The sequence below is a fragment of the Myxine glutinosa genome, chromosome 11 (assembly GCF_964187855.1).
Source record: "Myxine glutinosa chromosome 11, kmMyxGlut1.1, whole genome shotgun sequence".
NCBI classification, from domain to species: Eukaryota; Metazoa; Chordata; class Myxini; order Myxiniformes; family Myxinidae; genus Myxine; species Myxine glutinosa.
In genome coordinates, this window is record NC_136271.1 from 132,808,029 (window position 1) to 132,880,117 (window position 72,089).

A 72,089-nucleotide genomic window follows, 5' to 3' on the forward strand; every position below is an offset into this window, starting at 1 on the left:
GAACTGGACAGGTGTGTGGAGCAGTGTATGAGTAGTGAGTGTTGTGGATCAGCGCGAATGCGCTTGGGGAGAGAAGGGTGCAGGTGGCACCAGGTGTGAGAGCACAGGTGTGGAAGTGCAGGTGTGTGGAATATATGGAGCAGAGAATGAGTGGTGTGGAGAGAGTTGGAGTAAGTGGTACGGAGTGGTGTGCATGGTGCGAAGGTGTGGATGGGGGAAGAGTGGACCCCTTTCACGAGTACCCGGGGCGGGTAGTGTAAGTGTTAGGTAGAGGGTATAGGTAAATTGTGGTTGGATATTGGCATCTGTGGTGCGGGTGAAAGAATGGTCTTTGGATGGGTGCATTAGTGTTGTGGAAATGGCTGGGCGTGTAGCCTGTTAGTGTGTGTAGTTGGTTGGGCACTCCACCACTGTGAGGATGTCGGCCAGGTGAGGCCGCAGGTGGGCTCTGGGAGCCGGTAGTTGTGGATGGGGCCCGAGGATCCGGAGGACAGACCCGGGTAGCCCAGTGCCAGAGAGGGCACCGAGTGGGGAGAGCGCCAGAGGGCCTTCCCCAGGTAGTTAGGTTAGGGTAAGGAGCAAGTAAGCTCGGAGGCAACTGCAGTGGTGGAGGTGTGCAGGTGGGTAGACCCGCTGGGAGAGGTACACGCCACAGCCCAGAAATTGTGCGAGGGCACCGGGAGATGAATCGGGGGAGTGAGACCCCAAATTGAAAAGCACCACAGTTTGGACAATGGGAATTGGTTTTTAGAACCCATAGTGTAAGAGGGCCAGTGGTTTGGCAGGAGAAAGACCCCGGGTAATGTAAAGTTGTTAAAGTCATTTAGGAAATAGTTAGGATTGATGAACCTGTCGCACCATACGCAGCCACTTACCTGTGATGATGATGACTCCACACCTGTGTTTTCTTTGTTTTGTGTTGCAGGAAGTAAGAATTGCTGTTGGATTGGTGAGGCGCATCACGACGTGGATGAGACGTTGGGGTGATTCCATCTCTCCCTCCTTAGGAGGGACTGATGATGAATTGGTGATGGCAAATTTTGATGTTGAGTTGGAGATGGCAAATTTTGATGAGAGTTGAAAATGGCAAATTTGATTGGTTAGGAGGGAGAGAAGACGAATTTGGTTTATGGGAGGAACGGGGAAGACAGTAGGGACGTTGTTGATTTGTAAAGTAGATGTTTATGGGTAGTGTTGTGTTTTGTGGATACAGTAAGGGGTAAGGGAGGGGCAATGTAGGTTACCTGGTGGGGGGGGGGGCGTACGGTAGGAACGTACCTGTCTCACCTGGTTCCCATGTGCCCCCAGTGTGCATTACCTTATGTTGCGTGCACTTTTGCGCCCTTACCACCTTACTCACTTGTCTCTTCTTTTGTCTCCCACCTCCGAGGATCTGGCTTTGGGGCAGAGAGAGAGGAAAGAGAGGTGCTGGCTCCGCAGTTGTGGGCCTGCACTTTCGCTGCTTGCTGCCGGGATCGATACACCATATGGACCGCAATTTTGGTGGCCACCCACAATGGACCGCAGTTCTTTTGCGGGCAAGCACCACCCGTTGATAGACCTCTGGGTCAACGTGGCACCTATGCCATCCAGGTGAACCACTTTTAGTTGGCCCCCTGACGGCCACAATACAGAAATGGACGCGGTTGGCGCCTTTCTTTATTTTTGAAAGAAGCCAGAAGGCCAAGTGCACCACACGAAGGCAAGACCAGCGGCAGAACATCGGCCGGCTGCGACACCACCGGTGATTGTTGAACACTTTATTGGTGCACCAGATGGTGCTGACTGTGTTATGGGGTGGTGCTTTTGGTGCTTGAACGGGGTGCTCTGCACATTATTAAAGGCCGTAAGGCCACAGAGCACTCGTGGGTTGGTGTATCGATGCTGGCATGCGTGCTCTCTCTATGCATAACATCTGCATGTGTTCCTCCAAAAACAGGTCCTGGATCGTAGTGTAAATATCAGTGTAGTCTTATGTAAATAATCCTCCCTACCGGCTGTATGTTTAGTTTGAGAATTCTTTCCGCGATTCGGTTATCCTGTGGGTGTGTTTCTGTGAGGAGAAGGGTGCAACGTCGCAGGGGGACATATTTACTCATTTGTGAACATCTGTAAAACTGTCGCACTCAGGGTAGAGTTATTGTAGAGGGAACTACATCTGAGTGCCACACTAAAGTAGGTAAAAATTTATCGGGTCGGGACGCCCCGAGGGTAGAGAAGGGTGCAATGTTGCGGATATGGGATTTGGCCTCCATCCATATCCGCTTGTAAATATTCCCCTATTTCCCCAATACTCCCCAACTATCCCCAATCCCCCATTCCCTAGTCCTATTGTCTGTAAACAACACTCTGTAGAACCGACCTTCCCCTTTTTCCCCCATTAAATGTCGTGCCCAGGTTCACCACATCTCACGTAGACAACTATAGGACATCTTGCTAGTTATTCTTAGTCTATGTCAGTTAAGGACTCGTTTCCATTAATTCTGACTCTTCGTTGCACCAGAATGTGATTGTATGGCACCAGTAGTGAGTTTAGGACCTCCCCATACCTCCTCCCATCTTCCTCATGAAACTACAACAACAACAACAACTACAACAACAGCGCGCGGGGAGTGTGCGTCCTCACTCCGGCTTGGTTAGCCGCCATTGCCCATGTGCTCGACGGGGTTACCAAATAGGGGCTCCCTGTCAGCTCCTCGTCAAGGGCGGAGCTCGGTAACCCCCCGCACCCAATAAGAAGCGGCGGGCCGATTCCATCTGGGGCGGAGCTAACGGGCCGAGGGCGTGTCACTCCCCGCTGGATATACGCAGCCACTTACCGGACGTGACGAGAGATGCGCCCCCAGCTTGAAGAGAACCAGACGCCACCTCCAGCGCGACGATACCTCCCTGCATCTTTTGGACCGCGCTATCCTGTCCCTGAGCCAAGGTGCACCTTGTGCTGTCCAGCGACTACCTGCCCTTCCTTGCCATCAATCACTGTGTGAGTCAGTCTTGTCCCGTTTATCTGTGGTCTGTCGGGAATAAGATAAGTGTGTCTAAGTGCCTACCTTCCTATGCTGTACCTCTTGTCCTTGTAATCTCAACGCTCTGCATACAAATATTATAACCTCCTCCGGAGGTCTTGAGAACTGTACCCCTGGTGTCGTGTCATCTAACCCAGCCGTTGTGTCCTTTCCTTAATTGATTTAGCATAGCGCGATTTGGCCAACGTTCGAGTGGAATCGGGTAAACTGTGCAGACGCGGTCATACCAAACCGCTCGGTAAACTAACATCCAAAACCGCGTCTGTAACAATATCTATATATATATATATATATATATATATATATATATATATATATATATATATATATTGTCGTGCGATTCCCCTCTGGGTTAAGACCAGGGGATCGTGGATGGAATACCGAGCTTAATAAGGCGTTTATGCAATCCAATTGATGGCGGTTCTATATACGAGAAGGGGTGGGTTGGGGGAGAATGCCGGCTTACCTGACGGTCCGACGATGTCTTCACCCTTGGAAAATAACTCACAAACGAAAACGGGATTAAAGTTGGTTGGGAAAATAATACAAGGGTTTATTAAATAAATATCGGGAAAGGAAAAGAACGTGCCGGTAATAACTAAACCCCCTATTGAGCGCTCTTACACACACACTTCGAATACACGATGGGAAGGATAATAAAATAAATGTCTCGTCATGTTGTGGAATGTGGTGCGTCTTATCTCAATCAGTAGTCTGCAGTCGTCGAGGATGATCTGGCTCCGAGAGCAGTCGTCCGACCGTGGCTCCGGTCAGCGGGAAGTAGGCCTCATTCCGCCCCTGCTCATGCTCCACCAGGCCCACGGATGCCGCTGCACGCCAAGCCTCGTGTCCCCGCGCGATCGTTTGCGAGGTTCGTGCATGAATCTGGGTAAGAGAATCGTCGGGGCACCTACGTCCTTCCAATTCCAACAAGCAAGAGTCCAAACGGGATGAGATCCAACACAAGAGAGGGTCCAGCGCAAAAGGACAGGCAAGGGAAGGCAAGAGACAAAGGGAAGAGCTTGGGCAGGAAGCACCCAGGAACGAGAAGGCCAAGGGAAGAAGAAAAGAGAAGGGAAATGCCGGCGAGCGAGAGTTTTACTCGCTGTCTTCTCACGTCATTGGTGCTTTTTTCTCCAACCAGTGCCTCGCTTTTCACCTTCCCGTATCTTCTCACCGCAATGGTGTTTTCTAATTGGTTGAGCGCTTTGCGCCCTCCTCCCATGCCATTGGTCGGTGGCCAACGACAAGTCCTTCTTTTTCTCTCCAATCACGGGGAAGCTCTCTGCCCTTACTCTGACCAATCGCATGTCCTCCCTTACTCTGCCAATCGGTGTGGTGTTTGCTGCTCGCCCCTCCCTCTGGCCAATAAAGAGTCCTCCTGGGCATGGCTATTGCCTGCTTGTTCAATGTTCGTCTTCATGGTGGCATACTGCGCGGCCGCTGCCTGCGCGGGGAGTGTGCGTCCTGCTTGTCTTTCCTGCTTGTCTTTCCGGTTTGTTTTATCATCAGTCATTGTAAGGGGGGAATTTAATTAATGTGTGCACTAAGGGCCCATCTAAATGTCTATAAGAGTGCGTTGCCATAAGGGAAACAGGTATAATCACCAGGTCTGACACACAGGGGTCTTACCTTAGTCCCGACACTATTTAACATGTCCCACCCCTTTTTGGCGAGGACAAAGATACATACTTATTCTGACAAACCGCCTAAACACAGAACTTATTACAGGTGAGGTTCCCGATCATGACAGCCGGACACCTACCTATGCAGATCTACCTGGATCTAGATATTCCCCTCTACCCCAAATTCATAACAATATATATATATATATATATATATATATATATATATATATATATATATTGTTACAGACACGACTTTGATGTTAAGGTGGGCCGAGCGGAATGGCCGTCGTGTCCGCACAAATTACCCGATTGTACTCGAACGTCGACGAAGCCGCGCTACGCTGGCTCAATAGGAAAGAGAAGACACCCGGCTGGGTTATAATGACACAATACGACACCAGGGGTTCAGTTCTCAAGACCTCCGGAGGAGGTTATATTCGTGCGGAAGGTCAGATTACAGGGACGAGAGGTACATCATAGGAAGACAGGCACTTAGACACAACCTTATATTATTCCCGACAGACCACAGAGAAACAGGACAAAAACTGACTCACACGGGGATTGATGACAAGGAAAGCGGGTATTCGATGGCCAGCACAAGGTGCACCTTGTGCTCAGGGACAGGATGGCGCGGCCCAACAGATGCAGGAGGTCTCTCAGCGCTCGAGGTGGCGTCTTGTCGTCTCAAGCTGGGGGCGCATCTGACGTCACGTCCGGCAAGCGGCTGCGTATATCCGGCGGGGAGTGACACGCCCTCGGCTCGTTAGCTCCGCCCAGATGGAATCGGTCCGCCCTTCTTATTGGGTGCGGGGGGGGGTTTACCAGGCTCCGCCCTTGACGAGGAGCTGACAGCCAGCCCCTTCGTGGTAACCCCGTGGGGCGCATGGATAATGGCGGCTAACCGAGCCGGAGGGAGGACGCACACTCCCCGCGCGCGCCGTTGTTGTAGTTGTTGTTGTTGTTGTTGTAGCTGTAGTTGTTGTTGTTGTTGTTGTTTGGGGAAGAAGATGGGAGGAGGTATGGGAAGGTCCTAAACTCACTACTGGTGCCATATAATCACATTCTGGTGCAACGAAGAGTCATAATTAATGGAAACGAGGCCTTAACTGACATAGATTAAGAATAACTAGGAAGATGTCCGAAAGTTGTCTACGTGTGGTGCGGTGGACCTGGGCACGACATTTAATGGGGGAATAAGGGGAAGGTCGGCTCTACTGATTGTTATTTACATGCAATGGGACTAGGGAATGGGGGACTGGGGAAAGTTGGGGAGTATTGGAAAAAATAGGGGAATATTTACAAGCGGATATGGAGGCCAAATTCCATATTCGCAACATTGCACCCTTCTCTACCCTCGGGGCGTCCCGACCCGATAAATTTTTACCTACTTTAGTGTGGCACGCAATGTAGTTCCCTCTACTATTAACTCTACCCTGAGTGCGACAGTTTTACAGATATTCACAAATGAGTAAATATGTACCCCTGCGACGTTGCACCCTTCCCCTCACAGAAACACACCCACAGGATAACCGAATCCGGAAAGAATTCTCAAACTAAACATACAGCCGGTAGGGAGCATTATTTACAAGACTATGCTGCTATTTACACTACGATCCAGGACCTGTTTTTGGAGGAACACATGCAGATGTTATGCATAGAGAGAGCGCGCTTGCCAGCATCGATACACCAACCCACGAGTGCTCTGTGGCCGACGGCCTTTAATAACGTGCAGAGCACCCTTCCCGAGCATCAAAAGCACCACCCCACCACCAATCGGTGCAGTCACCATTGTTCATTGGAATAAAAATAAATTCGACAACCCCTAACCCTGCAGGTGTCTCTTGCTCTTCTTGTGGTGCACTTGGTGTTAATTAACAGTGGTTCACCTTTATGGCATAGGTGCCACGTTGACCCATAGGTCCTTCCACGGGTGGTGCTTGGCCGCAAAAGAGCTGCGGTCCATTGTGGGTGGCCACAAACATTGCGGTCCATATGGTGTATCGATCCAGGCAGCCAACAGCGAAAGTGCAGGCCCACAACTGCGTAGCCAGCACCTCTCTCTCCTCTCTCTCTACCCCAAAGCCAGATCCTCGGAGGTGGGAGACAAAAGAAGAAACAAGTGAGTAAGGTGGTAAGGGCGCAAAAGTGCACGCAATATAAGGTAATGCACACTGGGGGCACATGGGAACCAGGTGAGACAGGTACGTTCCTATCGTACGCCCCCCCCCCCCACCAGGTAACCTACATGGCCCCTCCCTTACCCCTTACTGTATCCACAAAACACAACACTACCCATAAACATCTACTTTACAAATCAACAAACATCCCTACTGTCTTCCCCGTTCCTCCCATAAACCAAATTCGTCTTCTCTCCCTCCTAACCAATCAAATTTGCCATTTTCAACTCTCATCAAAATTTGCCATCTCCAACTCAACATCATAATTTGCCATTACCAATTCATCATCAGTCCCTCCTAGGGAGGGAGAGATGGAATCACCCCAATGTCTCATCCACGTCGTGATGCGTCTCACAAATCCTCACAGCAATCTCATTTCCTGCACAAAACAAAGAAAACACAGGTGTGGAGTCATCATCATCACCACAGGTAAGTGGCTGCGTATGGTGCGACAGGTTCATCAATCCTAACTATCTCCTAAATGACTTTAACAACTTTACACTACCCGGGGGCTTTCTCCGGCCAAACCATTGGCCCTCTTACACTATGGGTTCTAAAAACCAATTCCCATTGGCCAAACTGTGGTGCTCTTCAATTTGGGGTCTCACTCCCCCGATTCATCTCCCGGTGCCCTCGCACAATTTCTGGGCTGCGGCGTGTACCTCTCCCAGTGGGTCTACCCACCTGCACACCTCCACCACTGCAGTTGCCTCCGAGCTTACCTGCTCCTCACCCTAACCTAACTACCTGGGGAAGGCCCTCTGGCTCTCTCCCCACTCCGTGCCCTCTCTGGCACTGGGCTGCCCGATCCACACCCGGGATCCTCAGGCACCCACTCACAACTACCGGCTCCCAGAGCCCACCTGCGGCCTCACCTGGCCGACATCCTCACAGTGGTGGAGTGCCCAACCAACTACACACACTAACAGGCTACACGCCCAGCCATTTCCACAACACTAATGCACCCATTCACAACACCATTCTGCAACCGCACCACAAATGCCAATATCCAACCACAATTTACCTGCACCCTCTACCTAACACTTACACTACCCGCCCCGGGTGCTCGTGAAAGGGGTCCACTCTTCCCCCATCCACACCTTCGCACCATGCACACCACTCCGTACCACTCACTCCAACTCTCTCCACACACCTGTACCTGCACACCTGTGCTCTCACACCTGGTGCCACCTGCACCCTTCTCTCCCCAAGCGCATTCGCGCTGATCCACACACTCACTACTCATACACTGCTCCACACACCTGTCCAGTTGCACACCTGTGCAATCACACCTGTTCAATTCTCACAAACACGGCATCATCTCAGCTAACTACTCCCTTCTGAAACTTGCGCTTCCCAGTCGTCCCTTTAAACTATTGCGCTCCCTCGTCATTATAATCCACACTAATCTACCTGCGTCCCCACTACAGGTATCAGTCACTAACTAACCTTAACGTTACCTAAGGTCATCTTCTCTAGATCCCTACACACAATATCCTAACCCACCCGGGCTAGTTTTCACTGCCATACACCCCATAAGCTATTGCTCCTCTGCCCCCCCCACACATGGGAAGGATGGCAGGGATGCCATCCCACCACATCGGGGGTCTCTCACTACCAATTTTGCACATCAAATTTCAACAAATTAAAAATTTGCCAATCACTGCCCATCATCTGCCAATCACTACTGCCAATCCCTTGCCAATCATCAAATTTTGTTTTTCTCTAATTTTTGGGTCCAAAACACTAACCTCATCACCCAGTCTACTCACTAATACCTCTCGGTGCGCCAATCCCTGTCCAAAGCCCGGCTTCGTAAAGCCAAGCAATGGATGCGGGTTGTTTTGTGCCAGCGGCTGGATGCGTCCGGCACTCGGTGCAGGGACGGGGGCTTACCCGGGCCGAGATCCCACGCATCACCTCGGCGTGGAGCCATCCAATGTCCCGATCTCGACCTGCCGGCACGTCTCACCAAAAAGTGGTCGCCATGACGACCCTTTCTATCGGGCTGCCAGCTCCGCCTAGTGGAGCACGGACGCGGCCGTTCAAAGCGAGGCCCAGCACGCACCGAGGGCCCGATTCGGCTATAAGTCGTTCTAAACTCTATCCCGTCTAACGTCGATGCTTCACCTGGACGCTTACACCCCGCAGCCCGTTCCTTGCTCACACATCCAGCTGTGCCCATGCTCCTCGTACCCTTCCTTACACACCCAGGTACACCCATTCCACTCACAGCCTTGGTCACACACCTGACCACCGAACACTTTGGCACACATTCGTTGCTCGCACACCTCACCAATACACCGCTTCGCGCCCCCTCCTCTGTGACAATCACAGGTGTGCCCTCATTCGCACACCCAACCACGTGCCTCACCACCAACTCCAGCGTGCATTCCCACTCACGCTCTACCATTCCAGGTGTGCATCCTTCCATCCCAGGTGTACATCCTCGCTCACCTGTCACAACTAACTCACGCTCCATGTCACTCTCACTACTCTCACCACCATTCTTGACAGCGCACTCACCCTTACTCTTGACAGCGCACTCTTTCCTCAGGCACCTGTCCGTTACACACCTTTCTCGCGCACACTCTCCCGTTACACCCTCTGTAACACTCACCACAGGTGGACACTCTTCCTTACTTCTGACAGCGCACTCTTTCCTCATGCACCTGTCTGTCACACACCTTTCTCGCGCACACTCTCCCGTTACACCCTCTGTAACACTCACCACACCACGCTTCCATGTGCTCCCTCGCACACGCGCTACGACCGACTCACTCTCGCCAGCACACTCACTCCTTGGCACGCACTTTTTCCTCACACACCCCAGAGTCGGACTTCCTCGCACACCTCCTTTTTCGCACACCAGACCTGTCGCACACTTCACCAACGGCCTCTCACGAACACCCGGGTCTATCTCGACCCCCAAGCTTCTTAAATCCCCTGGCGCATCATACGCACGACCATATTGGTCACCACTTACACCGGGTCCTCTTCCTCTTCGCTTCTCCTCCATCACCTGCGAATCCCTCATCCGGTTAATGAGCACATCCTCACGATCCAAACACAGACTTTGGACCAATTCTTTTATCTCCTCTTTTATTTCTTTCTTATCCCCTCTCCGTCGCTTCTTAATTTCGCTCATCCCTTCTTCCACTTCTTCTAATTTGTGCTTCACTTCTTTTATTCCCCGGTACGTCTCCTCAAGCTCGTCCTCCAAGGCTACCTTGACCGTTTCCATGTGCGTCCTCACCTGCCGGTCCTTCGTCTCCATAACCTCTATCACCTCGTCCAGCCTCGTTGTCAGTCCCTCACGTACCATCTGACATTCCCTCTTCGTCGCTACCAAGTCATCTTTTAGTTCTTTCTGTGTCGCCTTTAAACCTCCTAATACCGCAGTGTTCCTTTGAACCTGCTCCACTAACTCCGTCTGTCCCACCGTCAGCTGCTCCACCTCCTGCGTCAGGTCCTCTATGCCCCCTTGTAACTTTACAGTCCCCTTTCTCACCTCCTTTTCCATGTGCTCCTTACAGTGCCTCACCTCCTCGCGCACTCCTCCGACCTCCTCACTCACTCCTCTTCTGATCTCCTCTCCCATCACTTGCATCTCCTGCCCAGATGCCACCCTCATCTGCTCCATTTCCTCCCTGTGAGCATCCAGTTTGGTTTCTACCCCCATTCTGACCCCCTCTATCTGCTGCTCCATTTGTTTAACTTCCCTTTCCGCTTGGTCCCTCATGTCCCTCAATTTGCCTTCCATACTGTTTTCTAACCCCTCTAACCCATTTTTCACTCCCTCTATTTGATTCTCTTGAGCGGCCATTCTGTTTTCTACCCCCGTTAACCCATTTTTCACTTCTTTTATCCCGTTGTCTAACCCCTCAAAATTATTGTCTAACTTCCCAATTTTCTTGTCTAACTCCTCAAAATTATTGTCTAACTTCCCAATTTTCTTGTCTAACTCCTCAAAATTATTGTCTAACTTCTCACCGGTACCCCTCATTTGGCCCTCCAATCGCTCACCCTGAGCATCCATCCGGTTTCCCAACCGCTCACCCAATCGCTCATTATTAGCCCTCGTTTCCTCCCTCATTTTCTCGCTATTCTGGGCCATAAGGGCCTTCATTTGTATGAAAAAAAGGCCCCAATCCATCGGGGGCGCTGCCACGGTCGCTGGCGCGGTGATCAGCGAGGCGCCATTTTGCGCGCCCGCTTCTTCGTGCGTGACGGCGCTATTTTGCGAACCTGCCGCCCTCACTGCTTCGCTCTCCTCCTGTCCCTCATTTTGGTCCTGGATCGACCCTACCTCACTCTCCCCTACCGGACCCCAGCCGTCTTGATCCGCCATAGCGCGACTTGCAAAATTCGAGTTTCGTAAAACAAAACAAATTTCGGCCGCTCCAAATTTTGACCAAATTTTTTTTTTCCTCTATTCGTTTTTTTTTTTTTTTCAAAATTTGGTCGGGCCTCGAATCTCACTCCCGACACCAATTGTTACAGACACGACTTTGATGTTAAGGTGGGCCGAGCGGAATGGCCGTCGTGTCCGCACAAATTACCCGATTGTACTCGAACGTCGACGAAGCCGCGCTACGCTGGCTCAATAGGAAAGAGAAGACACCCGGCTGGGTTATAATGACACAATACGACACCAGGGGTTCAGTTCTCAAGACCTCCGGAGGAGGTTATATTCGTGCGGAAGGTCAGATTACAGGGACGAGAGGTACATCATAGGAAGACAGGCACTTAGACACAACCTTATATTATTCCCGACAGACCACAGAGAAACAGGACAAAAACTGACTCACACGGGGATTGATGACAAGGAAAGCGGGTATTCGATGGCCAGCACAAGGTGCACCTTGTGCTCAGGGACAGGATGGCGCGGCCCAACAGATGCAGGAGGTCTCTCAGCGCTCGAGGTGGCGTCTTGTCGTCTCAAGCTGGGGGCGCATCTGACGTCACGTCCGGCAAGCGGCTGCGTATATCCGGCGGGGAGTGACACGCCCTCGGCTCGTTAGCTCCGCCCAGATGGAATCGGTCCGCCCTTCTTATTGGGTGCGGGGGGGGTTTACCAGGCTCCGCCCTTGACGAGGAGCTGACAGCCAGCCCCTTCGTGGTAACCCCGTGGGGCGCATGGATAATGGCGGCTAACCGAGCCGGAGGGAGGACGCACACTCCCCGCGCGCGCCGTTGTTGTAGTTGTTGTTGTTGTTGTTGTAGCTGTAGTTGTTGTTGTTGTTGTTGTTTGGGGAAGAAGATGGGAGGAGGTATGGGAAGGTCCTAAACTCACTACTGGTGCCATATAATCACATTCTGGTGCAACGAAGAGTCATAATTAATGGAAACGAGGCCTTAACTGACATAGATTAAGAATAACTAGGAAGATGTCCGAAAGTTGTCTACGTGTGGTGCGGTGGACCTGGGCACGACATTTAATGGGGGAATAAGGGGAAGGTCGGCTCTACTGATTGTTATTTACATGCAATGGGACTAGGGAATGGGGGACTGGGGAAAGTTGGGGAGTATTGGAAAAAATAGGGGAATATTTACAAGCGGATATGGAGGCCAAATTCCATATTCGCAACAATATATATATATATATATATATATATATACATATATATATATGTATATATATATATATATATATATATATATATATATATATATATATATATATATATATATATATAGATATATATATATATAGATATATATATATATATATAGATATATATATAGATATATATATATAACTGAATTTGAATAACTTTATATAACTCATTTTATATAATATGTATAATAACATGTATATTATATGTATAATATGTAAAATTTATATAACATATGTTAATAACATATGTAACTTATTTTACTTTATATATCATAACATAAAGAAGCACACTAACCCTATGACATGACACTGATGTCATGTGCATAATTCCTCGTCAAGTTAGGGGGTTTAATTTGTGTTTAATTTAACTCATTATATGGAATCGCCTGGATGCAGCCGGGAGCAACCAATCCAAATATATCTTCAGTTCTCTAGCTTTCAATGAACGCACGTAGTGATGTCACTGCCATGTACATACGCTCTGCCTGTCAAGCTCTCAAGAGAACCCTCCGACAGAGCAGAATTTTGATCTTAGTTCAGATTAGGGCGCTCGTCTAATTCTAATTAATTCTAAACTAAGGTCAAAAATTTTTTTGTGTCTAAAGACATTTTTATAAGCAATTTAGGTTGAAGATTTAGGTTGAATGTTTTTTTTTCAAGAAAGAACCCCTCAGCATATACATAGGGGAGGGGTAGGTGCAGACTGGAAGTTTGGGACGATTACACCTCACCACCACATAATTCAAAACACCTCACCACCACGTAATTCAAAACACCTCACAGCCATAAAACACGTAATAAAAACACATCACCACCACGAAATTAAAAACACCTCACCACCACGAAATTAAAAACACCTCCACCACGAAATTAAAAACACCTCACAGCCATAAAACACGTAATAAAAACACCTCACCACCACGAAATTAAAAACACCTCACCACCACGAAATTAAAAACACCTCACCACCACGAAATTAAAAACACATCACCACCACGAAATTAAAAACACCTCAGAGCCATAAAACACGTAATAAAAACACCTCACCACCACGAAATTAAAAACACCTCACCACCACGAAATTAAAAACACCTCACCACCACGAAATTAAAAACACCTCACAGCCATAAAACACGTAATAAAAATACCTCACAGCCATAAAACACGTAATAAAAACACCTCATCACCACGAAATTAAAAACACCTCACAGCCATAAAACACGTAATAAAAACACCTCACCACCACGAAATTAAAAACACCTCACAGCCATAAAACATATCATAAAAACACCTCACCACCACGAAATTGAAAACACCTCACCACCACGAAATTGAAAGCACCTCACAGCCATAAAACACGTAATAAAAACACCTCACCACCACGAAATTGAAAGCACCTCACAGCCATAAAACACGTAATAAAACACATCACAGCCATAAAACACGTAATAAAAACACCTCACCACCACGAAATTAAAAACACCTCACCACCACGAAATTAAAAACACCTCACCACCACGAAATTAAAAACACATCACCACCACGAAATTAAAAACACCTCACAGCCATAAAACACGTAATAAAAACACCTCACCACCACGAAATTAAAAACACCTCACCACCACGAAATTAAAAACACACCACCACGAAATTAAAAACACATCACCACCACGAAATTAAAAACACCTCACAGCCATAAAACACGTAATAAAAACACCTCACAGCCATAAAACACGTAATAAAACACATCACAGCCATAAAACACGTAATAAAAACACCTCACCACCACGAAATTAAAAACACCTCACCACCACGAAATTAAAACACCTCACCACCACGAAATTAAAAACACATCACCACCACTAAATTAAAAACACCTCACAGCCATAAAACACGTAATAAAAACACCTCACCACCACGAAATTAAAAACACCTCACCACCACGAAATTAAAAACACCTCACCACCACGAAATTAAAAACACATCACCACCACGAAATTAAAAACACCTCACAGCCATAAAACACGTAATAAAAACACCTCACAGCCATAAAACACGTAATAAAACACATCACAGCCATAAAACACGTAATAAAAACACCTCACCACCACGAAATTAAAAACACCTCACCACCACGAAATTGAAAGCACCTCACAGCCATAAAACACGTAATAAAAACACCTCACCACCACGAAATTAAAAACACCTCACCACCACGAAATTAAAAACACCTCACCACCACGAAATTAAAAACACATCACCACCACGAAATTAAAAACACCTCACAGCCATAAAACACGTAATAAAAACACCTCACAGCCATAAACACGTAATAAAAACACCTCACCGCCACGAAATTAAAAACACCTAACCACCACGAAATTAAAAACACCTCACAGCCATAAAACACGTAATAAAAACACCTCACAGCCATAAAACACGTAATAAAAACACCTCACAGCCATAAAACACGTAATAAAAACACCTCACCGCCACGAAATTAAAAACACCTAACCACCACAAAATTAAAAACACCTCACAGCCATAAAACACATAATAAAAACACCTCACAGCCATAAAACACGTAATAAAAACACCTCACAGCCATAAAACACGTAATAAAAACACCTCACAGCCATAAAACACGTAATAAAAACACCTCACCACCACGAAATTAAAAACACATCACCACCACGAAATTAAAAACACCTCACAGCCATAAAACACGTAATAAAAATACCTCACAGCCATAAAACACGTAATAAAAACACCTCATCACCACGAAATTAAAAACACCTCACAGCCATAAAACACGTAATAAAAACACCTCACCACCACGAAATTAAAAACACCTCACAGCCATAAAACATATCATAAAAACACCTCACCACCACGAAATTGAAAACACCTCACCACCACGAAATTGAAAGCACCTCACAGCCATAAAACACGTAATAAAAACACCTCACCACCACGAAATTAAAAACACCTCACCACCACAAAATTAAAAACACCTCACAGCCATAAAACATGTAATAAAAACACCTCACCGCCAGGAAATTAAAAACACCTAACCACCACGAAATTAAAAGCACCTCACAGCTATAAAACACATAATAAAAACACCTCACAGCCATAAAACTTGGGAATGTCTTCTGAAATGTCTTCTGAAAATGTCTGCTGCTCTTCTTCTGCTCCAATCGGCTCATCGGATCATGTGCTTGTCAAAGTGGACATCTCTCTGACCATTCTCAGAGAGCCTCCTCAGCGTCGACGAGTCTGGCATTTCACTCAGGCCAACTGGCACGGTCTTCAAGCAGCCATCAATCATCTGGACTGGTCTCCCATCTCTACCGCCTCTGACATCAACTCATCCTGGGAATTCTTTCAAAGTAAATTGCTCTCTCTCATGCACAGATTTATCCCATCTCGTCTTCAGTTGTCATACCCTTCCTCCCGTCCATGGTACACGGAATCTTGTGGTGAGGCTGTTGCCCTGAAACAACTTGCTTTCGTCTCCTGGAAAGCAAATCCAACGGAAGGAAATCTCATTTCCTTTCACAAAGCCCGAAACAAGTGTGTGTCCACCCTCAGGAGAGCCAGGAAACAATATCTCACCGTTCTCAAGACCGAACTCTCTTGTATGTCTCCCTCTTCCAAATCCTGGTGGCGTCTGGTCAAATCTGTTTTCTGGTGTTTGTTCCCCCTCCATCCCCTCCCTCACCTCAAACGGCTTAACGGCTGACTCCGCACGTGAAAAAGCTGAATGCCTCAACTCTGTGTTTGCCTCTAAATCTTGTGTCCCAAACCCATCCCTCTCTGTACCCACCATACCCAGTCGTACCCAGCTGCTCCTGGACTCTGTGTCCTTTCCTCCTGACAAGGTGGAAAAGTTTCTGTCAACCCTCGACTCTGATTCTGCAACTGGTCCTGACGGCATCTGCCCACGGGTCCTAAAATCATGTTCTTCCGCTCTTTCACTCCCTCTTTCTGTTCTCTTCACCCTCTCCTTTGCTCAAGGTAATCTGCCATCTGCTTGGAAATCAGCCAACATCACCGCTTTGCACAAAAAAGGTGCAAAAACAGATCCCAGCAACTACAGACCAATCAGCCTTCTCCCAATTATCAGCAAAGTCATGGAATCCATCATTGCTTCAGATATGAAATCTTTCCTCTTCTCCAATGGCTTGATCTCTGATCATCAATTTTGTTTCAGACCTGGTCACTCTACTCTGGACATGCTGCTTCTGCTTTCTCAACAATGGATGGAGGTCCTCAACGCCAAACAGGAAATTAGAGCTGTCTCCCTTGACATTTCACGTGCCTTCGATACGGTCTGGCACCCTGCTCTGCTCACCAAACTCTCCTCCTTTGGTATCCATGGAAAGCTCCACGCATGGCTGGCGGACTTCCTCTCTGGTCGTAGTCAACGTGTGGCCCTGAATGGGTTTCTCTCATCTCCTCTTCCTGTTCAGGCTGGAGTTCCCCAAGGTAGTGTTCTGGGCCCTGTGCTTTTCCTGGTCTTCATCAATGATCTCTCTGACTCTCTTGAAAATCCTCTCTATGTCTTTGCTGACGACTCTACACTCTGTCGCTCCATTCCTCATCCCTCAGATCGGCAGACTGCAGCCTCCTCACTCTCTGCAGACCTGGACAAAATCACAGACTGGGCAAACAAATGGAACATGTCTTTCAATCCTGATAAATCTCACACTCTTACGATGTCTCTCCGAAAAGACCGACTGGAAAACCCTCCCATCCACTTTCTGAATAATCCTCTCCAAGAAGTTCTGTCACTCAAGCTTTTGGGTCTCACTATTTGCCATGATCTTTCCTGGGAAAACCACATTTCAAATCTGGCCTCCAAAGCCAGTCGCCGACTGGGCATCCTCCGTCGTGTGAAGTCCTTCCTTGACACACCTGAGCTCCTCACCACATACAAGGCTTTCATCCGCAGCTCTATGGAATACTGCTCTCCCCTCTGGTCTGGTGCTCCTGCCTCACACCTAGCCCGTCTTCACGCTGTTGAAACCAAAGCGTTCAGAATCATTGGAATCTCCCGCGATGAAGCTAACTCCAAGGGCCTTTCACTCACTCACCGCAGGCAGGTTGGTGGTCTTTCCGTCTTCTACCGACTCCTCTCTGGCCTTGCCCCCCCCAGCCCTCTCTGGGCTCTGTCCCCCAAATATTCCTACAGGTCGCACAAGATCTGCCTGCAACCCTCTTATGGTTAAACTGCCAAAATCAAGACTTTCTGCTCACCTTCACTCCTTCATTCCTCTTTTCTTCCGCCTCTGGAACAAACTCCCTCACTCTCTTCAATCCCACTCTACCCTCCAGGTGTTTAAAACAGCTGTTCACCACCATCTCTTATCCTCCCCCATCCAAAACCTTGATCTTTTCTACCCCCGCTAATTTCGGTCCCCATGTGTTTTATACCTCTCCCCCCCCCCCCCCCTCCCCTTCCCACGCCTCCTGCCCCCAAGCCCTCTCCCTCCCACACTTCTCCCTGCTCTCAAATGTTGTGGTTGTGTGCTTCCCCTTCTCTCCCCATCTTGGCTTCCGCTCCCTCTTTTGTATATTTTGTTTGTCTGGTTGATTTGTTTGTGAAATAAATGTTAGCTCTTTCACGAGCCTCGATTCAGTATACAAAAAAAAAAAAAAAAAAAAAACCTCAGCCATAAAACACGTAATAAAAACACCTCACAGCCATAAAACACGTAATAAAAACACCTCACAGCCATAAAACACTTCATAAAAACACCTCGCAGCCATAAAACACGTAATAAAAACACCTCACCACCACGAAATTAAAACACCTCACCACCACGAAATGAAAAGCACCTCACAGCCATAAAACATGTAATAAAAACACCTCACCACCACGAAATTAAAAACACCTCGCAGCCATAAAACACGGAATAAAAACACCTCACAGCCATAAAACACGTAATAAAAACACCTCACCACCACGAAATTAAAAACACCTCACAGCCATAAAACACGTAATAAAAACACCTCACCACCACTAAATTAAAAACACCTCACAGCCATGAAACACGTAATAAAAACACCTCAACACCACAAAATTAAAAACACCTCACAGCCATAAAACACGTAATAAAAACACCTCACCACCACGAAATTAAAAACACCTCACAGCCATGAAACACGTAATAAAAACACCTCACCACCACGAAATTAAAAACACCTCACAGCCATAAAACACGTAATAAAAACACCTCACAGCCACGAAATTAAAAACATCTCACCACCACGAAATTAAAAACACCTCACCACCACGAAATTAAAAACACCTCACCACCACAAAATTAAAAACACCTCACAGCCATAAAACACGTAATAAAAACACCTCACCACCACTAAATTAAAAACACCTCACAGCCACGAAATTAAAAACATCTCACCACCACGAAATTAAAAACATCTCACCACCACGAAATTAAAAACACCTCACCACCACGAAATTAAAAACACCTCACAGCCATAAAACACGTAATAAAAACACCTCACCACCACTAAATTAAAAACACCTCACAGCCATGAAACACATAATAAAAACACACCACCACGAAATTAAAAACACCTCACAGCCATAAAACACGTAATAAAAACACCTCACCGCCACAAAATTAAAAACATCTCACCACCACGAAATTAAAAACACCTCACCACCACGAAATTAAAAACGCCTCACAGCCATAAAACACGTAATAAAAACACCTCACCACCACGAAATTAAAAACACCTCACCACCACGAAATTAAAAACACCTCACCACCACGAAATTAAAAACACCTCACCGCCACGAAATTTATAACACCTCACCACCACGAAATTAAAAACACCTCACCACCACTAAATTAAAAACACCTCACAGCCATAAAACACGGAATAAAAACACCTCACAGCCATAAAACACGTAATAAAAACACCTCACAGCCATAAAACACATAATAAAAACACCTCACCACCACGAAATTAAAAACACCTCACAGCCATAAAACACATAATAAAAACACCTCACAGCCATAAAACACATAATAAAAACACCTCACCACCACGAAATTAAAAACACCTCACAGCCATAAAACACATAATAAAAACACCTCACAGCCATAAAACACATAATAAAAACACCTCACAGCCATAAAACACATAATAAAAACACCTCACAGCCATAAAACATGTAATAAAAACACCTCACCACCACAAAATTAAAACCACCTCACAGCCATAAAACACGTAATAAAAACACCTCACTACCACGAAATAAAAACACCTCACCACCACGAAATTAAAGCACCTCACCACCACGAAATTAAAAACACCTCACAGCCATAAAACACGTAATAAAAACACCTCACCACCACGAAATTGAAAACACATCACCACTACGAAATTGAAAACACCTCACCACTACGAAATTGAAAACACCTCACAGCCATAAAACACATAATAAAAACACCTCACCACTACGAAATTGAAAACACCTCACCATGACGAAATTAAAAACACCTCACCACCACTAAATTGAAAACACCTCACAGCCATAAAACACGTAATAAAAACACCTCACAGCCATAAAACACATAATAAAAACACCTCACAGCCACGAAATTAAAAGCACCTCACCACCACGTCATTTAAAAAAACCTCACCACCATGTAATTCAAAACACCTCACCACCACATAATTAAAAATACCTCACCACCACGTCATTTAAAAACACCTCACCACCAAGTAATTCAAAACACCTCACCACCACGTAATTCCAAACACCTCACCACCATGTAATTCAAAACACCTCACCACCACGTAATTCAAAACACCTCACCACCATGTGATTTAAAAACACCTCACCACCAATTCATTTAAAAACACCTCACCACCACATAATTCAAAACACCTCACCACCACGTGATTCAAAACACCTCACCACCACATCATTTAAAAACACCTCACCACCACGTAATTCCAAATACCTCACCACCACATAATTAAAAACACCTCACCACCATGTAATTATAAATATCTCACCACCATGTAATTCAAAACACCTCACCACCACGTAATTCAAAACACCTCACCACCATGTAATTCAAAACACCTCACCACCACGTAATTCAAAACACCTCACCACCATGTGATTTAAAAACACCTCGCCACCATGTCATTTAAAAACACCTCACCACCACATAATTCAAAATACCTCACCACCACGTGATTCAAAACACCTCACCACCACATCATTTAAAAACACCTCACCTCCACATAATTCAAAATACCTCACCACCACGTGATTCAAACCACAACGTTATTAAAAACACTTCACAACCACGGAAACAAAAGTTTGAGGGAGTCGTTAAGTGACAACACAGACACTGCCCAGATGTGTAGAATATACATAAATGACTGTATTACCTGAGCTGGTGCACCTGATTCTAATTTTAGGTATTTGAAGTAGTGATAAATGTAGGGGTGTACTTACTTTTTCCACATGCGAAATTTGCATTTATGTTTATTTAAATTATACAATGGACTACAAAATGTAAATGTTTCATTTGACTGTAAATGATATTTGTTATACTAGGGCATGCCCGTACTATATCTATATCTAAAATTATATCCCCCCCCTCTATTTACATGAAATGGTTTGGTCCAAAGCGAACGGCTTGCGAGTACGGTGACAATCCCCCCCCTCTATTTACATGAAATGGTTTGGTCCAAAGCGAACGGCTTGCGAGTACGGTGACAATCCCCCCCCTCTATTTACATGAAATGGTTTGGTCCAAAGCGAACGGCTTGCGAGTACGGTGACAATCCCCCCCCTCTATTTACATGCAATGGTTTGGTCCAAAGCGAATGGCTTGCGGAGTTTGGTAAAGAAATCGCCATAGCTCGCTAACTACTTGTCCGATTAATATGAAACCTTGAAAAGGCACATCCTCGGGTCCCCAGCAATATACCTGGCAAGTTGCAAGTATATCGGACCGGTAGTTGTCGCGAAACAGCGGTCACAGACAAACATACATACATACATACATACATACAAACATACAAACATACAAACATACAAACATACACACAGAGATTACTGGAATTATAGATAGATTATATCACCTTTATCTATCAATATTGTTGAAATGAAGATCAAATAGCTGCATGTTGAAATATGTTGAAAAAGTCAAAACTTTACATCGGGTGTACTTACTTTTTCACGTGACTGCACATATATATATATATGTATATATATTGTTACGGACACGACTTAGATGTTATGATGGGCCGAGCGGAATGGCCGCCGTGTTCGCACAAGTTACCCGATTACACTCGAACGTTGGCCGAATCGCGCTATGCTAAATCAATGAAGGAAAGGACACAACGGCTGGGATTAAATGACACGACACCAGGGGTACAGTTCTCAAGACCTCCGGAGGAGGATATAATATGGGTTATGCAGAACGTTTAGATTACACGGCACAGAGGTACAGCACAGTAAGATGGGCACTTATACACGGTCTTATCTTAATCCCGACAGACCACAGACAAACGGGACAAGACTGACTCACACGGGGATTGATGGCAGGGGAGGGCAGGCAGTCGATGGCTCAAGGTGCACCTTGGCTCAGGGGCAGAATCCACACGGTCCGGTCCAGATATGCGGGGAGGTATTTAGCGCTCGGAAGGTGGCGTCCGTTTCTCTCCAAGCTGAGGCGCATCTGACGTCACCTCCGTCTTCCTGCGCATGTCCAGCGGGGAGTGACACGCCCTCGGCTCGTTAGCTCCGCCCCAGATGGAATCGGCCCGCCGCTTCTTATTGGGTGCGGGGGGTTACCGGGCTCCGCCCTTGACGAGGAGCTGACAGTCAGCCCCTTCGTGGTAACCCCGTCGGAGCACATGGGCAATGGCGGCTAACCAAGCCGGAGTGAGGACGCCCACTCCCCGGGCCGCCGCCGCGCCGCCCCCGCTGTTGTTGTAGTTGTTGTTGTTGTTGTAGTTCCATGAGGAAGAGATGCGGGGAGGTATTGGGAGGTCCTAAACTTGCTAACGGTGCCATACAATCACATTCTGGTGCAACGAAGAGTCAGAATTAATGGAAACGAGTCCTTAACTGACATAGACTAAGAATAACTAGCAAGATGTCCTATAGTTGTCTACGTGAGATGCGGTGAACCTGGGTACGACATTTAATGGGGGAAAAAGGGGAAGGTCGGTTCTACAGAGTGTTGTTTACAGACAATGGGACTAGGGAATGGGGGATTGGGGATAGTTGGGGAGTATTGGGGAAATAGGGGAATATTTACAAGCAGATATGGATGGAGGCCAAATCCCATATCCGCAACAATATATATATATATGTATATATATATATATATATGTATATATATATATATATATATATGTATATATATATATATATATATATATATATATATATATATGTATATATATATATATATATATATATATATATGTATATATATGTATATATATATATATATATATATATGTATATATATGTATATGTATATGTATATATATGTATATATATATGTATATATATGTATATATATGTATATATATATATATATATATATGTATATATATGTATATATATATATATATATATATATATATATATATCAGTCACTATGCGACCTTCATATCATCAATGGAGAACCGCCAGCAAGGTGTCCCATACAGCTGCTGCTGCACCTTGCTGGGAGCGATAAGCACCGCCTGCCACACGGTAACGTTATCTCTGGTATCCACTCATCATATGTTTTTGCATGCACTTGTTTTTTGGTATCATACATCTCTTGTAATACATACATTTGGAATGTAATGTCTTTGCATCTCTGGTATCATACAGTGAGTTTTGCATGCACTTGTGACAGTATCTGGATTTATAATCCGTAATGACGCACTGCTAGATGGTTCCTCTGGAGCTTTGCAGGCAATGCGGACATGCATGGCGATGACGTCATGTTGTCCGCTCATTAGGTTGGAGAACCAAATTACAGATACCATATATATATATATATATATATATATATATATATATATATTATATATATATATATATATATATATGTATATATATATATATATATTATACATATATACATATATATATAATATATATATATATAAAATATATATATATATATATATATATACAGTATGTATATATATATATATATTTATATATATATATATATATATATATTTCTAAATATAACAATTGGGCCTTGCGTTGTCGTCACCATGAAAAAAAAATCAGATATATTTTTGTTGACCATATTTTCCAGTTAACAATCTTAATTTGCAACACATGTAAGCAGCGTCAACACAGTCCATTAACTTTGGTCAACAGATTGTCAGTGATTTCAACGTCGTGATGAACCGTAGAGTGGCTCTTGGTTTGCTTACTGGAGTGGAACTCTTGCCCAGCCTCCTCGACTCCTCCAGCTGAGATAACACAAGTTGGCAGGCGGGTATATTGCTTATGCCATCTTGATTTGATTCATTGAGCAACGAAAGAGATGTTTATGCAGGTGATACCAAGTCTGAGCAATGGCGGGTCCATTGGAGGTCAGCGGGTGCCTTGAACCCATTGAAAGGAGTGTTGCGATCTTTAATATTGCCGAGCAACAATGTCGCAAATATTTCGAAATGACGGTTGTTATCAGAGATCCTCAATCAGTGGTGGTTTGACAAACATAATATCACTCGAGGCTGGGATGGTCCAATTACACAACTCCATGTGATGGTCATGCAAAATATAGTGGCACAATCAGAAATAGTATGTCGCATGTTTTGTCATTTGACCAAACCGAGCCATGTGACTGATTTTGGGATTTCTGTGAAGACCACTAATATTTGGTGTGGTTTTTTTTTTTTTCTTCTTTTTTTGCGTACAAGATCGAGGCTCGTGAAAGAGCTAACATTAATCACACAGAAAGACAAACCGACACATAAAACATATGGACACTGCCAGGGCTTCCAGGAAAGAAGTTGGAATTTCAAACAAAGTGGGTCTGGGGTGAATTAGCAGGGGTAGAAAAGATCAAGGTTTTGGATGGGGGAAGATAAGAGATGGTGGTGAACAGCTGTTTTAAAGACCTGGAGGGAGGAGTGGGATTGAAGGGAGGAGTGGGATTGAAGGGAGTGTGGGAGTTTGTTCCAGAGGCGGGAGAAAAGAGGAATGAAAGAGTGAAGGTGAATAGAGAGCCTAGATTTCGGCAGTTTAACCATCAGAGGGTTGCAGGCAGATCTTGTGCGACCTGTAGGAATATTTGGGGGACAAAGCACAGAGAGAGCTGGGGGAGCAAGGCCGGAGAGGATCGGTAGAAGACAGAAAGACCACCTACCTGCCTGCGGTGAGTGAGTGAAGGACCCTCAGAGATAGCTTCATCGCGGGAGATTCCAATGATTCTGAAAGCTTTGGTTTCAACAGCGTGAAGCCGAGCTATGTGTGAGGCAGGATCAATGGCCCATAGGGGAGAACAGTATTCCATTGAGCTGCGGATGAAAGCCTTGTTTGTGATGAGGAGCTCAGGTGTGCCAAGGAAGGACTTCGCACGAAGGAGGATGCCCAGTCGGCGACTGACTTTGGAGGCCAGCTTGGAAATGTGGTTTTCCCAAGAAAGATCATGGCAGATAGTGAGACCCAAAAGCTTAAGCGACAGAAATTCTTGGAGAGGATTGTTGAGAAAGTAGATGGGAGGGTTGTCCAGTCGGTCTTTTCGGAGAGTTAAGTAAGAGTGTGAGATTTGTCAGGATTGAAAGACATGTTCCACTTGTTTGACCAGTCTGTGATTTTGTCCAGGTCTTCAGAGAGTGAGGAGGCTACAGACTGCCTATCTGAGGGAAGAGGAATGGAGTGGCAGAGAGTGGAGTCATCAGCAAAGAGATAGAGAGGATTTTCCAGAGAGTCGGAGAGATCATTGATAAAGACCAGAAAAAGCACAGGGCCCAGAACACTGCCTTGGGGAACTCCAGCCTGAACAGCAAGGGGAGATGAGAGAAATCCATTCAGGGCCACACGTTGACTACTACCAGGGAGGAAGTACACAAGCCATGCGTGGAGATTTCCATGGATACCATAGGAGGAGAGTTTGGTGAGCAGAGCTGGGTGCCAGACCATATCGAAGGCACGTGATATGTCAAGGGAGACAGCTCTGATTTCCTGTTTGGCATTGAGGACCTCCATCCATTGTTGAGACAGCAGAAGCAGCATGTCCAGAGTAGAATGACCTGGTCTGAATCCAAATTGATGATCGGAGATCAAGCCATTGGAGAAGAGGAAGGATTTGATATCCGAAGCAATGATGGATTCCATGACTTGGCTGATAATTGGGAGCAGGCTGATTGGTCTGTAGTTGCAAGGATCTGTTTTTGCACCTTTTTGTGTAAAGCGGTAATGTTTGCTGGTTTCCAGGATTCTGGCAGATGACCTTGAGCAAAAGAGAGGGTGAAACGAACAGAGAGAGGGTGAGATAGAGCGGCAGAGCAGGATTTTAGGACCCGTGGGCTGATGCCGTCTGGTCCAGTTGCAGAATCAGAGTCGAGGTTTGACAAAAACTTCTCCACCTTGTCAGGAGAGAAGGACACAGAATCCAGGAGCAGTTGGGTTCGAATGGGTAAGGTGGGAACAGAGAGAGATGGGTTTGGGACACAATATTTTGAGGCAAACACAGAGTTGAGGCATTCAGCTTTGTCATGTGCGGTGTCAACTGTGTCGCCATTTGAGGTAAGGGAGGGGATGGAGGGGGAACAAACACCAGAAACGGATTTGACCAGACGCCACCAGGATTTGGAGGAAGGAGGCAGGTTTGAGAGTTCATTCTTGAGTGTGGAGAGATAGTGCTTCCTGGCACTCCTGAGGGTAGACACACACTTGTTCCGATCTTGGTGGAAGGAACTGAGATTGCCTTCAGTTGGATTTGCCTTCCAAGAGGCAAAGGCAAGTTGTTTCAGGGCAACTGCCTCACCACAAGATTCAGTGTACCATGGACGGGAGGAAGGGTAAGACAACTGAAGACGAGATGGGATAAATCTGTGCATGAGAGAGAGCAGTTTGCTTTGGAAGAATTCCCAGGAAGAATTGATGTCAGAGGCAGGAGAGATGGGAGACCAGTCCAGATGATTGATGGCTGCTTGCAGACCGTGCCAGTCGGCCTGAGTGAAATGCCAGAATCGTCGACGCTGAGGAGGCTCTCTGAGAATGGCCAGAGAGATGTCCACTTTAACAAGCACATGATCAGAAGAACCGATTGGAGCAGAAGAAGAGCAGCAGACATTTGCAGGGAAGTTAGTCAAAACCAAGTCGAGAAGAGAAGATACTCCATTGGCTGAGATCCGGGTCGGGAAATTGACAGATTGTGTCAATCCCAGTGAGTCACAGAAGTCCATTGCTGAGGTGCCATGACTGGTGAGAGAGGAACCCACACCCAGCCAGCTGGCATGATGACAGTTGAAGTCACCACATATGAGGAAGAGAGAGTTGGGATGAGTGGATAGAAGTTGGTCCATGTTGTCAGACAGTGAAATGTAAATGGAGTCATCACTGTTTGGAGGACGGTACAGAACACATATGAACAAAAGGTTGGAGCGGAGAGGAAGCCGTAGCCAGAGGTACTCCTGGGGGTCAGGTGGAGAGATGGCAGTGCAAGGAGAGTGAGGAAGAGAGTTTTTGACAAGGATAGCAACCCCACCACCAGAACGTGGCTCAGGTCTATCATACCGGAGGAGGGAGTAACCAGGAAGAGATATTAAGGAATCAGCGACATCTTGAAGGAGGAAAGTTTCTGTTGAGCAGATCAAGTCTGGATTGTCAGAAGGAACCTGTATGGAGAGATCAGTCAGGTTTGAGCAAAGGCCCCGGATGTTTGAGGTCCATACCGTTAATGAAGAGAGAGGGGGAGCATCGGTAACAGGACAGGACAGGGGAGGGGTAGGGTAAGATGAGGGATGAGAGGGGGAGGTAGGGAGAGCAGTTGATCGTGTGTCAGAGATTACAGAAGAGTTACAATAAAGGGAAGGATGAGGAGGACGAAAGGTTTGATGGTGATGGGATGAGGCACAGTGAGGGGTTGTTTGAGGGGGGCAGAGGAAAGTAGAAGGTTGGGGGAGGTGGAGGTATGAGATAGAAGGGAGACAAAGTGGGGAGGAAGCAGCTTTGAGGAGCAGGGGGGAGGAGGGAGAATTGGAGAGGAATGGTATGGGGGGAGATTTGAATGGGAGGGGTTGGGGGGGAGTTTTGAAGGGGAGGAGTGAGGGAGAGTTTAGGAGGGGAGGGGCAATGGGGGAGTTTTGGAGTGGAGGGGCAAGGGGGGAGTTTAGGAGTGTAGGGGCAAGGGGGTGGATTTGGAGGGGAGGGGCAAGAGGGGAGTTTAGAAAGTGCATGATTAATGAAAGACGAACATTGATAACAAATTGGGTTTATTGTGATTTTCAAGTTAGCAATCCGATTAAGAACGATGGAAGAGGGATGGAATGAATGTGAATTTAGAATATGTAGTGAGACATGTAGCCTGGTGTTGGCTTAGCGGTTAGGGTGCCGGCTTGGGATCCTAGGATTCTGAGATCGAATCCCTGTCAATCGCTGAAATTAATGCCAGGGGGGTTGACTCAGCCTGTCTTCCTTCCGAGCTCGGCAAATTGAGTACCAGCTTGCTGGGATGAATGATCCCGGTGTGTACCCCGATTTAGAATAGGTACACCGTATCCCTGCACATCGTAAGAGGCGACCAAGGGTTGGCGTCAGGAAGGGCATCCGGCCATAAAAACATTGCCTTAAACAGGGAACCATGATTGTCATGGGGCCCGCAAGGCTAACCCCCGCTCTAGCGGGGAAAATGGCCTTAAAACGGTCATTCATTTAGTGAGGGAGACGTATAAGAGATTGAATTTATTTTTTTTGAAGTAGAATGAGTTGAAGAGGAAATTGAAAAAAGCCTTTTAAATCGGAAGAAAAACAGCGTGTTGTGATATACCACTGAATAAAACACTGCAGGGGAAAGTTTAAACATATTTAAATAATATTTAAACAGAACCGTGAACAATCTTATATTCACAAAATACCAACGGGGAGAGGGCCGAGAGGGACAACCACGAGTCACGTGAACAGGGCAAAAGGTGGATGGTAAGGAGATAATGGGGGTGGGGCGAACAGCACACGTGGACAGAAGAACACGATGAGACAACAGCACACGTGGAGAAAGGAAAATAAATGTTTTTGGTTTTTTGGGGGGGGCGGGTTTGAGGGGGGGGTGGGGATTTAAAACGTTAGACAAAGAGTATTATGTTCGGGGTAGAAGGGAAAAATCTAAGAACCAAGCAAAACACGAAGTAGGGAACTTAAGTTAACAACCACCGACGGAGATACAAGGCCGCACACGTGGAGCAGAACACGATTAATTAATTACGAGTTACAGGAAATTCAAACTAAAACTAACTATAAACAAACAATAACGCATAGACGATAAAATAACGAGTTGAAATTTGACAAACACACGAATGGAAAAATAACTTCACTTTGGATGCCTGTAGAGAACCAAGCCTCAAGGTAGGAAGCTTCAACAACTAGGCCGCACAGCACAAAATACTCGACTATTTTAAACAGGTATGAAAGATTAACACTGAGAATCTTACGAGGGACACACTATAGGTACACACACGTAAGATAAATACTGAAGTAAAGGGTACTTTCTGGATCCAATGCAATAGCAAACGTGCAATACAATTCTGAACTGTAAAAGTACAATTCTTAAGTAATTTAACTGGCGAGTTAATGATGATAAAAACTTGAAATCACCAGTTAACATGGGAGGCTTCACCACAGCTGATTTAGTGTTGTGGAGTAGTAGGGGCTATATAAGTATAGGGGCTAAAACCCAAATCCTATCCAGATACCTCCTGATGACTCCAAATGTTGATCTCCATCTATCTGATGCCCCTGTGCCAATCTACTACCGTTTCTTAAATGGTCTCAGTTATTGCCATCTTCCTACGAGGTTGGCCCAAGTCGACTGGGGAACCTCGACCGGCTAGTCAGGCCTTTCAACTGAAAGTGGTTCGGGCAGGAATTTGTGATTTGTTCAGGGTGCTGGAGATAGGACGCGCAGCTTCATGTTTGTCTGATGAACGGTGCACTTTGTGATGCAGCACCCATGCGAGCACCAGACAATTTATAATCGGGTCGGGAATCGAACCCAGACTAGACAGGTGAGGTCAAGTGCACCACATGCACACCATCCTGCATTGGACAGACACACAAAACACAAATAATAATCTTTTTTGTTGTTGTTTTACAATAAATGACAAAAAAACAATTACCGTACAGAGGCTGGTGCTTCCAAAGCAGTTTCTTCGCAAGAGTTATACTGGGTGGTTTGCCATTACATTCCCAGTGTTGTTGGTCCGTGTTCTGTCCTTTAAAACGCTGGGCGTCGAGCAAGGAAGTGGCATCTACCGGTACCATTTTTAAAAAATCTTCCGCATGACCTGGCCAGGGTTTAAGTCACCGACCTCCCAAACTCAGAGTAGATGCCCTTACCATTACACCACCGAGACTAGTTAATAAAAGACTAGAGCAGCACTCGGTCGAGAGCACAACTCCGACCAGGCTGAACAGTTAACGTTTTGTTTCCAACTGATGGGTCAGATCTGGATTCGTACCTGAACTAAAATCTAATCGGCTTGTTCTTGTCATCTAACAAACTCATCTACCAAGTTTTGTCATAACTCGTAAATAACGTTTTGAAGTATCACGTTATATATGTCGTTTTGGGCCCCATCTCTAAATGGTAAACCATCACTTTAAAATAATTAAATAATTCTCGCATCTGGATCTGGATTCAGATCTTCACCAAAATCGAACCGATTCGTCCTTGTCACAAACACAACCTGTGCACCAAATTTCTTCCGAATCCGTCCATAACATTTTGAGTTATCGGGCTATATATCGATTTTATCACTGTCACTGGCCAGGCCTGACGTTCGACGAGTTGTGGCAGGAATTTCGAATTTGTTCATGGTGCTGGCGATGGCTCCCCTACTCTTCGCGAAGGACACCATGGGATATTTAATGTCCATCAACCAATGCCGGCAGAGAGAATGTCAGTTTTACGTCCATCCGAGGGACGTCGGATGAAAAAAAACAACCGATATATATATAAACACACACATTGATGAATCACTCTGCCTGTGAAACACCAGAACGACAGTGTAACAGCTGAATAGGGATTCAAACCCAGGCTAGACAGCTGAGAATTGAGTGAACATACCTCTAGGTGACTCTAGGGCCTAGGCCATCCTGCTAGCCCATTATATTGTCACTATGGCGGTGTATACTTTTTAAGGTTTAGATAAAGTTTTAAAAAGCAAACCCATGTATTATAACTGAACAATTTTAATTCTTCTATCGAAATAATTGTTATTTATACCAAAAAAATTCCGTTCGATGTTGCATAACATATCCCACAATGCACTGCATTTAAAGATGGTGGTACCCATAACTGATGGTTCGGTCTTTTGTCGGTGCGAGAAATCTGGAGAAATGGAGTTTTCACTTTAGCTCCCGTTGATAATACGCACCCTAAGTTTTGATCAGATCTTCCTGGGGAAAGGTGCGGGTTATACCTGAGTGATTACGGTAAATGACACACACACACACACACACACACACACACACACACACACACACACACACACACACACACACACACACACACACACACACACACACACACACACACACACACAGTCAGGTTCACTATGTTAACAAATATAATTTCTTTCAAAATTTTGGGATGAGCAAACCTGTACATTTTTGGAATCTTCAGAGCATGGAGAATCTGAAAATTAATGTTGGCATTTGCACAGACACCTGCATGGCCGCCATTTTGGATTTTGAAAATGGCCACCATAAAATACATATTTTGCGCGATCTCGGCTTCTAGTCAACCTAGAGACTTAATTAAATATGCTAATCCTATGTTTTCTGGGTCAAGGAATCCAATAAAGGCCTCAAAATAGTGCTCAGGATTACAGAAAAGCAACAAACAAAGGTAATTGAAAACCATTGTCTTTATATTTGTGATATAACTGTATTTGAAGTTATAGGTTGTTATAGGAAGTTATAGGTAGTATCAGATTGAACTATAAGTCCTATACACAGGATCTACGAGGTCTATACCGTTCAGGAATATGCTTTTACAGATCTTCATCACTGTCCTGGGTGTCATTTTCGCAAAGGTGTCTACGCAAATGTAAACATTAATTTTTGGATTCCTCATGCTCTGAATATTCCAAAAATGTATAGTTTTGCTAATCTACCAAAATTTTGAACGAAAAAACATCGTGAACCTGACTAACTGTTATGCAGGCTTATGAAGATCACAACAATAGAGGATTATGGGTTAACAGAGTGAACGTTGGGCAAAGTGAAAACAAGAGGGCATGTAGGTGAAGACAAGAGATGCAGGTGAAAGGGGGACAATGGCTCAGCATGTGTACTGAAGCTCACACGTACAAATGGGCCATACTTTGAGGTGGCTGTGGGTAGATTTAAATATCTGACTTTATTTCACTTGTACAGCAATTGGAATATGGAACTAAATGATTCCGTATGTTTCATGGATTTTTGATGGATTGTCAATGGCTCTGACTTTAGCTGTTTATACCAGAATAATTTGGATATTTGTTAGATGGTGGGACAGAAGGAGCAGTTGACTTCTTTCGTATATACACCATGTAAACTAGACTAGAAAGGATGCACACTTTTGGCTAACACCTCATCATTTCTGGAATGCCCATTCGTGTTCTGGTCCAGTCAGGAGTCAAACCCAAGCGAGAGCTAAAAGACCAGAGTTTGGACAACAGTGAAGGCCTGCTAGGAGCCTCAAGTCAACACCGACACTAATTCCTGTATCTATTAACACACAAGCATCAGGTTATGATAAGCTGGGAAACATGATGGTACGACAACAAGCAGGCAACTGCGTGTAGAGGTGGACACGAGGTGACTGCGCTCTCCGCAAACATAGCACTTGTACGACGGGTCAATCAGACATGCTGTGGAAATTTACACAAATACGCCTGTTGGCTCACACAGGCCGGAGATATAAAAATACATCCTCAAAAACCAAAGGATATTGAACTCAAACAGTGATAGAGTGTTACAGTGTCCGTTATTAAAATTCCTGGAAAAACAAACATACGCATAGCAATGGAAAAGTGACAAACATTGAGAATTTGTAGAGAGCAAGATCTCATCTCTGCACTCTCTCTTCCCATATCCCAGGATTTGTGTGAACATGGTGCAGCCCTTGGAATGTCAGCTGGGAATCCATTCTGCACAAATGATTTAAAAGTAACTCAACAGTAGGCACCACAACATCATTATGTCATAAACACTAAACGATATTTCACTTTTCTTTCCTTTTACCCCATGATCCATGCCACATTCTGGGACATTTGACTTCATTTGGTAGTTGTAGTTGAGTTGATAAACTTTGGGGACATGGATGCAATCAATGGTGGCCTCTTCCAATGCGTGAGTTTCATCGTATCGTATCGTCAATCTAGGTTCAAGCATTTGTATTTTTCGAGTTTTTTTTTTGTTGTTGTTGCTGAAAAGTGTTTCTTAACTTTACATTTGAACATTTTGAAAGCAGCTACGAAATAGTACAGGGTGCTCACCGTGGAATGCCGACACGTTGCAGACACCCCGTTGGCCTCCATATTTTCTCTCTGATGGGGCGGTATTTCTTTCCCACCCAGCCCTAGACATCTGATTTCACTTTACATTCCTGAAACAGTACAGGCCGTGGCTTGATAAAGAAACAAAACGCAGGTGGAAGCAACAGGTGTACATGTGAGAATAGCTGAGCAAACATATGCCGTGCGTGCTGCTTATTATTCCCGAAATATTTACCTATGCAGCTTGCATGAAGTTGTTTATGTCTGTCACGTCCTCACAACCTCTGCGTTATGTTATTCCAAGGTTGTGGAACAGCCGTGGAATAACACGGTGGTTGTGTTCACACGCTTTTTTTTTTAAAGCGGCGAATGGCTCTGGGACCAGTTGTTGCTGAGCGTGATCCGAGTGATCACCCTCATCGTTCCGCGAAGTGTCACAGCACGAAATCTTGTTGAAAAATGCACAACACAATCCCTTGCGACCGAATCAGTTAAAGGTTAGCCATTTTGTTGGATGCAATAGTTACAATTTACATACAATTTGCAATTTACAATTGCATACATACACCATACAGACTGGTCATGAGTTTGCCTTTACCCCAACCTCGTCCTTCGGTTCCCTGCCAGGATGTCGCTGGTCCATTGCCAAATTTTAAATCAATAAAAGGTAGTCAATGTACGCTTATTGATGCATTTTTGCATTGTCGGTAGCATTCTACTGTTTGAGTAGAATCCACATCCTGCTTTGTGATGTCACATCCTATATTTCATCACAATGCCAACTGTGCTTGGCATCGAGGCAAGATAATGGCTGCCAAAGCACTAAGGTTTCATTTAGCTAACGAGTGGCCTGTAATCTTTCGGCTGACCTTGATGACAAAAGGCTGCAAATAAGGCCTCAAAACGAGGATTTACATCGGCTTTGAGCCTCCGTCGATAAACTCTATTAACATTCCTGAGCTTTCTTTGGGACAAAGCTCACTGATCTCACCTTGTATGACATGCACTAGGCCCACCAAGATCCTTCTGGTATGCTAATCTGACCAGACCTCTCAGAACTGACTTCATAAGTGGCCCACACTTTCCTAAACACCTAGTTTCAGTTAGTCCCTGGGAAATGATATTGGACCCAAGGAAAGGTCCAAAGATGAGAGATTCACTGTACTTGAGACATTTCACACATTTGTTGAAAACAAACTTCAACAAGAAGTCTTTAATTTTTATAATCCATGAAATAGCTTCACTGAAAGTAAACAAAACATGATCATCCCTACAAAACCCTATCATTCCAACAAAACCTTATCAGCCCGACAAAACCTCATCTAAATGTGATGTGAAAAGATGTGAAAATAAACCAAGTCCACAACTTTGTCCCATAGGTAGGTTTAATCTCAATCAGATCTTTGGTATCATCCTGTAAAATACAATCATGCAATAGATATCAGGATCTTGGCATCATATCGGAATGATCGATAATATTAGTCAATGCAAGCAAGCCTAGAATATGTGCGGGTACGTACCATACAAGATTACATGTCATAGTAAAATGTCACAGGAGTGGCTCAGCGTCGCGGACATCCGAGGTCTTATAGACGCCCCTCAGCGGTTTAAGTGGGCATCACTCCTGGGTTCAACTTTAATACATTTTCACTACATTCTCCCCGCTGTTAGAACTACACTGCCGCTAGGCAGGAATCAAGCGTGAGTCAGCATTAATTGATCGGGGATGTCATTCCATGTCAGTTGGTCCATCCGTAGCGGTCAGGGTGGCGAATTACCCGGCCGGCACGTGTCCGGAAACTACCGGGTACGGCATCCCCAAGCCCGGAGTCCCCTGCTTCGGAGTAGCCACTAGAGGTAGGTGTCGGAGGGGGCACCACAGAGCCTTCAAGCAGGGGAGTATTTGATGAAGGAAGGGACGGCAGATGTTCCATAGAGGAAACTTCGGGAGACTCCATAGACTCGTAGATCGGTTCGTCGATATCCCTATAAGGGTTGATGACCCCACATGGGGCGAGATGGCGTACGGAGACAGTGGACTCGCGTCCATCTGCCGTCATCACACGAGCATGCTCGGGATTAACCTGGAGTACCTGCACCTTATCCACTAAGGGGTCGTACTTGCTTGTGCGAACCGCACATTTGAGATAGGCCGGCCCCGGCTCAGCGAGCCAACTGGGTAAAGATCGGATACTACCCGAGCTTCTAGGGTGGTGGAACAGTCTTTCGTGAGGAGTCTGGTTGCTGGACGTACATAGTAGAGCCCTGATCGAGTTCAGCGCCACAGGTAGCGACCAAGCCCATTTATCGAGGCCACGGCCGAGGGTCCTGAGGCTTAGCATGATGGCCCTCCATATAATCCCATTGAAGCGTTCGACCTGCCCATTCGCCTGGGGTCTGTACGGTGTGGTGTAACTCGAAGCGACATTATTTTGGAGCAGGTAACCTCTCACTTCCTGAGACAGGAACACCGCACCCCGATCGGTATGCACGTAGGCCGGATACCCAAACATCGAAAACAAATTCTGCAGGCACCGTATGACCGTGGCAGCCGTCATATCCACGCATGTGTAAGCAAAAGGGAATCGCGAGTACTCATCAACGATAGTGAGCAGCTAACGAGAGTTACTCGACACCGGCAGCGGCCCTTTTAAATCCATTGCCAATCTCTCCCACGGTCTAGTAGCCCTAACCAGCATCCCCATGGGAGGGTTGTAGAAACGCGGCTTGAGTTCCGCACATATAGTGCAGTCGCGGCAGATTCGGCGGATGTCCTCAATCGAGTACGGCAGATTACCACTACACACAAAATGAGCGAAACGCGTCACCCCAGGATGACACATAGTGCCGTGCAAAGTGCGCAGACCCACCAGAGTTATGATACCCGCGCACGTAGCCGGCCTCGATAAGGCGTCGGCGACCAGGTTATCCTTCCCCGGGCGATATTTGATGATGTAGCAGAAGTCGGCGAGTTCGATACGCCAGCGTGTGATTTTCTCATTCTTAATGCGCTGAGCATGTAAGGTGTCGTACATGAACGCTACGCTTTGTTGGTCCATGATGATTTGGAAGCATCGCCCGGGTAAGTACGGTCGCCATCGCCGAATCGACTCGACGATCGCGTACGCTTCCTTTTCGACAGACGAATGCCTCCGCTCAGCGGAGGTGAGAGTCCGTGAAAAGAAAGCCACAGGGCGCCCCCCCTGGGAGAGTGTCGCCACTATCGCATGATCACTTTCGAAGACGAAAGATTCGCTCTCGTCGATCATTGCCACAGCGGCGCCAGCGATGTCGGGCCTAAGGCCCCCAAAGGCTGCCAAGGCGGCTGGGCTCATGGGGAACGTGTCGCAGGCCACAAGGGGGCGGAGCTTTGCGGATAAATTTTGCACCCACTTAGAATAATGGGCAAACAGCCCGAGAGCACGCTTCAGCAAAGCTCGATCGCTAGGCGGAGCCATATTGAGCAAAGGTCGCAGACGCTCCTTATCTGGAGCGACAGAGCCATGGGTCACGGTGTACCCCAGAAGATCTATCATGCATAGAGAGTAACGACACTTAGCCTCATTCATGGTTAGGCGATACCTCTGCGCGACCTCGAGGAAGCACTTCAGATTAGTATCATGATGCCCCTGGTCATACCCACAAACCGTAAGATTGTCCAGATATACAAAGACATCGGTCAAGTTCTCCTTAGTAACGAGGTCGTCCATTGCCCTCTGAAAACAGGCGACCCTGTTCGTCACCCCAAAGGGTAGTTGGGTGAACTGGTATAACCTTTGACCCGATTCAAAGGCGGTATAGATGCGATCAGCCCTAGAGATGGGGATCTGATGTGTGCACTACACACATCGAGAGTGCTGTAGACTGAGTACTGGGCCACCTGTCATACCAGCGCGTCCATCCCCGGTAGGGGGTAGGCGTCCAGCTGCATAAAGCGATTAATCGTCTGTGAATAATCGATTACCATGCGTCGGCGATGCGCTTCACTTCGCAACACTAGGACCTGGGCCCGCCACGGCGACCGGCTGGGTTCTATGATACCTTCCTTTAAGAGCTGAGCCATTTCTTCCGCAATGAATTGCGCGTCTGCTCGTGAGTAGCGCCGTGATTTCACCGCTATGGGAGTGCAGTCGTTGGTCTGGTTGGGGAACAGCGAAAGGGGCTCAATTTCCATTTTCGTGAGTGCACACACAGCAAGCATGTCAGTCCCACCGAATTCCATTTCCAAACGTCCGTGTCATTTAAAAAAATCGTGTCCTAACAGAATGTCAGCACATAAAGCAGGTAAGACCATAAGATGTACATCTGGAAACATGCGTCCCTTTATCACAAGCTTCAATCGACATTCCCCTTTTGTGCTGAGCCTAAGCCCCTGGGAGGCCATAAAGATCCGTCGCGTTGTCCTGAGGACCGGCCATCCATGTTTACGCACTAGTCGATGATCGTTAAAACTATCCGTAGACCCCGTGTCGACTAAAGCCTGCGCAAAAACGCCTTCGACCATGAGTGGAATAATGGCCTGAGCAAGGCCGGAAGATCCGGCAGGTATTGTGCCATCCGAGCGAGAAGATCGCGCCTCGCGTGTGGATCCCACCCCGGCTGCAGTTTTCCGGCCGTTTGAGCAGCCTCCAGAGGGCACTCATGTCAAAGGCATAGTTGGTCGTGCCAAAGCAGGAGCGTCAGGAGCTTGTAGTCCGTACGAGCTGCCGTCAGGGGGCGCTCGTGTCACGCGAGAAGGATTGCAGCCAACTGTAGTTTCACGTGCTGAAGCAAGAGCGTGTAGTTCGCACGAGCTGCCGTCAGATGGCGCTCGTGTCACATGCTTTGTTTGCTGTGTCAAAGCAGGAGCTTGTCGATTGCATGTGTAGCCTTCGGAGGGCGTTCAGATTTCAGTCAAGGACTGTCGCTCCGCGGTCGGTCGTGTTCGCGCCATTTGTTTTGGCGGCCCGATGTATCTCACCAAGGTCGAGCGTGCAGCCAGGGGCCCACGAGGAGGAGGACCGCTCATCAAAGTTGGGTGAGGCGCCCCGCTCTGTGCTCAGTCCGTTGGCTCGGCGATAAGCCCATTCAAGGTCGCGCGAGTTCGTGCGGCCCGCGCGGTCTTTCGGCAGACTTTTGCAAAATGTCCTTTAGTCGTACACAAATGGCATATTGCTTCCCGAGCCGGACACACCGACCTGGGATGCTGTCGATTGCCACAGAAGTAACACGTAGCATTTCGTACAGGCCTTGGCCTGGCCGCCATAGCTGCCGCCAAGCCGGAATCCGAGTCCACCTCGGGAGCGGCCAGGGGCTCCGCTAGTGTGGTCGAGTCCGCTCCCGTATCCTCGGTGGTAGCCCTCTCCGGTCGCGTGAGTTGAGAAGTCCCCGCAACGACCCGTGTGTGGTCATAGGCGGTAGATTGTTCCCGGGCCTCTGTGTAGACGTGTGCCACCCGTAGAGCCTCCGTGAACGTCAGGTCAGCTGTCTCCAAAAGTCTTAGCCTGAGAGCAGGAGAGCCGATCCCAGAGACAAAAGCATCTCGGACAAGATCATCCTGGACTTGCTCGTGGGTACGTACCTCTTGAGTACTGTCCGCAAGTAGTTGTCGTAGCTCCTGGGTGAAGCGGTCTATCGACTCGGTGGGCTGTTGTCGCCGCGATGAGAGCAGATACCTGGTGTACACCACGCTCCGTTTCTTAATGTAAATTCGCTTTAGCTCTGCCACAGCGGCATTGTACGTCGTACATCGTTCAATGCTCCTGTAGACGTGGTGGTCCACTTTGGTCTGCAGCACGTCCAGTTTCGTTTCAGCAGTGGGAACGGTATCCTGGGCTTTGAACTGGTTCTCCAGTGACCTGAGCCAGTGAGTTAACTCCGAGCCCGAATCCGCAGCTTGTGGGTCGGCGCTGAATGTCGGTACATGGATCATCTTGTGTCCCGCCATTTCCGTAGATCTTGATTGAGATTAAGTGTTGTGAAAATAAACCAAGTCCACAACTTTGTCCCATAGGTAGGTTTAATCTCAATCAGATCTTTGGTATCATCCTGTAAAATACAATCATGCAATAGATATCAGGATCTTGGCATCCTATCGGAATGATCGATAATATTAGTCAATGCAAGCAAGCCTAGAATATGTGCAGGTACGTACCATACAAGACTACATGTCATAGTAAAATGTCACAGGAGTGGCTCAACGTCGCGGACGTCTGAGGTCTTATAGACGCCCCTCAGCTGTTTAAATGGGCATCACTCCTGGGTTCAACTTTAATACATTTTCACTACAAACCCTACAATACTTTATCATTCCCACAAAACCTTATCATACCTGCAATACCTTGTCATGCCTACAAAACCTTATCATCCCTACAAAACATTATCATTCCTACAAAACATTATCATTCCTACAAAACCTTATCATCCCTACAAAACCTTATCATTCCTACAAAACCTTGTCATTCCTACAAAACATTATCATTCCTACAAAACCTTATCATCCCTACAAAACCTTATCATCCCTACAAAACCTTATCATTCCTACAAAACATTATCATTCCTACAAAACATTATCATCCCTACAAAGCCTTATCATACCTGCAATACCTTGTCATGCCTACAAAACCTTAGCATCCCTACAAAACCTCAGCAACCCTACAATACTTTATCATTCCTTCAAAACCTTGTCATACCTGCAATACCTTGTCATGCCTACAAAACCTTATCATCCCTACAAAACCTCAGCAACCCTACAATACTTTATCATCCCCACAAAACCTTATCATACCTGCAATACCTTGTCATGCCTACAAAACCTTATCATCCCTACAAAACCTCAGCAACCCTACAATACTTTATCATTCCTTCAAAACCTTATCCTTCCTACAAAACCTGATCATTGCTACAAAACCTTATCATTCCTACAAAACATTATCATTGCTACAAAACCTCAGCAACCCTACAATACGTTATCATTCCTTCAAAAGCTTATCATTCCTACAAAACCTCAGCAACCCTACAATACTTTATCATTCCTTTCAATACTTTATCTTTACTTTCAACAGTAAAGTAACTTTACTTTCAATAAAATACTTTCAATACTTTATCATTCCTTCAAAACCTTATCATTGCTACAAAACCTTGTCATTGCTACAAAACCTCAGCAACCCGACAATACTTTATCATTCCTTCAAAACCTTATCATTCCTACAAAACCTTATCATTGCTACAAAACCTCAGCAACCCTACAATACTTTATCATTCCTTCAAAACCTTATCATTCCTACAAAACCTCAGCAACCCTACAATACTTTGTCATTCCTTCAAACCCTTATCATTCCTACAAAACCTTATCCTTCCTACAAAACCTCAGCAACCCTACAATACTTTATCATTCCTTCAAAACATTATCATTCCTACAAAACCTTATCATTCCTACAAAACCTAATCATTGCTACAAAACCTCAGCAACCCTACAATACTTTATCATTCCTTCAAAACCTTATCATTCCTACAAAACCTTATCCTTCCGACAAAACCTCAGCAACCCTACAATACTTTATCATTCCTTCAAAACCTTATCATACCTACAAAACCTTAACATTCCTACAAAACCTCAGCAACCCTACAATACTTTATCATTCCTTCAAAACCTCATCACCCCTGCAATACCTTATCTTTCCTACAAAACCTTGTCATTCCTACAAAAGCTCATCATTCATACAATACCTTGTCTTTCCTGCAATACCTTGTCATTCCTATAAAACCTTATCATTCCTACAAAACCTTGTCATTCTGACAATACCTTGTCATTCCTACAAAACCTTATCATTCCTACAAAATATTATCATTCCTACAAAACCTTATCCTTCCTACAAAACCTCATCAACCCTGCAATACTTTATCATTCCTACAAAACCTATCATTCCAGCAATATCCTATCATTCCTACAATACCTTATCTTTCCTACAAAACCTTATCGTTCATACAAAACCTTGTCATTCCTACAATACCTTGTCATTCCTACAATACCTTGTCATTCCTACAATACCTTGTCATTCCTACAAAACCTTATCATTCCTACAAAACATTATCATTCTAACAAAACCTTATCCTTCCTACAAAACCTCATCAACCCTGCAATACTTTATCATTCCTACAAAACCTATCATTCCAGCAATATCCTATCATTCCTACAATACCTTATCTTTCCTACAAAACCTTATCGTTCCGACAAAACCTAATCATTCATACAATACCTTGTCTTTCCTGCAATACCTTGTCATTCCTATAAAACCTTATCGTTCCTACAAAACCTTGTCATTCCTACAATACCTTGTCATTCCTACAATACCTCATCATTCCTACAACACCTTATCATTCCTACAATACCTTGTCATTCCGACAATACCTTGTCATGCCTACAAAACCTTATCATTTTTGTAATACCTTGTCATTCCTACAATACCTTGTCATTCCTACAAAACCTTATCATTCCTGCAATACCTTTTTATGCCTACAAAACCTTATCATCCCTACAAAACCTCAGCAACCCTACAAAACCTTATCATTCCTGCAATACCTTTTTATGCCTACAAAACCCTATCATTCCTGCAAAACCTCATCATTCCTACAATACCTTGTCATTCCTGCAAAACCTCATCATTCCCACAATACCTTGTCATTCCTACAATACCTTGTCATTCCTACAATACCTTGTCATTCCTACAATACCTTGTCGTGCCTACAAAACCTTAATTCCTGCAAAACCTTGCCATTCCTTAGGTTGAGTATGTGACAAGGAAGAAATGATTAGAATTTGGTGAAGATCCAGATCCGGCTATGAGAATAATTATTTAAGTGATTCTTCACCATTGAGTGATAGGGACAAAAATTATATACAGTCACGTGAAAAAGTAAGTACACCCCGTGTAAAGTTTTGACTTTTTCAACATATTTCAATATGCAGCTATTTGATCTTCATCTATCTATAATTCCAGCAATCTCTGTGTGTGTGTGTGTGTGTGTGTGTGTGTGTCTGTGTGTCTGTGTGTCTGTGTGTCTGTGTGTGTGTTTGTTTGTTTGTCTGTGACCGCTGTTTCTCGACAACCACGGGTCCGATATACTTTAAACTTGCCAGGTATATTGCTGGGGACCCGAGGATGTGCCTTTTCAAGGTTTCATATTAATCGGACAAGTAGTTACCGAGCTATGTCCAAAAAACGATTCAACCAATCAGAGAGCAGCGAGCTATCACGTGTGCCGAACGTGCCGAACAGACTCTGCCTCGGACGGCACATTTGAGAGCGTATTCATTTATTTCACGTTGGCAAACTATGTTGGCGTTAAACTATGTTTTAAAACTAATTAAAACTAATTTGCCATTCTTTCGCTTTCCTGCGCCTTTGTGCACGCTATGGCGATTTCTTTACCAAACTCCGCAAGCCGTTCGCTTTGGACCAAACCATTTCATATAAATAGAGGGGGGGGATTGTCACCGTACTCGCAAGCCGTTCGCTTTGGACCAAACCATTTCATGTAAATAGAGGGGGGGGATTGTCACCGTACTCGCAAGCCGTTCGCTTTGGACCAAACCATTTCATGTAAATAGAGGGGGGGGGATATAATTTTAGATATATATATATAGTACGGGCATGCCCTAGTTTCAACAATATTGATAGACAAAGGTGATATAATATAACAAATATCATGAAACATTTACATTTTGTAGTCCATTGTATAATTTAAATAAACATAAATGCAAATTTCGCATGTGGAAAAAGTAAATACACCCCTACATTTATCACTACTTCAAATACCTAAAATTAGAATCAGGTGCACCAGCTCAGGCGCAAATGATTAGAACATCATTAGAGGATCTTGGAGGAACCTGTCTTATTTAAACCTCAGACATTTGGTTTGGTTTGCTCTGTTGTTGAAGTGTGCGGCGTCACCATGCCTAGACCAAAAGAGCTCTCTGAGGCCTTCAGAAAGAAGGTAAAAAAAGATGCCTACGAGTCTGGGAAGGGATTTTAAAAGATCTCCAAACAATTTTGAAATCAATCATTCGACTGTCCGGAAGATCATCTACAAGTGGAGAAGATTCCAATCAACTGCCAACTTCTTGCTCAGGCCAGGCCGCCCCAGCAAGTTCAGCCCGAGAGCAGACTGCAAGATGCTGAAAGAAGTCTCGAAGAACCCCAGAATGTCATCATGGGACCTACAGTTAGCTCTTGCCACTGTTGATGTCAAAGTGCACGAGTCTACCATTAGAAAGAGCCTGCACAAATTTGATCTACATGGGAGGTGCTCCAGGAGGAAACCTTTGCTGTCCAGAAAGAACATCAGGGCAAGACTAAAGTTTGCCAATGAACACCTAGGCAAAGACCAGCACTTCTGGAACAATGTGCTCTGGACAGATGAGCCAAAGGCAGATCTATTTGGCCACAGTACCAGAAGACATGTTTGGTGAAAACCAAAGACAGCATTTCACCACAAGAACCTGATACCAACTGTAAAGCATGGTGGTGGAAATATTATGGTTTGGGGCAGCTTTGCTGCATCAGGGCCTGGGCAGCTCACCATCATAGAATCCACTATGAATTCTTCATTGTACCAGAGGGTGCTTGAGGATAATGTGAGGCCATCTGTCAGAAAGTTGAAGCTCAACCGAAGGTGGACCGTGCAACATGACAATGACCCTAAATATACCAGTAAATCCACCAAGGAATGGCTGAAAAGAAAGAAATGGAGGGTTCTGGAATGGCCAAGTCAAAGCCCGGATCTAAATCCCATCGAGATATTGTGGGGGGATTTGAAACGAGCTGTGCATGCAAGAGACCCCTCAAACATCGCACAGATGAAAAAATTCTGCATGGAGGAGTGGGCAAAAATTTCTCCCAGTCGATGTCAGAGACTGGTTGACAGTTATAAGAAACGCCTACTTGAGGTTGTTTCTGCCGAAGGGGGCAATGCCACCTATTAGAGCCAAGGGTGTACTTACTTTTTCCACATGTGAAATTTGCATTTATGTTTATTTAAATTATACAATGGACTATAAAATGTAAATGTTTCATGATATTTGTTATATTATATCACCTTTATCTGTCAATATTGTTGAAATGAAGATCAAATAGCTGTATGTTGAAATATGTTGAAAAAGTCAAAACTTTACACGGGGTGTACTTACTTTTTCACGTGACTGTATAGCATGATATTTCAAAAAGTTATGGACGGATTATGCCAAAACTTGGCGAATGAGTTGGGTAGGCAAGAGGAAAAGGAAATTAGATTTTTGTTCAGGCCAGCAGATCCAGATCCGGTGTATCAGTGGGATACAAAATGTAAACTGTTCGCCTGGCGGAGGAATGCGCCCTACCAAGTGTCTTTCTAGTTCAACAATCGTTGCATATATCAAGATGTGACCTCCCACTCACGAGTGATTTTATCTTATCCTGTATGGAGCGGAAACCAGGACCACTATTACTGCTGATCTCCATAGACTGGACGCCTTCGATATGCATTGTATCAGCACCTATAAAGTGACTGATGGGTCCAGTAGTGAAAGTATGCTAGCACATCACCAGCCACCATATCCGGTAAAGCACTGTGAAGCCACTTGTGTTCTCTCTTCTATACCAATGACACCTGCAGTGGTATGGACATCATCATTGAATGCTGCTTTACTTGTCATCCCACCAGGTACAGAGCTTTAAACCAACTGTAGTTGGGTGGTGGAGACCTCGGGTATGTCCCAGGATGATGGGCTCAATCAGACTAAATTTAAATGCAGCTAACATCAATGCAATGGTGCCACCTCAGCTTTATGACAAACAGGACAAGATGGCATAAAGTCATTAATGGAATGCCAACGCTGGACCCTCAGCCCTTCAGGCCCTTAAGTCAAGTCAGTGAACTAGAGCAGGTGAACAACCTGTTCAATTCCATCTGATCTGGTATTATTCACAGTGTCATAAAAAGCAGCTTATAAATACAAGCATCTTATAAATACAAGCATCTTATAAATACAAGCATTGGGGTACTCCGCGGAATAATCATTGGGCTTGCAGTAGACACACTTGCGAAGATGGAGAGGGAGATTTTGGCCACAGTGAAACGTGAAATACTTTTATTGTCAGGAGAGATTGTCACAGATTGTCACAATGGAGAGGATGGTAATCACAGAAGATGGCGAGGGAGATGGTAATCACAGATTGTCACGCCATGTGAACATGGGTCTTTTAGTCATATGACCATGTGATCAAGCCATGATCTTTTTGGCCTACGCTTTATTGCCAATGGAAAAGCAGCACAATAATGTTTATTCTGTTGAGAAATGGCAATGATACAAGGAGGCAATGCCACACATAATGAAAAAAGAAAACAGAGGAATGACAACAAAGTGATGATGGCTCTATGTTTGGACTTTGAAACTATAGGAGAGAATGAGTTGCTGGAACAGAAGAGCTTGTGTGACTTAAAAGGACTATAGAATGACTCAGTTGGTAATGTGATCACCATCAAGTGGCGTAGTCTGGGTTCAATCCATGATAGAATCAACCATGCCAAAAAGAAGACCCCCAAAAAACCTGGCATTCTGATGGTTCCAATAGTGGTGTTGTGTCTTGGAGCGTGTAATCATTAGATGAGGCCGTGAGGGTTTCTGTCCAGTCTGAATTACGTTGTCGACAATAAATATCCTTTCACGTCTCCCAAAACAGTAGGTCATGTGGGCAGTTACCCTGTCAAAATTCCCTGCTTTTAGATGTTGAAAGGGATATATAGATGTTTAACGAGGCATCGAAAATTGCCAAAAAGGCCTCTTGTGTATATTTTCTTGAATATACAGGGCCGAAAGAAAGTCTACTAACCCCTTTCAAATGTTTCACCTTTTGTTGCCTTTAACCTGGAATTAAATTGCATTAAACCAGACCTTTCCACCTTTATTTACACATTGTAATCCAAAACTTCCAAGTGAAAAACAAATTCTACAAATTTTAGAAAATTAATTAAAAATACAAAACTTGATATATATCTTGGTTGGATAAGTGTCCACCCCCCTGTGTTAATACTTGGTGGAAGCACCTTTGACAGCAATTACAGCTGTGAGTCTGTTGGGCTAGGTCTCCACGAACTTTTCACACCTTTATTGGGTACAAAACCGTTCAAGCTCGGTCAAGTTACATGGGGAGTTTTGAACAGCAATCTTCAAGTCATGCCACAGATTTTGATTGGATTAGGTCGGGACTCTGACTGGGCCACTGAGGGACATTCATTTATCTTTTTGTTCCTTAGCCACTCCAGTGTAGCTTTGGCTGTGTGATTCGGGTCGTTTTCATGCTAAAAGGTGAAATTCCGTCCCAATTTCAGCTTTCTAGCATAGGGCAGCAGGTTTTACTCTCGGATTTTTTTGTATATTGCTCCATGAATTTTCCCTTCTATCCTGACAAGTGCCCCAGTCCCTGCTGATGAAAAACATCCCAAGAACATGATGCTGCCACGACCATGCTTCACAGTACAGATGGTGTTATTTGGGTGATGTGCTTTGTTGTGTGTGTGCCAAACGTAACGTTTTGCATTTAGACTAAAATGTTCCATTGTGGCGGTCACAAAAGCCCACTGGCATGGTGACATCATTCCGCGCACCAAGTGGGCGGCGACCACGCCCGAGGGGTAGGCGTGGCCTCAGGATATACACCGGGCGCGCAGCCCAGAGCGCGCCAGTGCTACAGTGACCTCTTGTCAATAAAGACACTTTTGTTTTAACCGCGTTGTCCGCTTCCTCCTTGGTAGCAAGTAAGCACGCGTAGCACCGCGCTTCATTTGGTGACTCCGACGTTGGATCAGCCGTCGCTGACCGACCGAATACGCCATCGCAATGGCAAACAACGTGGTTACGATCAAACTCCGCGAGTTCTGGGAGACGCAAGCTGAAGTATGGTTCCTGCAGGCGGAAGCCCAGTTCCGACTTCGAAACATCATGGTGGGCGAGACCAGGTACTGCCACGTGGTCGCTTCCTTCGGGCCCGGCACGGCCGGCCGCATCGTGTCGGTCCTGAGGAACCCACAGGCCGACGGCAGGTATGAGGCGATCAAGCGTCTCCTCCTCACCACGTTCGGGCTCACAGTGGACGCTCAGGCCGACCGCCTCCTGGACCTCCCCGAGCTCGGTGACACGTGACCGTCGGTCCGCATGGACCATATGCTGTCGTTGTTGGGCGACGAAACCCCGGACGCTCTATTTCGGGCGTTGTTTCGACGCCAGCTGCCGGCACGAGTCCGCCTCGCGTTGGCCGGTTCTGCGACAACGGAACCCCGGGCTCTCACTGCAGAGGCCGACAGGTTTTTCACGGCTTTGGACACCCAGGTGAGTTTCGGCGCGGCCGTCGCGGCTATCGGGGCTGATGCTGATGCTGACCCTGATGCTGATGCACCACACCTCGTGGATCTCGAGGCTGATGCGCATTTCGTGTCCGCCGCCACGCCCCACCCACCACCACCGCCGCCGTGAAGAAAACCACGGCCTCCGCCGCCGCAGCCGCCCACCTGGTGTTTCTTCCACGCCAAGTTCGGCCACGAGGCTCGGCGGTGTCGCCCGCCGTGCTCATTCGGCAGGTCGGGAAACGGGCGAGCCGACGCTCGGTGGCGGCTTTGAGCGTCGGCAATTCAAACAGCCTCCTGTACATAACGGACACCTTGTCCGGGCGCCGTTACCTGTGCGACACGGGAGCGCAGGTGAGTGTCGTCCCTGCCGGTACGTCCGACAAGCAAACCACAGGCCGAGGTCCCGCGCTGCTTGCGGCCAATGGTACGTCTATACGCATGTACGGAAAACGCTGTCTCTCTCTGCGGTTCGGAGGGCAGGTTTTCCGTTGGTCGTTCGTTACGGCCGACGTGCCCATGGCACTGCTCGGCGTGGACTTCTTATGTGCTAATGGATTACTGGTGGATGTAAAGCGCAGAAGGCTTGTCCAGGCTGAGACGTTCAGCTCGCTCGCGTGCGTGCTGCCTGGCTCGTTGAGCAGCTCACAGAGCGGCTCATCGAGCAGCTGGCCGAGCGGCTTGCTGAACGGTTCGGTTCCGGCCAGGTTCATCTGTACGCTTCAGGCAGCGGACGAATTCACCCGCCTCCTCGCGGGTTTCCCGGCCCTCACGCGGCCCACTTTCTCGGCGGGGGCTGTCAAACACGGGGTGGAACTCCACATCCCCACCGCCGGGCCACCGGTCTACGCCGGGCACGCCGCCTCGAGCCGACGAAGCTCGCCGTAGCTAAAGCGGAGTTCGCTACGCTGGAGTGGCTCGGCATCGTGCTGCGCTCCGAGAGCGCATGGGCGTCCCCGCTCCACATCGTGCCCAAGCCCGGGGGGGATGGCGACCGTGCGGGGACTACGGGCGCCTCAACGACGCCGCCACCCCCGACCGATACCCCGTCCCCCACATACAGGACTTCTCCACCCGGTTGGCAGGGATGTCCTTCTTTTCAAAGGTGGACCTCGTACGCGGTTACCATCAGGTCCCTGTCAGGCCGGAGGACATCCCGAAGACGGCTGTCATCACGCCATTCGGGCTTTTCGAATTTCTTCGGATGCCCTTCGGTTTGAAAAATGCGGCTCAGGTGTTCCAGCGACTCATGGACAGCGTCTTGCGCGGCTTGGATTTTTTGTACGTCTACCTGGACGACATCCTCGTCGCCAGCGCCTCCCGCGAAGAGCACCTTCATCACCTCCGCACGCTCTTCGAACACCTGGGCCAGCATGGCCTCATCGTGAACCCCACCAAGTGCCGGTTCGGCGTCACCGGCATCGACTTTTTGGGGCACCGCGTCACCAGGCACAGGGCCGTCCCCCTACCGGCCAAGGTGGAGGCGGTGAAGGGGTTTCCGTGCCCCCGCACGATCAAGGGGCTCCAGGAGTTCCTGGCATGGCAAACTTTTACCATCGGTTCCTGCCCCGCATCGCCCAGCTCCTGCGCCCCTTACATGAGGCCCTTCAAAGGAAGCCGGGCAAAGGTGACGTTACCTGGACCGAGCAGATGGACGCGGCATTCTCGGGCGCAAAGCTCGCCTTAGCTAACGCCACCATGCTCGCGCACCCGGCACCCGATGCACCGATCGCCCTCACCTCCGACGCCTCGGACTACGCGGTGGGTGCGGTGTACGAGCAATGGGTGCGTGGTGCCTGGCAACAGCTGGCATTCTTCAGCCGGCAGCTTCGCCCGCCCGAACGCCGTTACAGTACCCTCGACCCCGAGTTGCTTGGGCTTCACCTGGCGGTCAGGCACTTCCGCCATCTGCTCGAGGGCCGTGCGTTCACGGCCTTCGTCGACCACAAGCTGCTGGTTTTCGCGATGGGCAAGGTCGCCGAGCCGTGGTCGGCCCGGCAACAGCGTCACCTCGCGGCCGTGTCCGAGTACACGACGGACATCCGGCACGTCACGGGAAAGGACAACCCGGTGGCCGATTGCCTTTCCCGGGCCGTCGCCCATGCAGTCCACCTTGGCATCGACTATGCCCGGATGGCGGCGGACCAGGCCGCCGACCCCGGGGTCCAGGCCCTGCGGACCACCGTCACAGGCCTCCACGTCACCGAGGTGCCCTTCGACGGCGCGGGCACTGCCCTCGTTTGCAACGTCTCCCTCGGGCGGCCTCGCCCCATCGTGCCCGTAGGCTGGCAGCGCCAGGTTTTTGACGCCATCCATGGCCTGTCCCACCCAGGCACGAAAGCCTCCCAGAGGTTTGTCGCCGACAAGTTTGTCTGGCATGGCCTCCGGAAGGCCGTCCACGGCTGGACCAGGACGTGCCTTGCGTGGCAGCACGCGAAGGTGCACCGCCATACCCAGGCCCCATTGGCCCCGTTTACGGTGCCAGCACGTAGGTTCGACCACGTGCACGTGGACCTGGTGGGACCTCTGCCCCCCTCACGGGGTTTCACCCATGTCCTCACCATGGTGGGACCGCACCACCCGGTGGCCGGAGGCCGTGCCTTTAGCGGCGGCGACGGCGGCAGACGTCGCGCAGGCGTTCATCACCACCTGGGTCGCCCGGTTCGGCGCCCCCTCGGACATCTCGTCCGACCGCGGCCCCCAGTTCACCTAGGAGCTCTGGGCCGTGGTCGCGCGGGGGCTCGGGGTCCAGCTGCACCGAACCACGGCCTACCACCCCCAGGCCAACGGCCTGTGCGAGCGGTTCCACCGCTCGTTGAAGGCCGCGCTCCGGGCCACCCTCCGCGATGGCGGCTGGGTCGACAGGCTCCCCTGGGTCCTGCTGGGCCTCCGGACGGCGCCCAAGGAGGACCTGCGCACATCCGCGGCGGAGTTGGTCTTTGGACAACCGCCACGGGTGCCGGGCGAGTTCCTCCCCGACCCCACGGCACCTTGGTCCGCGGCGCAGGAGCGCTCCGCGCTGTAGGAGACCGCCCGGAGGTTCGCTCCGGTGCCGACGGCGCACCACGGGCACCCACCCACGCACGTCGCCCCGGAGCTTCGCACCACGGAGTATGTCTTCGTCAGGCACGACGCCCACCGGACACCACTGCGGCCCCCGTACGACGGGCCTTTCCGCGTGCTGGAGACCGGGGTGAAATACTTCACCTTGGACATCGGCGGTACTCCCGACCGCGTCTCGGTGGATCGACTCAAGCCGGCCCACCTCGACGTGGACCACCCACTGCCGGTGGCTCGGCCCCCCGCGTCGAGGCCGCCCCCAGGCGGGCGGACCCCCGGCACCACCCAGCACCGCCGGCACGCTGCCCCCCGGTCCGGCACCCATCCCGGGTACAGCCGGGGGCATCCCAGCTGGCATCCCTGCACCCCGGACGCCGCCGGTCACCAGAGGGCGCTTCGGCCGGGTCATCCGTTTGCCCCGCAAACTGGCCCTCCAGGTGCGTGGGAATTATGGGGGGGGCGCCTGTGGCGGACACGAAAGCCCACTGGCGTGGTGACATCATTCCGCGCACCAAGTGGGCGGCGGCCACGCCCGAGGGGTAGGCGTGGCCTCAGGATATACACCAGGTGCGCAGCCCGGAGCGCGCCAGTGCTACAGTGACCTCTTGTCAATAAAGACACTTTTGTTTTAACCGCGTTGTCCGCTTCCTCCTTGGTAGCAAGTAAGCGCACGTAGCACCGCGCTTCACCATCTTGGTTACGTCAGACCACAAAACTTTTTGCCACATGGCTTCGGAATCTCCAGAGTGTTTTTTTTGCATACCTCAAACGGGACTCAAGGTGGGCTTTTTTTTAGTAATGGCTTCCTTCTTGCTGGCCTACCATACAGGCCAGAATTGTGGAGTCTTGCTTGGGATATTGTTATCACATGCACACAGTGACCAGTCTTTGCCATAAAGGCCTGCAGCTCTTTTGAAGTTGCCATTGGCCTCAGGGTGGCCTCTCTGACCAGTCTACTCCTTACTTGGTCATCCAGTTTGGAGGGACAGCCTGATCTAGGCAGGGTCTTGGTGGTACCCTACTCCTTGCACTTCTTAATGATTGTCTTGACTGTGCTCTAAGGGATATTCAAGGCCTTTGAAATATTTTTGTATCCATCACCTGATCTGTGCCTTTCCACAACTTTATCCCGGAGGTCTTTTAAAAGTTCCCTGGTGCTCATCGTTGAGTCTTTGCTGTGACATGCACTTCATACACTACCCAGCAGAGGAAACCTTCAGGAACAGCTTATTTTAATCTGAAATAATCAGAATTACTACAATTTAACACAGGTGGAGGCCAATTAACTTGGTGTGTGATTTTGAAAGTGATTGGTTACACGCTAACTTACAATTGCTATCATTTAGGGGGATGGAGACTTATCCAACCAAGATATTCTAGTTTGTATTTTAAATTAATTTTCTGAAATTTGTAGAATTTGTTTTTCACTTGGAAGTTGTGGGTTACGATGTGTAAATGAAGGTGAACAAAGTCAGGTTTAATGCAATTTCATTCCAGGCTATAGGCAACAAAAGGTGAAAGATTTGAAAGGGATGTAGACTTTCTATTGGCACTGAACTCGTACAATTAAAGCCAATTTATGAATTGTAGTTTATTTTGCTTTTGTCCTGGTATTTGGCTCAGAAATAGAATGTCATGTTGCCAAATAGACCGAAAGGGCCATAAAGTTTGACAGTTATGCCATCGACCCGGATGGTAACCGTGACCGTCGCTCTGCCAGACAAAAGCCGGTCTGTGCTCGAGCTCAGCCTCTCATGCCTGGGCCACGTTCACACGCGCGACGTTCAGATCTTACCTTTGTGCATTGCACAATGCCGTCGCTCAAAGGTTACTGCCTTCCCACACGTCTCTCGCCGGCATGCTGGCTTGCACAGAAAGCGCCTTTCACTGCATGCTGTACAGGTGCGCCGGGGCACTGCACTTGACCCCCCGGGATGGTATCCCTTAAGGACCTTCCATTCTACCTGAACAGCCTTCTGCATGTTTCGTGCACCTGCTATATTAAATTCAGAACTTCCTGCCAGCAAAGCTTTGAGAGATATCTAGTTGTGATGAGATTTTGAATGAAAAAAAACAAAACAACATAACTACAAGGTAGCTTACAAGAATACCATGGTTAGTTAGTGAGCTTTGCATGTCTGATCTTTTCTGATTAAACACTAGAGGGAGCAACTCAAGTGATGCAAAACTGCAATACTGACAGGACATCCGGTTTTGAGAACAGGCCTTGCTATGTGATCCACAGTCGAGTAATAGGTAAGGTGTGTGAAAGCCATGAAAGTGGAAGCTTTCTGGAAGTGGAACTCCTGGAAGTGTAGTTCAAATCACCTGTCTGGGATCACTTTAGAGGGTTTAAAAAGTCCATTTTCCAACATGATTTCTTGCCACCCATGCTGCCAAATTGGTGACCGCTATGAAGTTGATTGATTCACTTAAAAAGTTTCCAATGTGTCACACCACACTACTCTCATTACAATTACCGATCTACCACTTGAATGACATATATTGTCCCAAATAAGGTGAAAGACTACCGGCATGATGCTGGCATCTGGACTTTGTCTTGGCCTGCGATAGCCCTCGTATTAACCCAACTAAAACAACTATCGGGGACGCCTCTTCATGGTGGTTGTACCCCCAACACAAGTCTGGGGCCAAATCTTCCCCATTATTCCCTGCTGCCCGGATTCATCAGGTCAGCGCGGTCAAGGTCATCATGCCGATTGGTCCCCATGGACCGTCTCTCTTTCTCTCTCTCTCTCTCTCTCTCTCTCTCTCTCTCTCTCTCTCTCTCTCTCTCTCTCTCTCTCTTTCTGCCCTGACTTTGTTAAGGCAGGGGTACACCATCGTAGGTGTCGGGTATCTCTGCGCCTGGGAGATCAATCGACGGTCTTCCTGCCGCGGGCTTGTTCAAGAGAACTGTGCGGAGCTATACTACTACTACAACAACAACAACCCAATTAAAACTGCTGGAGCATTGTAGACAGAAAATGGGCTGAAGAAAATGCAAAAACAATGACCGAGCTTCAGATTTATTTGTTGCAGGTATGACAGAGGAGATTACAGTCAAATACATCTGTAAAATTATCTCATCCATATCCATGAGGTGACTAGCAGTCATCTTGAGGTTAAAAGATATCCAACCTGTGTTTTATAACCATGATGATGTCAAAATTTAGACGTGGTGGTACCTTGGTGGTATCTTGAAGACAAAGAGACGACCCATTTAAAGATAATATGATTTGGAGAGCTAAGAGTAAGAAGTAACGTTTAGAGGAGAGGTTAGATGCCAGGTTTTGCAAAAGTGGGAGCCATTCGGGGAAATAAAAGTTGAGAATCAAACTGATAGGATAAGGCCTGAAGTGTCACAAATGTTTTTGCAGCAACATCATGGGAAGAGGCTTGACAGCTGAGGTAAAACCAGCTTGAATAGTGGCATTTTATGTCCTCACAGATTAGGAAAAGAGAACTGAGGCAGGAGGATAATTGTGAGTCAAACTTAACTGAGAATGCCTCGTGTACATAGTCAGATGAGAGGACGGCTCAGTAATTTTGGAAGGTGTTCCTGCTTCCACATCATTCGAAACAAGGCCTTCCACATCATTCGAATTTCCTTTCCATAGCTGCAACAGGTCGAACACATTCCTTTAGAGATCTTCACCTGCTCACCCTCTGAAAGTCTAGACTTGTTGCCCACCTGCATTCATTCATCCCCTTATTCGTCCAATTGTGGAATGGTGTCTGTGAGTCTGTTATCCCATAGTCTTCACTTCAGTCTTTCAAATGCATCAATCTCATTGTTCTACAATCGTAGAACGGAGTCCTCCCAGGTATCAAAGTATCCACCTCCGTTTCAGTAATGGATCATGATTCATTGACCAGTTTGTAAAGTTTTGTTGTTATCAAAGTTTTGTTCCGATGGCTCTTTTGAGGATCGTCACCGAGCCTCGGACAGCTTCCAACTGCAGTTTGTTTGTCGTAATATTCCCAGGGATGGTTTTCAAGATCTCTGTCAGGTTAGTTTTTGTCATTCCCTTTGCTCCAATAATCACTGGTACAATGTTGGTGTTCTTCAGCTTCCAGGAACTTTTCACTTCATTTTTGAGGGCTTGGTATTTGGTCATTTTCTTGATTTCTGTATTGTTTCTGCCAAAATCACGAAGTACTGAAACCTCAATTAGCCGTGCGTTATTTCCTTTTTTTGTAGCTCAGTACTATATCCAGTCGCAATGCTTTGTTTTCTATGTTCACGCTTGATGGGATCACTAGGTCATACAGTACATGATCATTACTTCCTTGTCTTCAGTGGTTGATTTTGGTTCATGTTTCCATGAGTTTTCTGGAACTGCGATATTGAGACTTTTCCAGATGTGCCAGTGGATTGCTTGACATACTTTGTTGTGCCTTTGGGTGTACAGCTGCTCTGACATGAGTTTTTTTTACATCCTGATAGGAGGTGACTCATACTTTCTGTTTCTACTTTTCTTTGTTTCTACCTTTTTTTCTGCCATTCCAATATTGTGTCCTCAATGAGGAGCAATTGCCAAGCGTGTGTCAACACAAAGGGTGGTCACACCAGATACTGAGCTGTTAACTGACTTTTAACCGCATCCCTCTTGAAGAGGACCCTCTTCGAGCCTCTGGAGATATGTTTGCACACATGCATTGACATGCTCCTGTGGATTTCATGTTTATCAAACACTAAATAGCGTGTGTGTGTGTGTGTGTATGTGTGTGTGTGTGTGTGTCAGCACGTGTGGATGCCTGAAAATCTTTGGGAAAAAAAACACGGCTGGGTCATTCACCAAATTTGCATACGTTCTGGGTTCGCAAAGGGAACAGGTGTTTACTAGTTTATAAAATGGGAAGAATTTTTTTCCCCAAATACAATATCCAATTTATGGTTTGTTTACAAGGAATGTACAGCATTTGATAACTGTTATTAATGCTTGAGACCTACTGAATCATCCACACTCTCCCTTCCTCCCACTTCCCCATCTCAGCAACAAGACGTCGGACCCACAAGGGGTTGGGCAAGGGCCGAAGTGTTTAGCGCTCCATTAGAAACCAGACTGGGACTGCCAGCATGCTGATGAACAGTGATTAAAGAACCGAGAACCAGCTACAAGTATGCTCTTTAGTGACACCTGTGAGTTTTCAGAGTTAATGGGTTCCCGTGGCCTTGTCAACTCAGCTGTGAAGTGTGCCCATGATTGCTACCCTTGGCTCCCAATGCCGGCACTGTTACATTGGCCGTGGGTTAGACTACTTTCCTTGGGAATGCCTAAATCCGATGGGTGCAGCGAGGAACTAGAAATGTCACATGCAGCAGAAGTAGTCGTAATGACTGATAATGGCAAAGTGCAGCAAAAAAGGTCATGTGATAGTCTCAGGGGTTCCAACATACAATGTGCTGATACAAGACTATTTCAAATTTTTGCACCATGTTTTAGTCATTATTTCATTTTTTTAAGGACTTTCTGTCAGGTCTTACTAGATAAACCCTCACTCTAAACTGAATCGACAAGGGAGATTTCATTCTCCACACAAATATTGTTCCAAGCTATGAGGGAGTAGAGAATGGGGTTAGATATTCAGTCTGCGATCCGATTTATTGACTTTGTATGCATGTACCATGTAGACGCAGTGAATTTTCTTTAAAAATTCAGCCTCTTCTGCTTGCTTGATTGACATAATAGTACTGTATACCTTTGTGATGTTTTTGCTGTTTTTCGTCTGGATATTACCATGCAGTAAATTGAATTAAATTAAATAAAAGATGCAGGAGATGCCATTCATATTTTCAGACAGCTATACATAAAGTTCCTTGAGAGAACTTTAAAAAAAAACAGTGGAAACGAAGGCTCAGTTCAGAAACGTATATGGTGATGCACTATTTGGTTTTCCATGACATTCTGCATGGGTGTCATCTCCCGAATTCATACTTGTATGTAAAAATCTACAATGTAATCTTGTACGTTTCGAGGAGGGTGTCCGTCCCAACAACGTCTGACACATTTTGAGCATAGAACAGAGTAGTTCAGCAGAGATTGGTTAGTCAACAAAAGGATGATAAGAGGAGATTAAGGCAGACACAAAACTGTCTCCAGCATTAGAGAAGCTACAATTCAGTTCTACACAGACAGCTAGCTGTCAGGCAGGCCTCTAATACATACAGTCACGTGAAAAAGTAAGTACACCCCATGTAAAGTTTCGACTTTTTCAACATATTTCAACATACAGCTATTTGATCTTCATTTCAACAATATTGACAGATAAAGGTGATATAATATAACAAATATCATGAAACATTTACATTTTGTAGTCCATTGTATCATTTAAATAAACATAAATGCAAATTTCGCATGTGGAAAAAGTAAGTACGTACACCCTTGGCTCTAATAGGTGGTATTGCCCCCTTTGGCAGAAACAACCTCAAGTAGGCGTTTCTTATACATGTCTACCAGTCTCTGAAATCGACTGGGAGAAATTTTTGCCCACTCCTCCATGCAGAATTCTTTCAGCTGTGCGATGTTTGAGGGGTCTCTTGCATGCACAGCTCGTTTCAAGTCCTCCCACAACATCGAGATGGGATTTAGATCCGGGCTTTGACTTGGCCATTCCAGAACCCTCCATTTGTTTCTTTTCAGCCATTCCTTGGTGGATTTACTGGTATGTTTAGGGTCATTGTCATGTTGCAATGTCCACCTTCGGTTGAGCTTCAACTTTCCGATAGATGGCCTCACATGATCCTCAAGCACCCTCTGGTACAATGAAGAATTCATAGTGGACTCTATGATGGTGAGCTGCCCAGGCCCTGATGCAGCAAAGCTGCCCCAAACCATAATATTTCCACCACCATGCTTTCCAGTTGGTATCAGGTTCTTGTGGTCAAATGCTGTCTTTGGTTTTCGCCAAACATGTCTTCTGGTACTGTGGCCAAATAGCTCTACCTTTGACTCATCTGTCCAGAGCACATTGTTCCAGAAGTGCTGGTCTTTGCCTAGGTGTTCATTGGCAAACTTTAGTCTTGCCCTGATGTTCTTTCTGGACAGCAAAGGTTTCCTCCTGGCACACCTCCATGAAGATCAAATTTGTGCAGCCTCATTCTAATGGTAGACTCGTGCACTTTGACATCAACAGTGGCAAGAGCTACCTGTAGGTCCCATGATGACATTCTGGGGTTCTTAGAGACTTCTTTCAGCAACTTGCGGTCTGCTCTTGGGCTGAACTTGCTGGGGCGGCCTGGCCTGAACAATTTGGCAGGTGTTTGGAATCTTCTCCACTTGTAGATGAGGATCTTCCGGACAGTCGAATGATTGATTTCAAATTGTTTGGAGATCTTTTTAAATCCCTTCCCAGACTCGTAGACATCTATAACCTTCTTTCTGAAGGCCTCAGAGAGCTCTTTTGATCTCGGCATAGGTGATGCCGCATACTTCAACAACAAAGAGCAAACCAAACTAAATGTCTGAGGTTTAAATAAGACAGGTTCCTCCAAGATCCTCTCTAACGATGTTCTAATCATTTGCACCTGAGCTGGTGCACCTGATTCTAATTTTAGGTATTTGAAGTAGTGATAAATGTAGGGGTGTACTTACTTTTTCCACATGCGAAATTTGCATTTATGTTTATTTAAATTATACAATGGACTACAAAATGTAAATGTTTCATGATATTTGTTACATTATATCACCTTAATCTATCAATATTGTTGAAATGAAGATCAAATAGCTGTATGTTAAAATATGTTGAAAAGGTCAAAACTTTACATGGGGTGTACTTACTTTTTCACATGACTGTATTTGGCATGTGGGTGGTATACTTTGAATGTAGTACTACATATGTTTACTCTTTATTTTGTTTCTTTTTTGTGGTACCCTTTCAACAAATGCCAATTTTGTGGTGCTCACATGTACAAATAAAAGTTAACAAGATACAAGACGATATTGCCTAAGTTTGGTTTTGAAGCGACTTTTTTGTTGTTACTGTTCAGGATAATGAAAGTTGTTGCGGTCATTATTAACAATACCCACTACTTTCATGACCCCAATAAATCACACCATCTTGCAAGATTGTCCACATGACCTTTCCATCTCGACACTCCTCTATCCCGAGCATACTTTATCTACACCCCACTTGTCTCATCTGCCTCTCCACTTCATTCTCACTCAAATTTTTTCTGCCTCTTCTCCTGCCAGCTGCATCAATCTCAAAAGCCTGTCTGACCATATCTTCCTCTTCCCTCCTGAACACAGGTTTCAACCAACGCAGACATTCCTTCCATGCCTTTTTGCTAATTTATTACTCCGACCGACCTCCTCATATTCTTATTCCTCTTCCATTCGCCCAAAAAAAAAAAATCTTCATCAGCCCTCTCAGTGTCTGCATCTCTGCTATTTGCAGCATTCTCTTCTCTTTCTTTCTGAAGGACACGACGTACACACCATAACAGAGAACTGGTCTCATTAGCCTGCGCGCGTTGTTCAAAGTGGGGATAAGCAACTGGTCACTCTATCTGTCCATCAGTCTATTTCAATTATTGAGGAACAACTTAATTTGAATTTAATTTTACATTTTGAACACTGTAGAACATAAATCGGAACACAAACGTGCAGTTTAGCAGTACTTTGTCTCTTAAATTTGGCAAATTGTATGGAATCTCGTCTCGAGCACACGTGCACACAGAGTCGCAATCAAACAAAATTTTAAAATCATTCCAAACAAGAAACTTTATATTTTTAGGGATGTCATAAAGGACACAAACAACAGGCATGAATAACATTCAACGTGGGTTAAATAACGTAGTGTAAAAGAGGGTACATAAACGGTGGTAAACTTCTGGAAAATGTTTGTTTTTTCTTTTTCCCACAACCTTTAAAACTCTTTTTTAATTTCAATTGAATTATACACTTGACCAATGTAGAACACAAACCACCTTGTTGGCACTTCCAAAAACCTCCAGCTTAGCAGTACTTGGGCAAATGTTACACCGTCTCGACCAATAAAATTTGCCTTGTGCTCTGAGGGCGGAGTCACAGAGAGCTTCAGACAAAATGGCGGTACCTGACGATGCAACCACAGAGCTAACTTCGTCCAAAAGATCTGTTTTGTTAGTGCATCTTTTTCTCAGAGTTCCAAAATCATCAGTTTCTCAAAGAAGAGTTGGCAAGAGGTTCAGCTCGGGACTGTTCCGTTTATCCCATCGGCTTTATATTGTTGCCAAATTCCATCATACCTGTAATTCAAAATTCACGAACAACCCTTTTATAGATCGTGCACGGAAATGCAAAACAAAGAGTTGAAAGACCCTTCCTATGCTATTTTTCTGAAGACTGCATTGGGGTGAGGTGTTCTATGAACTCTCTAGTTACCATTTTTGTACCCCCGTCGCACCACGGAGCGAAAGGGGGACTATAGTTTTCCCCTCCGTCCGTGTGTGCGTGCGTCCGTGCGTGCGTGCGAACGTGCGTGCATGCGTCCATGCGTGCGTGCGTGTGTAAGCGAAGGACCGAATTCTAATTTGGTGTGTGGGTGCAACCCACGTCAAAATCCAAGAAGGCCGCCGCCATGTATGTCTGACGCCATGTATGTCTGAACCTTGCGAGCGGAATATCTTGAAAAATAAGTGAAGTACCAACTTCTAATCTGGTGTTTGGGTGTATCCACGCATAAGGGAGAACGCTATTGAAAATTGGGTCGCCAGGTCAAAATCCAAGATGGCCGCCGCCATATATATGTCTGAACCTTGTGAGCGAAATATCTTGAAAAATAAACGAACTACTAACTTCTAACCTGGTGTGTGGGTGTATCCACGCATAAGGGAGAACGCTATTGAAAATTGGGTCGCCAGGTCCAAATCCAAGATGGCCGCCTTGCGTCTTCCACTTTGTCAACTCACATCACTTCAACGACGGGTGACCTAGGCGTAACGTTTGTGTAAATCTTGGTTCTCCGTCTAACTGGAATCTTTCAGTCATAGACCATGCCAGAACCTCTTCTTCACCTACTCCATTCTCTCTCCTCTCTTTCTTTTCTCTCCTCTCTCTATTCTCTCTTCTCTTTTCTCTTTTAGCTTTTCTCTTTCTCTTTTCCCTTTCTCTCTCTTTCTCCCTCTCTCTCTTTCACTCTCTCTAGCCAATTCTAAGGTACGATTCAGGTACTTGACTTTTTCCACCTCCTTTAACTCCCTGCCTGCCCTATCCCGAATATCCGCATCCTTTTTCCTTCCCTCTTGCTCACCATTCCCTCTGTTTTCCCCCACATTCATCCTCAGTACCCCACTTTTCAGGAATGTTTGCTATTATCAATGGACATGGTCCCTCTTTATTCCTGATATATAATGCTCATACTCTTTCATCATCTTTGCCTAAGGCTTGCTATCATTTCAACAATAATCTCTCACACAAACCATTCCTAACTTACAGCCCACACCACCCACCCTAAACCCACCACATTTTGTGGATATCTGGTGTGTAACTTGCATTTTGTTATAGAAACCTTATGCATTGCAATAACGGTTTGAGAAACTTTGCAAAACCTGTGGCCTCGCTTTATAAACTTTCACATGAGGGGCAGACGGGTAAAGCATCTCCTTGTATTGCGTGCTGGTAATAAGATATGCCTTCGCTATTACGTGACATGCCTTTGCGTAAATAACCACAGGGGAAAAAGGGGGTTATCCTTTAAATGCATACAGGTGCATTGCCACGTAGCTCTCCATTCTGTCCACGCCACTTGGGAACTCAAGTCCTCTCGCGCAAAACAAACGCTGCATTCAAACTTACAATTACGTCACAATGCACACGATTTATGTGTGATCCCATGTTCGTTATGTCGTTTGTATATACATATGTGATGGTGTTCATGGAATAAATTTTAGTGAAACAGGAGGAACATCTCAGGCGAACCTAATAAATATAATTGAGTTAAAATGTGGGCGAAACCGCATGACATATTGTTTGCGTTAAAACGTGAGCAAACTTCCTCTTGGAATAGCCAAACTCATTTCTATAGGCCCAGAAGAGAAAACCTCACGAATGCGAAATGTTCAAGGGGTGACAAAGTTTGATGCTTTATATATTTCTGCAAATAAAATTCGTCCGTGACGTCGGTAGAGGTTTCTGCGACCGATAAAATAGCCCAAAACCTTTGCATTCCTCATCTTCCAGCCTTTGGCTGCAGTGCTGTGACTTTGTGCCTTCGGGGCAGCGACGTTGGGCTCCGGCCTTGATCAGTCTTTGAGCGAATTTACCATCAATCAAATACAGGTGGTGCGCGTTCTGGATCGGAGGCCGTGGTCTGCTTTGACCGGTGCAACATGTCAATGTCGCATTCATGGCGGGGCAGAGACAGGGCCCAGATCAGGCTTTGAAATTTGAGCAACAATGACAAGCAATGAATGAGGCATAAGGTGGAGTTCTGTGTCGTTTGTGTCTGCACCTCTCATCTTGGGGATTTGCCCTGGGCTGTGGGGTTTACGAAAGGGTGCTTGTGGCTTTGGGTGGTAGGATTGGTTGCAGATTAGTATGGGTAAGGTAGCGGGGGTTGTGGAAGTTGGAGAATTTCTTGCCTTCATATGAATTAAGTCACAAATGTAGTCTTTAAAGATTCATTTATTTGATGTAGACTGTTATGTTCTACTTTTCTGGAGGTGAGAAAACATTTTAGTAGTTCTGGGTATGCAGGTAGGCAAGGATGTGAATCACTGATACCGTTAATTAAAGTTCCATCGTATTGTCCAACAATGCTTCCATGTTGGTCAGGGTCCTTGCATCATGTGCATTCATTTCCTGAGCAAATCATCAACTTTCCGCATGTTGTGTTTGCATTTCAAAACATGGAAGTCGGTTGGAGAGCTTCAAGGATCAAATCTACAATGTTTCAAGTCAAAGTTTGTAAGCTGTGGACCTTAGAGTGTCAAGGAATACCATGAGAAAGACAAGACCACTTGTAACTCCCACAAATGAACCATTACACCCAGTCCTCCCACTCCCAGTACAGTTCCATCCATAAGTATTGGAACAGTGAAGTTGAATTTGTCACTATTGCTATGTACTCAAGTAATTTGGATTTGAGATCAAAAGATGAATCTTTGCCATTTATATGTATATATGTTTTACCACACTCTATTGGGAACCAATTCCCTTACAACAGCATGGTGGAACTGGGTTAAATTTAGTAAATACATATATAGGATATACACTACATGGCCAAAAGTATGCGGACACCCCTTATAATTAGTGGATTCGGCTGTTTCAGCCACATCCATTGCTGACAGGTATATATAATCAAGCACACAGCCATGCAATCTCCATAGACAAACATTGGCAGTAGAATGGGCCGTACTGAAGAGCTCAGTAACTTTCAACGTGGCACCGTTATAGGATGCCACCTTTCCAACAAGTCAATTCGTACAATGTCTGCCCTGCTAGAGCTGCCCCGGTCAACTGTAAGTGCTGTTATTGTGAAGTGGAAACATCTAGGAGTAACAGCTCAGCCCCAAAGTAGTAGGCCACACAAGCTCACAGAACGGGACCGCCGAGTACTGAACCGTGTAGCGCGTAAAAGTCGTCTGTCCTCGGTTACAACACTCACTACCGAGTTCCAAACTGCCTCTGGAAGCAATGTCAGCACAACAACTGTTCGTCGGGAGCTTCATGCAATGGGTTTCCATGGCCGAGCAGCCGCACACAAGCCTAATATCACAATGCGCAATGCCAAGCGTCGGCTGGAGTGGTGTAAATCTGGCCGCCATTTGACTCTGGAGCAGTGGAAACGTGTTCTCTGTAGTGATGAATCACGCTTCACCATCTGGCAGTCTGACGGACAATTCTGGGTTTGGCGGATGCCAGGAGAACGCTACCTGCCTGAATGCATAGTGCCAACTGTAAAGTTTGCTGCAGGAGGAATAATAGTCTGGGGCTGTTTTTCATGGTTCGGCCCAGGCCCCTTAGTTCCAGTGATGGGAAATCTTAACGCTACAACATACAATGACACTCTAGACGATTGTGTGTTTCCAACTTTGTGGCAACTGTTTGGGGAAGGCCCTTTCCTGTTTCAGCATGACAATTCCCCGTGCACAAAGCGAAGTTCACACAGAAATGGTTTCTCGAGATTGGTGTGGAAGAATTTGACTGGCCTGCACAGAGCCCTGACCTCAACACCATCGAACACTTTTGGGATGAATTGGAACGCCAAATGAGAGCGAGGCCTAATCGCCGAACATCAGTGCCCGACCTCACGAATGATCTTGTGGCTGAATGGAAGCAAATCCCTGCAACAATGTTCCAATATCTAGTGGAAAGCCTTCCCAGAAGAGTGGAGGCTGTTTTACAACCAAAGGGGGGACCAACTCCATATTAATGCCCATGATTTTGAAATGAGATGTTCGACGAGCACATACGGGTGTGATGTTAGGGTGTCCACATACTTTTGGCCATGTAGTGTATATATATATATATATATATATAGTTACGGAACCCAACGTCGGCCTCTGTTCCCCTTATCGAGGGGGGATTAATCCCCTCGTCTATGACTGGCCGACGTGGTCCCTGACGCTGCACAGCTCCCTCCGGAAAGGCAGGTGTGCAACCCCGTTCGCGTCCGCGGACAGATGTTAATTGCCGAGCGGTTTAGCACGAACCATTTAACAGAAACTAAACCCGATCCTTAAACGTTGGCCAAAATCGCGCCACAGGTATTCAATGAGGGAAAATACAAGGACGAAACGGGTGTGAAGAAGAAGAAGAAGACAAAAGTAAGAAGAACAAATATGATTTATTACTATTATTTACAAGTCAAAAAGAAACCAAGGAAGGAGGAAGAATAATAAAATAATCGACAGAAGGAGGGAAGGACCAGAAGACACAGTGCAATATTAGCTTACCTATAAACAGTCTTACTTAACCCAGGACAAGACACACAAAACAGATGACAATCAAACTCACACGAATGGGGAATGGAGGCAGGGACGAATGGCTGGAAGGAGAGGAAGGTTCAGCTGGACGCTGGCTGGAGCTTGATCCCGCACGGGACGTCGGGCTGGACCTCGACGGCCACCGATGCCACCGATGCCACCGCAATCTGGTTCCCACGTAGCAGCGGGTCGAAGCTGCGTGGTCTCAAAGCTGCGTGGTGGATTCAAAGCTGCATGGTGGACTCAAAGCTCATCTCCCATCTGCCGCATCTCTCTCGTGGGGGGGGGGGTATTGCGTGACGGGTTCTCTCTCTGTAGAACTGCTTGTGGGGCTCCTTTACTCATCTGAGGTGGGGGCATCGAGCCGCGGGTGATATAGGCCACACCCTCGAACCTTCGCGAACCTCCCCGAGCGTTCTCTCCCCGCCCTCTCAATCCAAACCCTTTGTACTTGGTTGGTTGTTCGGGGCTGGCTCACTCCTCCCCTCTATGACGAGGTGGAGACACGCCTTTCTTCTCCGAGATTACCTCGTGGCTAATGGAGTCTTGCGGTGAAGAACACAACCCCAAAGCAGCAGCGGCGAACGCCGCCTTGCTGGCAGGTTTTCAGAGGCCATGGGGATATTTCAGGGGATTCTACCTTATTTGAATTAGGTGCAATGCAGTGTCAACTAGTGGGAACAGAGCCTTCAACTACATAGAATAAGGAGATAACTATTTAAGAGGGTATATGATTGGCTACGTGAATGTATATGAGTAACTAAGGAGGACGACCTTTGACTTTTACACACCAAACGGAGATATTTACCAGGAATTCATTACACTTACAGAGGGTGATATTTACAACAATTACAAATCCGCAACACTGCACCCTCATCCTCCAGGCACGTCCTCGGCCTATAAACTTACTTAGTGTGACACGCAGGTGTAACTCCCTCTACAATTAACCTGACCCTGAGTGCGACAGTTTTAAAACACAAATAAGTATGTCCCCCTGCTGCATTGCACCCTGCCTAACAGACTTACGCCCACAGCTAACTGAATTGCGGAATTGTCTTCAAACTACACATTTACGGTGGGGAGCATTATTTACAATTGACGCTAATTGTATTTACAAAACTAACCCAGGACCTGTGATTGTTCTTTTGGGGGGGAGACAGCTTGCCCTGCATCGACGCACCAGCACCAATATCAAATCACCATAATGCACCAAAATGCACCGGAGTGCACAGTCACCACAGTTCCTAATAAACAACGAACCCCTGTTGGTGTCTTGCTCTTCGGCTCCCTCTGCTGGCTATTGTCGTTCTTCCAGATGTTGTCTTTCTTCTTTGCTGGCGGCCTATTTGGTGGAAATAAAAGTGCACAAAACGTGTCCATTGTTTTTATTTATGGGCCACGGAGGGCCGACTATGAGTGGTTCACCTGTGGGCTTGGTACCACCTCACCGGGTCCGCAAGCAAGATCTCGGGCCTTCATGGCCGGTTCCAGCAGAGGGGCCATGCCCCAACCCTTGGGATCCATGAGTGGTGCTCAGCCACAGACATGTGGTCCATAAGTGGTGCATCGATGCAGGCAGCTGTGGTTGCGAGAGTTCGGGCACACAATGGCGGACTCCCGCACGCTCCCCTCGGTGCCCAGAGAGCACAGTCCCCGGGTGGGAGACAGGGGAACAGAAGACAGGTGAGCGAGGGGTAAGGTCACAAGGGTACACATCAAAACAGGTAATGCAGAACGAGGTGCGTACGGAGAGCGAAGTGAGAAAACTCGTCCCTACCGTACGCCCCCCACATGTGACCTACACTACCCCCCCTTGCCCCTCCCCGTATTTACAAAAACCTACACATTTACAAATTCGTCACTACTGTCACGTCTTTCCCATATTTCCCCTATACCAAATTCGTCACCACAATCCCTATTTCTAACCAAATTTGCCATCACCCAATTCATCATCAATCCCTCTTAAGGAGGAAGAGATGGAACAACAAAGCACAATGTCTCACCCACGTCATGATGCGTCTCACAATCCAAACATTTGCACAGAAAAATCACAACAACATGGCATGGTGTGGAGTCCTGTTACCTCAGCTGAGTGGATGTAGATGGTGCAAGGAGATTTCAATCCTACCTATCCTCGAAATGACTTTAATACACTTTACACTACCAGGGGTCTTTCCCTGCCAATCCATTGGCCACCTTACACTCTATGCGGTTTTAAGAACCAAATTCCCATTGACCAAACTGTGGTGCTTTCTCAATTTGGGGTCTCACTCCCCCGATTCAACTCTCTGTGCCTTTGCACAATTTCAGGACTGGGTCGTGTGGCTCTCCCAGCAGGTCTACCCACCTGCACACCTCCACCACTGCAGTTGCCTCCGAGCTTATAGTCCTTGAGCCAGACCAAAAGTAATGCTCCGGCGGGGGGAGTAATTCTCATTATGATTTTCCATTAGACCAATGTCTCAAGTGTTAGAAAAGGTGTGATGGACATCTGAGAACAGTAGCTTAGTGCCCGGATGGACGCCATCTTTGAAACCACCCAGCTCGAAAATGCCCATTTGGTGGGGTACATTGTTGCACGTGTATCTGGACTTCTATACTAGCTATCGATGTGCGGTTGACGACTAAATATACGTCCGATGTGTACCGTCTAAATAAAAAATAATATGAAGCATTTTGTTTTAGATTAATTATTATAAAAATCAATTATCGAAAAAAAATCATATATTTTTCAATATTTTATTATTAGACTTGTACTTTTTTTTAGTGAAACAACACTGGTAAAGCGCGGCGTTACGCGCGCTGCTTGTGAGCAAGGAGGAAGCGGACAAGCGGTAACATGTAAACGTCTTTATTGTAAGACTACACTGTAACACTGAACTCCTCCGGGCTGGTCGCCCGGTGTATATCATGAGGCCACGCCTACCCCTCGGGCGTGGCCACCGCCCACTTGGTGCGTGGAATGATGTCACCACGCCAGTGGGCTTTTGTGTCCGCCACACGCGCCCCCCCAGAATTCCCGCGCACCTGGAGGGCCAGTTTGTGGGGCAGTCGAATGACCCGACCGAAGCGCCCCCTGGCGATCGGCGGCGTCCGGGGTGCAGGGATACCAGGTGGGATGCCCCTGGCTGCCCCTGGGATGGGTGCAGGACCGGGGGGCGCCGTGGCGGCGGGGCTGGGCGGTGCCGGGGGTCTGCCCGCAGGAGGGCGGCCCCGACGTGGGGGTCGGGCCACTGGCGGTGGATGGTCCACATCGAGGTGGGCCGGCTTGAGGCGGTCTACCGAAACGCGGTCAGGAGTACCGCCGATGTCCAGGGTGAAGTGCTTCGCCCCGGTCTCCAGCACGCGGAAAGGCCCGTCGTACGGGGGCCGCAGTGGTGTCCGATGGGCATCGTGGCGGACGAAGACGTACTCCGCCGTGCGAAGCTCCGGGGCGACGTGCGTTGGTGGGTGCCCGTGGCATGCCGTTGGCACCGGGGCGAACCTCTGGGCAGTCTCTTGCAGAGCGGAGCGCTGCTGTGCCGTGGAGTCGGGGAGGAACTCGCCCGGCACCCGCAGCGGTTGCCCGAAGACCAACTCCGCCGCGGATGCGCGCAGGTCCTCCTTGGGCGCCGTCCGGAGGCCCAGCAGGACCCAGGGGAGCCTGTCGACCCAGCCGCCGTCGCGGAGGGTGGCCCGGAGCGCGGCCTTCAATGAGCGGTGAAATCGCTCACACAGGCCGTTAGCCTGGGGGTGGTAGGCCGTGGTTCGGTGCAGCCGGACCCCGAGCCCCTGCGCAACCGCCCCCCAGAGCTCCGAGGTGAACTGGGGGCCGCGGTCGGATGAGATGTCTGAGGGGGCGCCGAACCGGGCGACCCAGGTGGCGATGAAAGCCTGCGCGACATCGGCCGCCGTTGTCGACGCCAAGGGCACGGCCTCCGGCCACCGGGTCGTGCGGTCCACCATGGTGAGGACGTGGGTGAAACCCCGCGAGGGGGGCAGAGGTCCCACCAGGTCCACGTGGACGTGGTCAAACCGGCGTTCCGGCACCGTGAACGGGGCCAACGGGGCCTGGGTGTGCCGGTGCACCTTGGCGCGCTGGCACGCGAGGCATGTCCTGGCCCAGCCGCGGACAGCCTTCCGGAGGCCATGCCAGACGAACTTGTCGGCGATCAGCCTTTGGGAGGCCCTCGCGCCCGGGTGGGACAGGCCGTGGATGGCGTCAAACACCTGGCGCTGCCAGCCCGCGGGCACAATGGGGCGAGGACGCCCGAGGGAGACGTCGCACAAGAGGGCCGCGCCCGAGCCGTCGAACGGCACCTCGGTGACGCGGAGGCCCGTGACGGCGGTCCGCAAGGCCTGGACGTCGGGGTCAGCGGCCTGGTCCGCTGCCATCCGGGCATAGTCGATGCCGAGGTGGACTGCGTGGGCGACGGCCCGGGAAAGGCAATCCGCAACCGGGTTGTCCTTCCCCGCGACGTGCTGGATGTCCGTCGTGTACTCGGACACGGCCGAGAGGTGACGCTGCTGCCGGGCCGACCACGGCTCGGTGACCTTGCCCATCGCGAAGATCAGCGGCTTGTGGTCGACGAAGGCAGTGAACGCCCGGCCCTCGAGCAGATGGCGGAAGTGCCTGACCGCCAAGTGAAGTCCGAGCAACTCGCGGTCGAAGGTACTGTAACGGCGTTCGGGCGGGCGAAGCTGCCGGCTAAAGAACGCCAGCGGTTGCCAAGCTCCACGCACCCATTGCTCGTGCACCGCGCCCACCGCGTAGTCCGAGGCATCGGTGGTGAGGGCGATCGGTGCATCGGGCGCCGGGTGCGCGAGCATGGTGGCGTTAGCCAAAGCGAGCTTCGCGCCCGTGAACGCCGTGTCCATCTGCTCGGTCCAGGTAACGTCGCCTTTGCCCGGCTTACCTCGGAGAGCTTCGTGCAGGGGGCGCAGGAGCTGGGCGATACGGGGCAGGAACCGATGGTAAAAGTTCACCATGCCCAGGAACTCCTGCAGCCCTCTGATCGTGCGGGGGCGCGGAAACCCCTTCACCGCCTCCACCTTGGCCGGCAGGGGGACGGCTCCGTGCCTGGTGACACGGTGCCCCAGAAAATCGATTGTGGCGGCGCCGAACCGGCACTTTGCGGGGTTCACAATCAGGCCATGCTGGCCCAGGCGTTCGAAGAGCGTGCGGAGGTGGCGTAGGTGCTCTTCGCGGGACGCGCTGGCGACGAGGATATCGTCCAGGTAGACGTAGACAAAATCCAAGTCGCGCAGGACGCTGTCCATCAGTCGCTGGAACGCCTGAGCCGCATTCTTCAGACCGAAGGGCATGCGCAGGAACTCGAAGAGTCCGAATGGCGTGATGACCGCCGTCTTCGGGACGTCCTCCGGCCTGACGGGGACCTGATGGTAGCCGCGTATGAGGTCCACCTTCGAGAAGAAGGACCTGCCCGCCAAACGGGCGGAAAAGTCCTGAATGTGGGGGACGGGGTAGCGGTCGGGAGTCGTGGCGTCATTGAGACGGCGATAGTCCCCGCACGGTCGCCATCCCCTGCCGGGCTTCGGCACGATGTGCAGCGGCGACGCCCAAGCGCTCTCTGAGCGCCGAACGATGCCGAGTCGCTCCAGGGTAGCGAACTCCGCTTTTGCCACCGCCAGCTTCGTCGGCTCGAGGCGGCGTACCCGGGCGTAGACCGGTGGCCCGACGGTGGGGATGTGATGGGCCACCCCGTGCTTGACGGCCCCCGCCGAGAAGGTGGGCCGCGTGAGGGCCGGGAAGCCGGCGAGGAGGCGGGTGAATGCGTCCGCTGCCGGAAGCGTACAGACCAACGTGGCCGGAACCGAATCGTTCGGCAAGCCGCTTGGCAAGCCGCTCGTTGAGCTTGGCAACGCACATGCGAGCGAGCTGAACGTCTCGGCCTGGACAAGCCGTCTGCGCTTGACGTCGACCAGGAGCCCATTAGCGCACAGGAAGTCCGCGCCAAGCAGTGCCATGGGCACGTCGGCGGTGACGAACGTCCATCGGAAAACCTGCCCTCCAAACCGCAGAGAGAGGCAGCGTTTTCCGTACGTACGGATGGGCGTCCCGTTCGCGGCAAGCAGCGCGGGGCCCCCACCCGCGGCGTGCTTGTCTGACGTGCCGGCGGGAATGACACTCACCTGTGCTCCCGTGTCGCACAGGTAACGGCGCCCGGAGAAGGTGTCCGTTATGAACAGCAGGCTGCTCGAACGGCCGGCGCTCATCGCCACAATTGAGCGCCGGCCCGGGCGTTTCCCGACCCGTTGAAGGAGCACGGCGGATGACACCGCCGAGCTTCGTGGCCGAACTTGGCGTGGAACCAGCACCAGGTGGTGGAGCTGGAGGAGCGCGGCTGGCTCCGCCAGGCCAGTGGAGTCGACGGGTTTCCCCGCGGTGGTGGTTTTCGCCGCGGCGGTGGGCGGGGCGTGGCGGCGTTCACGAGGTGCGTATCAGCATGCTGCTGAACCACAGCGTGCTGTAGAAGATGATGCTGTGGAACATCAGCGTGCTGTAGAAGATGATGCTGTGGAACATCAGCGTGCTGTAGAAGATGATGCTGTGGAACATCAGCGTGCTGTAGAAGATGATGCTGTGGAACATCAGCGTCGAAGGCCGTGACGGCCACGCCAACGCTCGCCCGCGTGTCCGAAGCGGCGAAGTACTTGTCCGCCTCGGCCGCCAATGCTCGGGGTTCCGTTAGCCCGGTCCCGGCCAACGCGAGGCGAACCTGCGCTGGAAGTTGGCGACGGAAAAGCGCCCGGAATAGCGAACCGGGGGCTTCGTCGCCCAACAGTGACAGCATATGGTCCATTCGGACCGACGGGCGCGTCTCACCGAGCTCGGGGAGATCCAGGAGGCGGTCGGCCCGTGCGTCGTCCGTGAGGCTGAACGTGGCTAGGAGTAGCCGCTTGAGTGCCTCGTACTTGTGGCCGTCCGGTGGGTGGCGAAGGACGGACACAACTCGAGCGGCCGTGCCGGGCCCGAGGGAGGCGACGACGTGGCAGTAGCGCGTGTCATCGCCGGTGAGGTGCCGAAGCTGAAATTGGGCTTCGGCCTGGACGAACCAGACTTCGGCCTGAGCCTCCCAAAATTCCGGAAGTTTGACGAAGGCGGCCATGGCGATGGCGTCGCGTGTGGAAGGATCGCTCTGGCAGATCCAACGTCGAGGGTCACCAGTAAAGCGCGGCGTTACGCGCGCTGCTTGTGAGCAAGGAGGAAGCGGACAAGCGGTAACATGTAAACGTCTTTATTGTAAGACTACACTGTAACACTGAACTCCTCCGGGCTGGTCGCCCGGTGTATATCATGAGGCCACGCCTACCCCTCGGGCGTGGCCACCGCCCACTTGGTGCGTGGAATGATGTCACCACGCCAGTGGGCTTTTGTGTCCGCCACACTGGTATGATTTTCCAAATTATGCATTGTGCTACACCGTTTATCTGTCTATAAAAATAACTCAAAAACTAAAACATATCATCCACCACGAGTTTACAACAAATAAATGTAAAGAGGCATAAAATGACTTAGGCCGCCGCTGGCATTATCTATTCTGACGATAACGCAAGTTAGGAATGTCGTAC